Here is a 72089-nt window from a genome sequence, read left to right on the forward strand (position 1 = left end):
TTCTTTTTAAAAGGCTAGAGTTTAAAATTGCAAATAATACTGTCATTATTTTGTTAAGTATAATTTTTATGTGTAAGTATAAATGTATGGGTACATCAAAGTACATGAAATTTGCTGAATAAAAACAAATTTAGCTTCCTAGAGGAGAATCCTGTGGTATCTTAGAAAAGGATTTTGAGTATGCAGACTATTTTCAGGATGAGGAAGTAAAACTTTCTTCTTTTAATTGAAAGCATTCTGCTCGGGTAGAACGTAATGCCCAAGTGTGCCCTCTTCTCAAAATTTTCTTAACATATAGATTGTCATTGTGCTTTAGTGTACTGCAAGGCAAATAAGAACTGTGAACATCTATCAGTTCCTTATTGGTCTGAGATTAGCTTCTACCTTGGCTGTTTTATATGTTGTTGTTTTAGACAATAACACAGCTGAGGTTTGAACATATTTTCTTTTTCATCACCTGACCATTTAATGTGTAAATATATGTCTTTCCTTAAGATCCGGCCCCAATTCAGAACCCTCAGAGAATGAAAAGGTGTGTTATCTTTTCCTGATCTTGTGTGTTAATCTCATTCCCTAGGTGTTTCCTTAAAAGACTTTAGATTTACATCCCCATCTTGCTTGACTAAATTATAATCCAGGACATGCAGATAAAATACAGAATTAATATTTTTGTATTCTCCAAACACAAATTTCCTCAAAGGTACAGAAATGGCTTCCCTGTTTTTAGACTCAGTATGAAAAACTTTTCCAGATTGAAATTCATTCCCTAACCTTTGGGAGACTTGGGTAAATTTTAAAACTGGCTTTATACAAGCAACTGTACTATACAGGCGTACCTCACAAATATTGTGGGTGTGGTTCCAGACTGCCACAGTAAAGCAAATATGATAATACAGCAGGTTACACTTTTTTTTTTTTTTGGTTTCCCAGTGCCTATAAAGCTTAATTTGCACTATACCATAGCTCCATTAAATGTGTAATAACATTATGTCTAAAAAATACAGTGAACATACCTTTAATTAAAAATATTTTATTGCTGAAATGTAGTCGCCATCATCGAAGCCTTCAGCCAGGCTGGTTGAGGGCCTAGCCTCAGTGTTGATGACTGCTGACTGACAAGGGTTATGATTGCTGAAGGTTGGGGTGTCTGTGGCAAATTATTAAAATAAGACAATGAAGTTTGCCACATTGCTGGACTCTTCCTTTTCCTAGAGGCCACTATAGGGAAAATAAATGGCTTAACCTCAATATTGTTGTGTCTCAGTGAATAGGGTGGCCTGAGGAGAGGGAGAGCTGGGGGAAATGGCTGGTCGGTGGAGCAATCAGAATTCATACACCGTTTATCAATTAAATTTGTCCATATTATGTGGGTGTGGTTTGTGGTGCCCCAAAACAATTACAAAAGTAGCATCAAAGATCACTGCTCACAGATCACCATAGCAGATATAAATACAATGATAGTGTTTGAAATATTGTGAGAATTACTAAAGAGTGACAAAGAGACACTAAGTGAGCACATGCTGTTGAATAAATGGTGCTGATAGTCTTCCTTGTTTCATTAAATTTGGGAACTTTTTGGATATTATTTCTTCAACTATATTTTTTCATATTTTTCTGCTTTCCTTTTGGACTCCCTCTATTATATATATATTTAATGGTGCCCCATAATTCTCTTACTATCTGTTCACTTTTTTTCATTCTTTTTCTTCTCCTCCAACGAATGAATAACATGTAACCTATCTTCAAGTTCATTGACTCTTTGTTCTGCCTGATATAATCTGCCATTTAAACACTCTAGTGAAATTACCATTTCTGTCTCATGGGTTTTTTTTTTTTTTGCCATTTGTATTTCTTCTTTGGAGAAATATCTATTCAAATCTTTTGCCCATTTTTAATTTGGGTTGCTTGTCTTTTTTTAAAAACTTTTTTATTGTCCTTTTTTTTAAAGATACACAGATCAAACAAAATGTTATGTTAAAAAATAGAAGAGCTACCTTTGTACCCGACTCCCCACCCCAACACCCCCACTCTCCCACATCAACAACCTCTTTCATCAGTGTGGCACATTCATTGCATTTGGTGAATACATTTTGGAGCACTGCTACAGTGCATGGATTATAGTTTACATTGTACTTTACACTCTCCCCCAGTCCATTCAGTGAGTTATGGCAGAATATATAATGTCCTGCAATATCATTCAGGACAACTCCACGTCCCCAAAACGCCCCCATACAGACGCTAGAAGGCTTGCTTTCTCCCTGGTTGGGAGCATTTTGGTTGCCCGGCATACCTGGGTTCCTTGACTATCCCAACATGTGGTGATATCCTTTCCTTTCTCTTCTGGGTTCCCACTGACCTTTGTTTCCAGCTCCTCCATGACTATCTCTTTATATGGCCAATGGTAAGAGAATCAAAACCTATCCTGATCCAGTTGGCTACACCTTAACTAAAAATAATGTGCAAGTCTCCTCTCTTGGGCAGAGTAATCTCTAAAGTTACATGTGGGGCCAATAATGTGTAGTGAAGAGTGGACCAACTGGCTTGCTCACAATGATCAAACTGTGCTGATCCTACTTTAAGCCAATATACTGCTTGGCTATTAACGTGAAATGACCTATTTCCTTCTGAAACATGGATGAGATGCCTTGCTGGGCATATTCTAGGAGAGCCAGAGAAACTGGCCTCTTATCCATATGGAATATTCCCTTGTAAATGGTGCAGCAAAGATCAAATAGAAAAGAAATATCCAATGGTGCTACACTGATAACTCATTGTTCCTACCGCACACCTAAGGAGACGTAAGTAGCCCAGTATGGATGAAGGTGAACTTGAAGTGAATCAAATAATTGCTCCTAGTACACCAGTGCATGTGCTCATTTTAGGCGTGCCCTGGTGCTAAAGACCTTAAATACTGTTTTTTAAAATGGTAATACATAATCACTATATGAGGAGGAGGCCCTAGCGCCTGGTGGTTAAATGAATGAACTCTGGAATCACAGAGGCTGGGGTTCAAATCCTGGGTTGGGCATTAACACTTGCATGACCCAAGGAAGGTTCCAAGGCTTCAGCATTGTTTTCACCCAATTGATCAAAAGAAGCAAAGAAAACCTAGCTAGGCCAGGAAGGGATGTTGTGGGGTGCAGCATCTGGGCAAGTCAGGCATTGCGAGCCCTCTCCAGAAAAGTCTGACGCGCTACTGGTGATGTTCATTGACGGGATGGCCACAGAGAAGGCGTGCCAAGCTGCAGACCATGCTGGGGTGCTAGAGAGGACCACCGAGGCTAGGTCCCTGGGCCTAGCAGTTTGCACTGCAGCACCTGTTCCAACTGCCCTTCCTTCTCCTCTTGCCCATCCCCCACCCCTCACATTCCCTCCCTCTGTGACACGTCCAGATTCTACCTCAAGCCAGGAGCTCAACAGTGCCAGTGAGGTCCTTGCCTCGGAGGAGCTGGGAGCTAGTTGACCTCTCTAGTTTCTCACTCCACTCCCTCGATTGGACAGCGCACAGGTAGCTCTTCATGGGCAATTTCCTGAGCCGACTTCAGTCGCAGCCCTGCAGCTGCTGCTCAGGGCCCGGCAGTCACCCGCCTGTTTATCCCCTCCACAGTTCTCCTGGGGCTCATCCAGATGGCCCCGCTGCCCCAGCACCCCTCCCTGGACCTGCCCACAGGTTGTCCAGCCTGGATGCCATGAAGTTACGTTCTGGGATTTACATCGCCCCTAAGAGGAGATATCCCATCCGGAACCCTCACTGCTCCTCTCTGGGGGTCCTGCCGTTGGTGTTTGGGAGGGAGAGTCTGAAGCCAGTGCTGTCATCGCGCAACTCCAAGATGTTTGGCTACTCTTCTGGGGTGGTGAGGATCCCTCATCCAGGGCGCAAACTGTCCCTTCTGGATTTGGCCCCTGAGCAGGTCATCCCTAGGAGGCTGGAGCCATCCAGACACCTCCCACCCCTTCACCTGAAGGAAAGTGGACCGAGGGCCCCAGAAGAGGGCAGAGAAGAGCGAGCAGAGGAAAAGGAGGAGGAGGATTGCAGAGATACCAGAGGGCAGGATGGGCAGAGGAGGGATCTCCACACCAGAGGAAGCGTCCGGGCCCCATCCAGGCCCCTGGAGCCCGAGGAGGTGGTCACGTCCTTCCAGGGTGGTCCTGGACCTCTGAACAAGCATCTCCATTGTAGGGACGGACAAGGAGAGAGCCGGTGTCAGGAGGCCCAGGTGTCTGTGAGCTCCTTTGTCAGCGGCTGGGCCATCCTGGGCTTGGACAGGCCTGCAGGAAGCATCCTGCCTCCTGGAAGGGGCGGTCCAGGGGCAGCAGGGCTCCCTGGTGCATCCTCCTCCTGCTCGCTGCCGTCAGAGAGACCACCACAGGCGGTGCTGGAGGGGAGCCACGGCCGCAGCTCTCCAGGCTCACAGCCAGGGGAGGAGACGCAGGAAGAGCACCATCCAGCTGAGCCGTCAAGGAGCGCTCCTCTCCTCACACCAGCCAGCGTCAGGCCCTGTAAACGGAAAAGACGGAGGCCACTACCATTGCCACTGCTGCTGCCACTGTCGTGGGGTGGAGGTGAGCGGCCCCCACCCCTGAAGTTTCCTCGGAGAGCCGCAGCTGGAGACTCATGCTGGCAAGAGAAGGTTGAGCAAAAACAGGGCCATGGCATCGCCGAGGAAGGTGGAAGAGAGGCTTCTGCAGAGAGCAGTGCCCCTGCACCTGCCAGTTCTCCCTCTCTGCCTTCGGGGGAGACTACAGATGCCTTGTGCCAAGCCCCAGTCACTGGGCCAATCCCAGCTACCACCGCCACAGCGGCCACTGCCTTGGCTGACCTGCCTGCCAGGCCACCAATCCTCTCTGCCCCTGTACCTTCGGCTTCTCGTCCGCCCACGGCTGCCACAGCACCTCATCCTCTCCAGGCTGCCACACCTTCACATTCACTCAGGGCTGCAACATCTGTTTCTGACCTCCCCACTCCTGCTAATGCCTTAACCCTATCCTTCCAGCACACCACTCCTGCAAAGCAATCACCCGCACCCATGTGCATAGTTTCTCCTCCTCTGTTCTCACAAACCCCTTCCACCTTCTCTTCCACCCATATCCCTGTCCTCACCAGCCAGCCCCTAGCGGCTCCCCTGGTCACACCCACCATCCCAGCCAGCACATTTGCACACGGGATTTCCCAGCCTGCTTCGGTCCCCAGTGAATGTGACATGGACACCACTCCCCCTTCCCATGCTGTTATTTTCTTGCATCCTCCCAGCCCTGTTGTGCCTTCCCTCCGTTTTGAACATGCTCACTGTAATATGAAACCAACACCTCTTGCAAATGCCCCAGATTCCACCAACCTGCCTGTACCAATAAACACTACATCCACCCCAGTTTTCATCCTCCCCTTGGGTCCAGCAGCCACCCCTCAGCCCACATTTGGGGGCCTTGGTGGGCAGCAGCTGGGAGCCACTTTTCCCACTGCTCCTGTCTCTGCTGACCTGCCCATCTCTCCTGTGGCCGCCGACACCCCAGCAGGCAGCCCCTCTGCATGCTCAGAGCCCAGGCCTACCTCTGATCCTGAGGACATGGACACCACGCCTCCTCCCCAGGCTGTGGGCTCTCTCCAGGCTGCTCCTGTCTCCGCTGGCCTGCCCATCTCTCCTGTGGCCACTGACACCCCAGCAGGTAGCCCCTCTGCATGCTCAGAGCCCAGGCCTACCTCTGATCCTGAGGACATGGACACCACACCACCTCCCCAGGCTGTGGGCTCTCTCCAGGCTGCTCCTGTCTCTGCTGGCCTGCCCATCTCTCCTGTGGCCACCAACACCCCAGCAGGCAACCCCTCTGCATGCTCAGCAACCAGGCTTACCTCTGATCCTGAGGATATGGACACCACGCCTCCTCCCCAGGCTGTGGGCTCTCTCCAGGCTGCTCCTGTCTCCGCTGGCCTGCCCATCTGTCCTGTGGCTGCCTACACCCCAGCAGGCAGCCCCTCTGCATGCTCAGCAACCAGGCTTACCTCTGATCCTGAGGATATGGACACCACGCCTCCTCCCCAGGCTGTGGGCTCTCTCCAGGCTGCTCCTGTCTCTGCTGGCCTGCCCATCTCTCTTGTGGCTGCTGACACCCCAGCAGGCAGCCCCTCTGCATGCTCAGCAACCAGGCTTACCTCTGATCCTGAGGATATGGACACCACGCCTCCTACCCAGGCTGTGGGCTCTCTCCAGGCTGCTCCTGTCTCCACTGGCCTGCCCATCTCTCCTGTGGCTGCTGACACCCCAGCAGACAGCCTCTCTGCATGCTCAGCAGTCAGGCTTACCTCTGATGCTGAGGATATGGACACCACACCTCCTCCCCAGGCTGTAGGCTCTCTCCAGACTGCTCCTGTCTCCAGGAAGAATGTCTTCCCCTTTTATGCGGCATGTCCTGGTACTGACAACACACCATGCAATGGCAGCATTGCCTCAAACCAAGTCTCCACTGGCTTGCCTACACCGTTGGTCCATGGCCCACCTCCAACACACAATCTTCCCTTTTACCCAGGAACCACACCTCAGCCCACATTTGGGGTCCCCAACGGGCAGCAGCCGGGAGCCAACAGCTTTAACCCCTGCTTCCAGTTGGGAAAGTCGCCATCCTCAGCACAAGCTGCAGGCTTCAGTTCTCCCACAGCCCAGCCACCCAGTGGTGGCGTTCCATCACCAGCATTTGTGGGATTGACATCGCCAGGTTCCAGATTTGGCATCCCAGTCAGCACCCTGATGGGAAGTAGTAGCTGTGCGGTCAGCGCGTCTGCCCCGGGACACAGTTCCACTTCTGGAGCTCTCACCTTTGGAGCAGGACCAAGTGGAAGCTCCAGCACCACTTCTGCTCCACAGGGCCCGACTGGCCAGAGCATACTTTCTGCAGGAGGAACCAGTGTCATGCCTGTAGTTCAAGACACCTCTGCTTCCACCTCCATACAGGGCACTCGGAGTCTACCTCACAAGAAAACAGGTGGGACAATAGGAGGGGACAACACTATCCAGAGCTGTGGGGCCTTTTAATTCCACCTTCAACCAGGGCACCTGTGGTCCACCTGGCCAGGGCACAGGTGTGGTGTAACGGGAGGGGACAGCACCACCCCTGTGCTTGAGGGCCCTTGTGTTCTGTCCTTCCAGCAGGGCACCTGGGGCCCACCTGGCCAAAGTCAGAACATTTCTAGGGGAAAACTTCTCTTCTCCCTTTAAGTCAAAACACCTGAGGCCCCTCCAGCCAGGGTTCCCCTTTGGCTTTAGAGGAGCCAGCACCACTGGGAAAATACCTGTGTTTGGAGGCACTTTTGCTGCCCCTTGGGTTAAAGCGACTGTGCCTCTGGTATGGGCAAGGTAAGTAGCAGCTTTTCCTTTTGGGCACCCCATCACCTACCCAGGGCTTCATAAGAGGTATTTCTTCCAGCACAAAGGACCCAGTCTCCACCACCACTAAAGAGAAAAAGTGCCCCCCAGAAACGGCGTGCAGCCAATCTCCTCGTCAAGGGTCTTTGAACGTCTGGAAAGGAGCATTGGACAGGTCCGGCTCAACCTCTTCACTGTCAGCAAGCTGGAGGCCCAGCGTGTGTGTAATGTGTGTGTGTGTGTGTGTGTGTGTGTTGGAGGCTGGCAAGCGTTCACTGCATGGACTCGAGGACTTCCACATAGGGAGTAGGAGAGAGATCTACGCGTATATCGACTGTGCTTTCCCTGGCTTGGGTGATAACAGGGCAGACCCACACTCTGGGCCTTTTTTCTTGGAAATGGCAGGAAGCCCTCTTGTTACCTCTTGTTACCCCATACCCATTTGCCTGAACGGGCCCTTCTCTATCTTCCCTATGTGATGTAGATAGCTTATATATATGCGGATCGTTATAAATAAACTTGTTAATTTGTCTCTGCTTGTGTGTCTTTGCTCTTTTACTCAAGGATGGAGGAAGAACTGTCTTGCAGGAGTGGTGATGTTATGCTAGACTTAACTATTTGTTTTCTGTGGGCAGTGAGGAGGACGTGGAACGGGCCACACCTTATGATCACATGGCCTGGCTTCTGAAACCTGTGCCTTGAGCATTGGCGACGGCCATGCAGGAGGACATGAGATCCAGAGCAGGGGGAGGCAGGGTGGCCCCCTCTTTCCTCTGTGCTTCTCCCCATCCCTCTGACCTCACTATAGGTTCAGCCATCTCCGGTGCTTGTTCAGAAATCGCACTTCACAATTTCAGTCTTTAAAATGTTGGAATGTGTTTTTTTGTGTATGTCTTTTTAATTTAAACTTGTGCCCATCATCCTACCATGTTCATCCTTCACCCAAAATGAATGGGCTGAGCATCCATGCACTTGAACCATAATTCTTGCTAATTCTACTCCAAGAAATATATCCAAGACAAATGAAATTGTGTCCATGCAATGATTCCCAGGGCAAGTGCATGGCAGCCAAAACACTCCCATGGGGTGGGGACACAGGTGGGGGCCCTGGGTGCTGGGCCAAGTGCTCCTGCAGCTGCCCCATGCCCACATCCAACCACACATCCCTCCTGCCCTGCGGGGTCCCAGGCAGCACCCCCAGAACACGCCAGCAGGTCCTCGTGGGTTGCTATTCTTTTTATTACTAGGTTGTTTGATTTCTTTATATAACATGAATATCAAACCCTTATCAGATATATAGTTTCCAAATGTTTTTTTCCCACTGAGTAGCCTACCTTTTTACTTTCTTGGTAGTCTTTGGAAGAACAAAAGTGTTTAATTTTGAGAAGGTCCCATTTATTTGCCTTTCTTTCAGTGTTCAAGCTTTGGGTGTAAGGTTTAATTATTGCTTACCACACGATCTTGAATATGTTTTTCTACATTTTCTTCTAGTTTTATGGCTGTAGCTTTTATATTTAGGTCCTTGATCCATTTTGAGTTAATTTTTGTATAAGGTGTGAGATCGGGGTCCTCTTTCTTTCTTTCGGATATGGCTATCCAGTTCTCACAGCACCAGTTGTTGAATAGACTGTTCTGCCCAGTCTAAAATCTGCCCAGTCTAAAGTCTGGCTTGTCAAAAATCACTGGACTGTAGATGTGAGGGTCTATTTCTGAGTTCTTTATTTGGTTCAATTGGTCAATTTGTCTGTCTTTCCTTAAGCCAGTACCATGCTGTTTTTACCACTGCAACTAAATAATATGTTTTAAAGTCTAGAATGAGAGTCCACCACCTTCATTTTTCTTTTTTAAGATTTTTTTTGTCTATTTGGTACCCCTTATGCTTTTAAATAAATTTGATAATTGGTTTTTCCACATCTGCAAAAAATTTTTTTACTGGGATTACACTGAATTTGTAAATCAATTTGGGTAGAATTGACATCTTAAAGATACTTAGTTTTCTAATTCATGACCACAGAATGTTCTTCCATTTGTTTAAGCCTTCTTCAGTTTCTTTTAGCAATATTTTATTGTAGTTTTCTGAATACAGGTCCTTTGTGCCCTAAATATTCAGTTCCTAAATATATAGTTCTCTTAGTTGCCCTTATAAATAAATTTTTAAAAAATTTCCTCCTCAGATTTCTCAACAGAATTGTATAGAAACACTACTGATTTTTGCTTATTAATCTTCTGTCCTGCTACTTTTCTGAACTCATCTATCAGGTCTAGTAGCTCTGTTTAGATTTTTTTTTTTTTGGATTTTCTAACTATAGGGAATATGTCACCAAATTGTTTTATTGGTAAGCCTTTCCAAATATACTTCAAAATATAAGACAATTTTTAAACTTAACTAAAATACCAGTATTTCATCTAAATGTTAACAATATTTCCTTAATATCATTGCACCTTTTCAAGTTTTCCAATTTGTCTCATATTTCTTTTCACAGTTTATTTGTTTGAACCAAGCATTGATGAAAGTGAGGTTTACATGTTAAAATTGGGTGATATGTGTCTTAATGATTTTTATTTTTTATTTAGAAGTTATGACTTTACAGAGTAATCATATATAAAATACAAAATTCCTATAAACCACCCTTTTATTAACACCTTGCATAGGTGTGATACATTTATTACAATTAATGAAAGCACACTTTTTATAAATGAACTATTAACTTTAGTCCATAGTTTAACTTGGGATTCTCTGTGTTGTGATGATCATGGATTGTTAAAAAGAATTTTATTTTAGTACCATATATATAAAATGCATTTCCTCTACAAATTTTTTTGTAATAATAAACTTATTATTTTTATAGAAGCTTTAGATTTACAGAAAAGTTACACCAAATGTATATGGAATTCCCTTATAACCTTCACATACATACACATATGGTTTCCCCTATTATTAACATATTACATTACTGTGGTATATTTATTACAATTGATGAACCAATATTGAGGCATTGCTCCTAACCAAAGTCTATAGTTTCCAATATGGTTTACTTTGTGCTGTACAGTTTTACAGGCTTTGGTGAATGCATAGTCATGTGTCCATTGGTGCAGTCTTATACCCCACAATGCCACTACCCTGAAAAGGTTCTGTGTTACACCCATTCAACCCTCCCCTACTTCTGGACCCCTGGCATGCACTATCTTTATATCAATGTTTTAACTTCTGTTACCACAAGATAATAACTACAATAACAATAAATCTAATTTGATCCGTGATTACCCACTCCCCTTACGTTTGCTCATTCCTCAGTTGTGAGGGATTTGGAACAATGTCCATTCCAATCAATTCAGGTTGAGAAGGGACTTAGATATTATGGGACAGATGGAAGGAATTCTTTTGTTTGCAGTTATACATCTTGTGCTTTGGGAGGGAGCTTGTCCATCATTTTGTTGGTTGTCCAGGGCAAGCGCAAAGAATTGGAGAGTAGGAATTGGCTGCAACTCTGTCGGGACTCAGGGCGTAAATAGCATATGAACAGTCAAAAGATTGAAGTCTCTGAGAGATATATTTAATGGGTGCATTGAAAATTATAAGTTTAAATAAAATGAGTAGAAGAATCCTGAGTAGAGAACTCTTAATATAAAGGAGTAAAGCTGTTATATTGGGGAAATAGATTATCCTATATTCCCAAATAAGGCCTGCTTAGAGAGTGTTGATTTCATGAGGCTGTGTGCTTGGCCTCTGGTGTCCCCTTACCCTCCCATGCATACTTCTTTTTCTTTTCAAATTATTTATGGATCTGGGTTTCTGGGTCTTGTTGCTTTTTTCACAGCCTGAATGTTGCTATATAAAAAATGATTAAAAAAAGAAAGAAATTGCGGGAAAAGATGAAATAAGAGCTCCAAGCATGACTAAAAATGCAAACATAATTTCAAGTCCTTAAAGAACACATATTTCTTTACCTGGGGTAATTCCAGATTAAAATCCCCATGAATTGGATCATTCAACTCAACTAAAGTGATCAGTTTCTCAAATCCCTGGGAGTTCGTGTCAGCTTGCCTCATGACTGTCATCTCCTATAATATTAACTATCTGGCTTTAAAACAAAAAGAATTTTAAATAATTCAGAATTTTATAACTGTGGAAGAAGTTGGAAATGGAACTTCCAAAAGCTTTGGGTTTCTTAGTCTAAATTCTCATGAAAAGTAAAGTGAAGCAAAAATATATATATACATATTTAAGCTTTTGCAAATAATTCATTTATTTTATTTTATTTTTTAGAAGATACTGGGGACTGAACCTAGCACCTAGTCTAGGAAAAGCAGGCACTCGACCACTGAGCTATACCTACTGAATAATTTATTTTAATATGTCATTGTATGTCTTATATTTATTTTTAAATTTTTATTCACTTATTTTTAATGGTATTTTTGAAGATACATAGATGACAAAAAATGTTACATTAAAAAATGAGGTTCCCATATACCCCACCCCCCTCACCCCACTCCTCCCACATCAACAACCTCTTTCTTCATTGAAGCACATTCATTGCATTTGGTGAAAACATTTTGGAGCACTGCTATACCACAGCAAATATATTTATTTAAGTACGTTTATTCATTTTTATTTTTATTTTTTGTCTTTATTCATTTTTTTAATATTACATTAAAAAAATATGAGGTCCCCATATACCCCCCCCCACTCCCCACTACTCCCCTCATAGCGACAATCTCCTCCATCATCATGAGACATTCATTGCATTTGGTGAATACATCTCTGAGCATCGCTGCACCTCATGGTCAATGGTCCACATCATAGCCCACACTCTCCCACGTTCCATCCAGCGGGCCATGAGAGTATCTACAATGTCTGGTAATTGATCCTGCAGCACCATCCAGGACAACTCCAAGTCCCGAAAATGCCTCCACATCTCATCTCTTCCTCCCATTCCCCACACCCAGCAGCCACCATGGCCACTTTCTCCACACCAATGCCACATTTTCTTAAATATTGGAAATAATTGGAAAAAATAGACTTGTGAAAAGATAAGCAAAATCAATGTATAACTGTTTGGAGAAATCAATTCTGATAAAAGATTTAGTGACATACAGAGTATAAATTTTAAAATCTCTGTAAGGTAGGAAATTTCTTTATCATGGTTTATAGCCTATTCCAGGAGGAATGAAGGGGAAAATGTCTGAACAACTTTTAAAATATGCCCATGGCCTTTATTAAATAATTCTTTTATAGAAGACTATTTTAATAAGGTTTATTAACTAATTTCAAAGGGAAAAGAAAAGTTTGTAGCATGAGAAAATAAAACATGGAATTTATAACTTAGTGCTTTCAGAAATTGGAATGGTTCCATATTAAAAAATAAAATTTAGGCTAAGAATATATCAATTCACAGGAATAGATGACTACAGATGATGACATGATGATGATGATGATGATAAAGAAAGGCATTTCTCTTGGCCTGCTATGTGTCAGATTCTGTGCTTCTTGGTGTTTTTCATGTTTGACTCCTCTTCCCTAATTGTGGCCTTTTGAAGCAGGTAATTCTGTCTTCCCTTCTTTAGACAAACTGAGTAAGAGTTTGGGTAACTTGTCCAGGGTTGCAAAACTGAACTCATACGTTGAGTAAAGTTAAAGACTTATGGGCCAGGATAAGAAGTATATTAAATGATATTCTTTATAAGTACCCTAATAACATTAGAAATAACTATTAGTTTGCATGTTATAACAATGTTGCTAAAATAGTTTTTTAGATTACTGATAGAAATGAAAAACTGGTATACCTGATAAAAGGCAAGGCAGTGATAAACAGCATCTCTTTTAAAAGGAGGCAAATTAAGAAAAAAATTTTTGCTTATGTTTGTTCATATGGAATTAACATAAATTAGCAAATCTTTTAAATTGTGTACTCTAAATATGTCTTTTACAAGTATCTCTGACATTCAAACTCTGTGAATTTTCTTCTTACAACTCAGTTGAGTTTTAAAATGCTGCTTAGTTGCAGAAATATAAAAGTCATCATCTTCATAGACCAGAGGTCCACCAGGAAGAAAATTAAAAGGAAGTTAGACTTAAAAATTTTATTAGTAAAGAACCTGAAAGTATTCATTTAAAACTTATTTTGGTCATTAGACCTTTATTATTAAAGCACATAATGAAAGCCTTTTTAAAAATCATTTTCCTACATGTGGACTCGTCATTTAAACTGGTAAATATTTGTAGCAAATATGCAGGTGCTATTATCAAAATACATTTTATCATCATCAACTTTATGATGACGCATATGTCCTAGATATATTGCACTAATACATTGAAACAATGTAATTAAAGTATTAAATAACTGCCTTTTCTACTTCAGGAGTAATGACAGTTTAGGTTAAAAAGAGATTCTTAGAATAAGATAAATGGAATTTGGTTCTGTTACTCAGACTTCTCAAAGGTTCACGTCCTAAAATAATTGTTCAGCTCAATTCTGGAATCTGGACTTGGTGTTTCTGAGATAAGAGTAGTTGAGCTAGGGTGTCTCTAGATTCCTACTACTGTTAATAAAACATAATCATTGGGTGGAGGGTGATTCAAAGATATTAAAACAATCTGGGACTACCAGCAAGATGGTGGCAGAGTAAGGAGTTCTTAGAGTCCGCTCCTGCTACAGGGCAGTAAGCATACACCCAGAGCTCTCTGAAGCCAGCTGAAGCACCTGTCTGTGGGCTTCAGGAGGCCAGAAGAGCATCCTGCAACATCCTTGAAGGAGTGAAAGGAGGAGATGCCCGTCTGCAGAGAAGATTCATAAGTAGAGGCTCCACGCCCCAGAGGCCGGTGACCATCCTCCACCGGAAGCACAAGTCATCTTGGGAGCTGTTCTATAGCTGCAATTGAAAGCTCCACTTCCCAAAAATGGGGAAGGAAGAGGCAACTGGGCACCAACTTCAGGTACTGATGAGTAAATTCATCAGACTAATGTATAATCCTAAAAATAGCTGAAGTTTGAGCCTGTCCAGGTCAGAAAGAGGCCAGAAGCTGCAATTTTAACTCTGCACCTGGCATGAGGGGAAACGGAGCAAGACTGAAAATTCCAGTGCTGGTGGGGACCGGCTTCTTTCCATCCAGATCATATTGCAACTCTAGCCTAGGCCCCAGTGCCACCTCTAGCAGGGAGGGGGCTGTGGGGATCTGAGCCAGCCTCTCTGGGAAATTACCGGTCAAGCCATGGAGGCCGGTGATTTTCTTCCTCTGGCAGTGCAAGCTGCCCCAGGAGTTGTTCTGTGGCTGGAATTGGAAGCTCCATTTCCCCAGAACAGGGGAGGAGGAGATTTCAGCTACTGATTGGTAGACTCAGATGGCTAAGAGATAAACCTGGGAAGAGCTGGGGTGTGAATCTGTTCACATCAGAAAGAGACCAGTGGCCACGATTTTAACTCCACCCCCAGCATGAGGAGAAGCTGGGCTGACTGAAAATCAAAGTGATGGTAGGAACCAGTTTCTTTCACCCAGATCAGCCTGCAGCCCTAGGTTAGGCTTCAGTCCCAACTCTGGCAGGGAGAAAGCTGGTGGGCCCTGCACCAGCCTATCCAGGTAACTGTGGGTACCTTTCGCTGGCACAAACTAAATAATCAGGATTCTACCAGGGCAACTGCCGTCATCTTGGACCCACACAACATAGATTGCTGCCCACACCTGCAGCTCCATCCCTGTCTCAGGCAGGGGAGAAAGAGGTGTGAAGCTTCATCAGTCTCTCTGGGCAACTACAGTCTAGGCCTGGACAACTTGGATTATTCCACACAGCTGTGAATCTGTCCTTACCTCTGGGAAAGGAGAAAGTTGGGAGAAGCTTCATCGATACCTGGGACAATGAGGCCAGCTTGAGCCTCCACAGTTTATAGCACCAGTTACATCCTTGCCTCCTATTGCACAACCAGCAAGGGAGAAAGGGCATGAAGTCCTAAACTAAAGAGAAAAACTCTACCCAGAGTAAAAAATCTAGGAGGCCAGATGCCAAGACCCCCCTAAAAAAATTACAATCCACATCAAGAAACAAGAAGCTGAGGCCCAGTTAAAGGAACAAGATGAGCCTCCAGATGACATAAAGGAGTTGAGACAACTAATCATAGATGTTCAAACAAATCTCCTTAATATTTTGAATGAGGTGGCTAAAGAGATTAAGAATATTAAGAAGATATTAGATTAGCACAAAGAAGAATTTAAAACCATATAAAGAAAAATAGCAAATCTTATGGGAATAAAAGGCACAATAAATGAAATTTAAAAAACATTGGAATCATATAATAGCATACTTGAGGAGGCAGAAGAAGGGATTGGTGAGCTTGAAGAAATGGCCTCTGAAGTGAACATACAAAAGAACGAATGAAGAATGGAAAAAATTGAACAAGGTGTCGGGGAACTAAATGACAGCAAAAGGCATGCAAACATACATGTCATGGGTGTCCCAGAAGGAGAAGAGGAGTGTAAAGGGGCAGAAGGAATATTTGAAGAAATAACAGCAGAAAATTTCCCAGCCCTATTGAAGGACATAGATATCCATGTCCAAGAGGCACCACCTGCTCCCATCCAAAAAACTCCAAATAGACCAACTCCAAGAAACATATTCATCAAAATGTCAAAGGTCAAAGACAGAGAATTCTGAGAACAGCAAGAGAAAACCAATACGTAACATATAAGAGATACTTAATAAGAATAAGTGCTGATTTTTCACCAGAAACCATGGAGTCAAGAAGACAGTGATCTGATATATTTAAGATACTATGAGAGAAAAACTTCCAGCCAAGAATCTTACATCCAGCAAGACTGTCTTTCAAAAATGAGGGCAAGATTAGAATATTCATGGATAAACAGAAACTGAGAGGATTTCTAAGCAAGAGTCCAGATTTTCAGGAAATACTAAAGGGTGTGCTAGAGCCTGAAAAGAAAATATGGGAGAGAGAGGCCTGGAAGAGAGTCTAGAAATGAAGGCTATATAAATATTTGTAACTAAAGGTGCCAAAAAGAGTGGTGAAAATAAAATATGACAGATAAAACTCAAATAGGAATAAACTTAACCAAGAATATAAAGCACTTGTTTTCAGAAAACTGCAAGCCAATGTGAAAAGAAATTAAAAAAGGCCTAAATAACTGGAAGAACATTCCATGCTCATGGATTGAAAGACTAAATATCATTAAGATGTGAGTACTACTCAAATTGATATAAAGTTTCAATGCAACCCTGATAAAAAATTTCACCAGCATTAAAAAAAAAATTGAAAACATGATTATCAAATTTATTTGGAAGGGTAAGGGGTCCTGAATAGCCAGAAACATCATGAAAAGGAAAAGTAAACACTCATCTCTGGACTTTAAATCATATTACCTAGCTATAGTGGTAAAAACAGCATGGTACTGGCATAAAGACAAGCACATAAACCATATCGAACCAAAACGATGGCTCAGAAACAGACCCTCACACATATGGTAAAGTGATTTTTGACTAGCCTGTCAAACCGACACAGGCTGTTGGGCAGAAAAGTGCATTCAACAAATGGTGTTGAAAGAATTGGATATCCGTGGCTGAAGAAGAAAAGAGGATCCCTATCTCATACCTTATCCAAAAATTAACTCAAAATGGATCAAAAACCTAAAAATAAAAGCAAGAACCATAAAACTTCTAGTAAAAATTGCAGGAAAATATTCAAGACCTGGTGGTAGGTGGTGGATTCTTAAAGAAGATAAGAGGAGGACTGAGATGAACTATTGATGTTTAATATATATAGAAGTTTTAATTAGCTTTACTGTGAAAGTGTGGAAATGTATTAGAGTGAATGGTGAGTGAACAGTGAGTAACAGCTATTTTATAAATGGGGATGCAGCTGAAAATGGTAGTATAGGTGTGTAAATGCCAATTGACAGAATGCTAGAGAATAATCTAGGAACTGCATAGCAAACAGTAAACCAAGAGGTGGATGAAAATTGTAGTTGATGGTACAGATGCAAGAGTATCCTTTGTGAGCTAGAGCAAATGTACATCACTACCACAGGGTGTTGGGAATGTGGAGAAGCATGGGAAAGATATAACTACAGTTAGCATTAATAACATAATATTCTTGTATCTATGTGAAAGATGTACTGCATTGATAATGAGGCAGTATGGAAAATGTTAGCCAAATGTACACTGTGGACATGGCAACGATCAGATGATATGATCCTATCTGTAGCAAATGTTCCACTACAATGTGGGGTGTTGATGGAGGGGTGTTGTTTGGGAATTCTGCACATGTGCATGATTGTTTTATAAGTTTACAACTCCTGTCATAAAAAACATATTTCAACAATAATAACAGGTTAGGTTAAGGGAAAAACACACCAAATGTAAGATAAGGACCATGATTAGTAATAAGATTTGACAATATTCTTTCATAATCTGTAACAAATATCTCATGGCAATGCAAGGTTTTGGTGGAGGGTTGATGTATGGGACCCCTGTATGACATTATGCATGTTTGCTTTGTAAGGTCATAACATTTACTATACACTTAATTGTTTATGTATGTTCATATATAAATGATATAAAGATAATAATAGGGAGGGTTGGGAGAAAATACTTTGGTTAGTAGTAATATTTTAACAATGCTCTTTAATCATTAGTTATAAAGGTTGAGCAGCAATGTAAGGTGTTGGTGGTAGGGTGAGTTATGAGAGTCCTGTATGATGTTATGTATGTTTGTTGTGTAAGTTCTCAACTATTACCATACACTTACTGTTTACATATGCTTGTGTGGAGGTGATACACTTCAATAAATTAATTTAAAAACAAACAAACAAAAACAATCTCAGGGAGCTGGATGGGACTTAAATGATTGAGTGCCTGCTTCCTGCATGGGAGGTCCCAGTTTGGTATCTGGTGCCTCCCAAACAAAACAAAACAAACGAACAAAAAGAACCCTTCACAGTGGATTTACCACCAAGGACCTGGGCACTGGAAACTATGGAGAGGAGTGGTGAGGAAGAATGGGCTGTGGTGGGAGTTCTGAAGATTCCTCCTGTCCCGTGTTCTGTTTACTTGAAGTCTACCCCCTCTCTACTGCACATCTGGAAAGGATGTGGTATGCACATCCTAAGGAAGCTGAATATAGGCTTGCCATGGGACCCAGCAATACCATTGCTAGATATATACCCAGAAGAACTGATAATAGTGACTCTAATAGATATCTGTACTCCGATATTCATTGCAGCATTTTTCATAATAGCCAAAAGTTGGAAAAAACAGATATCCATGAAGTGATGAATGGAACAAATTGTGACGTGTACACATGATGGAATTTTCTGTAGAAGTGAGAAGGAGGACATTATGTTGAGTGAAGCAAGCCAGACACAAAAAGACAGATACTTTATGATTTGTCTTATTATGAACTGCATCTATAATGCACAATATAAATATATTACATGAAATATGAATACCAGTAGAATTGCATATATAAGACTATTTTCCTTTGAAGCTGAACAAATAAAAGTTTATAGTACAAAGTGTTAGTATCAGACAAAAAAACATACTAAATGAAGGAAACCAGACACAGCATACTCCATAGTATATGATTCCATTTCTATAAAATGTAAATATAAATTAATTTATAAAGATGAAAGGTGATTAATGGTTATGTAGGTCAAAGGAAGGAATGCTAAGGGGTGTGGAGTTTTTCTTTTTGGAATAAAGAAACTGCTCTAAAACTTTTGTGATGATGAAGATACAACATTGTGATTATATTAAGGCCATTGATTATACACATAGGATAGAATAACCAGAAACAGCAGCTCTGTGCAGTGAAGGAAGCATAGAGAGATTGAGAGGTGAGGAATTTTCTTGTTTGTCTGTTTTTTTGTTTATTTATTATTACAGAAATAATTAAAATGCTGTAATAATGATTGAAATGGTGAATGAACAAATATGTGATTAAAGCAAACACCATTGATTCTACACTTTGGATAAATTATATGCTTATTAATATGTGTCAATGAAATTAATTTGTTAAAAAAGAAGAACTACAATGAGATAACCTTACAAATTCATATGAATGGGAATAATTCAATGGTTACTAAGTATAGGAGAGGTTTTGGAGCAATTGAAATTCTCATACCCTATTGATGCCAATATTATATGGCACAACCAGTTTAGAAGTACTATAGTTTCCTAAAAACTTCCTAGAAACCCAGCAATTCTATGCTTAAATACTTATCAAAAATAAATAAAAACATATATTCTCACCCAGAGTTTTAAATATTTAGTAGTAGCCTTATTCATAATAGTAAAACACTGAATATGAACAAATGTTCATCGTCATGTGAGGAAATGAAAAAAAAATCGATGAATCTAAAAACTAATATGGTAACCAAAGATAGACTTAAATTATATGCTGCTTGATCCATCTTTATGAAACTCTAGGAAAAGTAAATTTATATTTTTTAAAGTTGAGAATTCTAAAACATCAAAAACAAAGTTTTATGATATTTTTCATTTTAATACCCCAATTTATTCTTTATTTTAGTTTATCTAAGTTAGTATGTATTCTATTTCTAACCTTTAAACCTATCATTACTATTTCATTTTCCTACTAATTGAATTTGGCAATATGTTAGGCTTCATTTCTGAAGAAGTTTTGGATCACAGAGGGATTCAACTATGGCAGAGAAGGAGCACTGGTGTGGGGTGTCATTGATAGGGGATACAGTGTTGGGAGGGAGTTTTCCAGGGAAATTATATAGGATATATAAAAATGTTCAGATATTCATTGAGTATTGTCACAGTAGGTAGAGTTACACGTGACAACTGAGGGAGTGCTGAGTTCCCATTTGGGGGAACTCTGTCACATTGCCGATTGGAACAGCAACAATTCCCCAAGTGCAAGGGCAAAGACCAGTGAAGAAGGATGGTCCAATGATGAGCCCTTGATACTGATGACTATGTTTATGAGCTTGTGTGCTTCAGGGTGCCTAAGAGTTACCTCCTGAGAGCCTCCATGTTGCTCAAATGTGGCCATTCTCTAAGCCCAACTCAGCTTGTAAATGCATTACATTTCCCCCAGCAGGGGACATGACTCCTGGGGATGAGCCTCCCTGGCACCAAGGGATTACCACCAATCACCAGCTGGTGATACAACTAGAAAAAGACTTGGAATAAAAGGGGGAAATGGTAAAGACAAATGAGTTTATATGGCTAAGAGACTTCAAAATGAGTAGGGAGGTCATCAGAGGGTCACACTTTCACATGTCAGCAGGATCCCAGAGACAGCCAAAGTAGATACACCCCCAGGTACTGGTGCTTCTGAAGGTAGTGGAGACACACAGGTTCTATGGTCAGGGCAGATGACTCTGAAGTTCAGTGCCTTGTTAGTGGGCCCTACTTTGAAAATTGTGCTCCTGAGTGTGATGGAGTTGGACTCAGATGTGACCTTTCTACACATGCCTCTTCTGTCACTTTTAATGAATATGTGGTTGGTGCTGGGGTTGGTGTATATTCAGGAGACTTGAATTTCTGAACTGAGCATGAGTCTCAGCAGAGTCGCAACACCTACTTTCAAGTTCATTGGACCTACTCAGGTGAGCTATCAGGGGGATGAAGATGGTCAACCACCACACTAGCGAACTGAGAGTGTCTACAACTGCAAGTGGGAGAATCACATCCATTAGCCATATGGGATCTAAGCCTGCTCTTGATATAGAGGTGGAGTGGACATCACCATCCCAGGGTCCACAGGATGAAGGAATAAAATATGGTTTACAGTGGAGTTACTGGTATCCTACTATAGAATTATTGTGACATTAGCAATGGAAGAAATGGTTGGTAGGATTGATGTGGAGGCAGTGACTGTGAGAGTTGCTGAGGACAGGGAGAGGGAAGAAGAGGTATGTTGTGGGTGCATTTTCAGGACTTGGAGTTGTCCTGAATGATATTGCAGGGACAGATGTTGGACATTTATATCCTGCCATAACCCACTGAATGGAGTGGGGGAGAGTGTAAACTACAATGTAAGCTATAATCCATGCAGTGTAGCAGTGCTCCAAAATGTATTCACCAAATGCAATGAATGTGCTACACTGATGAAAGAGGTTGTTGGTGTGGGATGAGTGAAAGAGGTGATTGGTGTGGGAGGAGTGGGGTTGGGTTGGTGTGAGGTATGTGGGAACCTCTTATATTTTTTAATGTATCTTTAAAAAAGATACATTTTATGTATATTTTTAAAAAGACTATTAAATAAAAATTTAAAATTTTTTTAAAAGTTCAAAATTGTGCATTAACAAAACCATCAAGCATGCCATACAGGATTCCCATAGATCAACCAACCACCAACACCTTACATTGTTGTGACAGATTTCTTACAAATGATGAAAGAACACATCACTACACTACTGCTATCCATAATCCATAGCTTTTATTTCTTGTATTTTTCCCACAAACCATCCTATTATTAGCACCATGTATTAATATTGTATATTTGTTAAAGTTTATGAGAACATTCTCAAATTTCTACTATTAACCATAGTCCATTATTCACAATGGGGCTAACTGTATTATATGGTCTCCTGCCTTGTACAATCCTTCTGAAGTGTACACTCAGTGATTCACAGTTTCATCACAGAGCTGTAATTTCATTAGCTCAGTCCATTTCAGAGCATTTTCATTACTCCAAAAGGAAAAATCCCAGTCCCCTTTATATCTTCCCTATTATTGGCCCTTAGCATTGATGTAGTACCTTCTTTACCATTGTGGTAAAAATATTAAAATATTGCTAGTAACTATAGTCTACACATTATATAGGTCGGATTTTTCACATGTATCTCCACATTATTTTTGAAAAATAAAATTTTATTGAAGTACATCATTGATATATAAGTATGAATATATAAATGTATCATAAAAGTTGTGAACTTACAAAAAAAATATGCATATTATCACATAGGGCTTCCATACATTTCCTCACCATCAACACCTTGCATTTTTGTGAAAGATTTGTTCCAAACTATGAAAAAGCATCATCATATATTTAGGGGATATGAATCTCTGGACTGACAATGTGATAGCCAGATCCTGAGCCTCAACAGACTCCAGCACCTACAATCTGATTTATTGGACTTACCACACTCAGCTAAGATGGAGGTGAAGAAGGACAACCACCACACCATGGAGCCTAGAGTGATTACAACTGAAAATGGGAGGATTGCATCCAGCATCCAGGTGGAATCTGAGCCTCCTCTTGACATAAAGGTGCAATGGACACAACCAATCCAGTGTCCACATAGAAGAGGTGGCATTGGATTGGGAAAAGTGGACATAATGGACAAAGGGTATGGGGAAAGGCAGGAAGAGATGAGAGGTGGAGGCGTCTTCGGGACATGGAGCTGCCCTGGATGGTGCTTCAGAGGTAATCACCGGACATTGTAAATCCTCACAGGGCCTACATGATGGAATAGAGGAGAGTATGGGCCATGATGTGAACCAATGTATATGAGGTGCAGAGGTGCCCAAAGATGTACTTACCAAATCCAATGGATGTGTCATGATGATGGGAACGAGTGTTGTTGGGGGGGGGGGAGAGGGGGGGTGGGGGGGTGGGGTTGAATGGGACCTCACATATATATTTTTAATGTAATATTATTACAAAGTCAATAAAAAATAAAAAAATTAAAAAAAAAAATAAAGTCTATTTCACCTAAAAAAAAAAAAAAAAGAAAAAGCATCATCAAATATTACTACTAACTATAGCCTATATCTTATATTCAGAGTATTTCTCCCAAGCCACAAAATTATTAACACCCTTTATTATTATTATACATTTGTTATAGTTCATGAGAGAAGTTTCTCACATTTGTCCTGTTAACCACACTCCAATTCCACCACTGGATTCCCTGTGCTACACAGCCCCAGGTTTTTAGTTAAACCATTCAAAGTGTATACTCAGTTGTTTTCATTTTCATCACAGAGTTGTGCTGTCATCATCTCAGTCAATTAGGAATGTTTTCATAATTCCGAAAGAAAAAATTCCATACATCTTTATACATACTATTGTTGTCTCTTAGAACTGAAACAATATCTTCTTTGTCATTGCTGCTAAAAGAGTCCTTATCCTGTTAGTGATCATCCATTAATTACATTAGTTTTAATTTTCCTGTGTATATCCATGTTCTTAACACCTTGTAAAAGATGAACATTCATATATTGGTAATTTTTTAAAGTTTTTTTAAAATTTTTTAAATTTTTTAAAGAAGGCTTAGATTACATAAAAGTTACTTAGAAAACATAGGGGATTCCCATGTGCCCCCCTTCCCCACACACATTTTCCCACACTAACAACATCTTTCATTAGTGTAGTAATTTGTTACCACTGATGAACACATACTGAAGCATTGCTACTAACCTTGGTATATAGTTTACATTATACTTTACGCTTTGCCCCACATAAGTTTTTAGGTTATGCAAAATGTGTATAATGTCCTGTTTCCATCATTGTGATGACATGCAGACAATTCCAATGTCCCAAAAATGCCCCCATGTTACACTTATTCTTCCCTCTCCCTCCCACAGAATCTCTTGTGGCCACTACCTTTATATCAATGATAAAAGTATTTCCATTGCTAGAGTAATAATAAGTATATAATAGAATAATAATAAGTTTACTTTAGTCCATTGTTCATTCTCCAATCTTGAGGATTTGGTGGTGGTGATACTCACTCTGATTTTCTAATTGAGAGGGGACTTAGATCCCATGTGGCAAATGGATAGACCTGTCTTCCTTGCAGTGGCAGATGCTCTCTGTTCCTTAGGATGGGTGTTGTCCATTGTCATCTCCTTTTTAGTTGTCCTGGGTGAGTCCAATGAACTGAAGAGCAGGTGCTGCAACTCTGCTGATATTCATGGCTTCACTGGTACATGAACAGAGCAAAGATTTAAGTCTCAGACATATGTTTAACCCATATAGTGCTCATTGTAGGTTCAAATAGGGGGCAGAAAAGTCATATGTAGGAAAATATAAATTAGTCTAATTCTGTTACACTCTGGAGCATAAATTCCAAAGGCCCACTGGAAGGGTGCAAATTCATGAACTTGTCTGCTTTGCTTACAGTGTCAAGATTTCACTAGAGCCCTCAGGAGCCCCTCCATTTGAGGCACTGTTTACTGTGGAAGTCAATGAGATCCTTCTGAAACATGCATAAGCCTAACCTCTGGAATGACATCCTGACTCACCTTGAAGCCTCTAAACCATAAAAACTCAGTTGTATTGAATATTTCCACCTTTTGGTCATGGTCTTTATCCAGATACATTGTGATTTGGTGATTGGCAATAATCCCTCAGTTCCTGGGAGGCTCATTCCCTGTAGTCAGGTCTCATGCTGGGTGGAAGGCAGTGCATTTACATGCTGAGTTTGGCTTAGGGAGACCACATTAGAGCAGGAGGCTTTCAGCAGGTTATTCATGCAATATATAATACTAGGTTAAGTTTCAATTTTGGAAGAAAAGTTCATAAGTACAATCGTCAATATCAAAGACCTGCTAGTGTAAAGGTTTGCCCTCCTTCATGAGGCACTGCCCATGTACTTGGGGATTATTGCCATTCTATTAGAGAATGTATGGGACTCTTCAGGATGGGAATTCAATATCCTTTCAATTTTTATGTGGGTCTCCACCCACTGAGACAATGCCACATGAACACTTGAACACATTCATATGCCTTCAAGGCATGTCCGGGTGCACCCCTCCCTACACATCCTTCCATCACTGACATCCTATGTCAGTGATCCTCCCGTACCACAGCTGTGACCCTTCTGTGATCCAAAACCTCTCCAAAAATGAAGCCAATAAAATAACCAAATAGCCTAGGGTTGTAGGGTGCCTAAGAGTTACTTCCTGAAAGCCTCCATGTTGTTCAAATGTGGTCTCTCTCTAAGCCAAACTTAGCATATAAATGTATTACCTTCCCCCCTGCATGGGGCATGACTCCTGGGGATGTGCCTCCCTGGCACTGGGGTATTACTATCAGGCACCAACTAGCAATGCAACTGGAAAAAGACCTGGAATAAACGGGGGGGAAAGGTAAAGACCAATGAGTTTATATGACTAAGAGACTTCAAAATGAGTCGGGAGGTCATCCCAGAAGCAATGACTATTCATGTCTCAGCAGGATCACATAGACTGCCAAAGTAGATACTACCACCAAATAGTGGGACTCCCAAGGACTCTGGAGAGATCCAGATCTATGGTCATGGCAGATATCTTTGGAGTTTGTGCTTCAAAGTGTGACAGAGTTGGACTCAATCGTGACTTCTCTATACATGCCTCTTCTGTCCCTTCTATTTGAACCTATAAATGGTATTGGAGTTGGTAGGTGTACACTCAAGAAAATTGAACTCTGAGCTGTCCATATGTCAGGTGGTCCCTGAGGCTTAGCAGATTTGCAACACGTAATCTCCAGTTCATTGGACTCACCCCGGACAACTAACAAGGTGAAGAAGGACAACCACAATACCAAGGGAACAAGAGAGCCTACAATTGCAAGCAAGAGAATCCCATCCATCAGCCTTATGGGATCAAAGTCCCCTCTCAACCAGAGACGGAGTGGGCACGACCATCCCATATTTCTCAGGACTGGGGAATAAAATAGAGACTAGATTGTACTTACTAGTATTCTACTATAGACTTATTGTTATTCTATCAGTGTAAGAAATTGTATCATTGATGTGGAGACAGTGGCAGCTGGAAATGCTGAAGGCAGGAAAAGGGAAAAAGAGATGTAATATGGGGAATTTTCAGGACTTGGAATTGTCTTGAATGACACTGCAATGACAGATACAGGTCATTATATATTCTGCCATAACCTATAGAATGGAGTGGGAGAGAGTGTAAACTACAATGTAAACTATAATCCATGCTTAGTGACAGTGCTCCAAAATGTGTTCATCAATTTCAATGAAAGTACCACATTAAATGAAAGAAGGTGTTAATGTGAGGGAAAGTGGGAGGTGTGGGGCGTGGGGCATATGGGAATCCCTTGTATTTTTATATAATATTTTATGTAATCTAAGTATTTTTTAAATAAAAAATATATTTTAAAAATTGCAAGATATGTTTACTCTTTGAACCAGCAAAGCTACCCCTATATTCAAAAGAAAAAAAATATTCACGTTTACCTAGAGATATAAAAGAGTAGTCATAGCCACACTGCTCATAAAGGGAGCAAACAGAAACTGCTCTCTCCATGTCAAATGGATCAATAAATCATATATTCATACAATGGGAAAGTATTCAGCATTGAAAATGAACAAGGAACAAATAAGGCAACATGGATTAAGACTGTAAGTAATCTTGATTGAAAGATGTCAGGCACAATGGACTATATACTGTAGGCATAACAGAAGTAGATGGAATTATCTATTCTGTTATAAGTTAGGATAGAGATTCCCTTGGGACTAGAATAACATTTCAAACGGGGTACTAGTTCAAGTTGTTGATTTCTTTATTGTGTTGCCTTTGAGAATATTAGTTATGCTTTATACCTAAAAGCCATGTACTTTTCTCTATGTATGTTTTAATAAATAGATATTAAAATGTTAAAACTCCTTCAGAAATAGGTAAGGGCCATATGAGGAAAAAATATTCATGCTTATACACCATTAAGTTAAGTCTTCTCAATTAAATTTTTCAGTTAAAATCACTATGTGTTCAATGTAACATAAACATGATCCAAAGCTTTTTAACATTTAAAAAAAATTAATATTAAAAAAAACTTGAGGGTTGCAGATGTAGCTCAAGTTGTTGAACACCTTCTTCCCATGTACACAGTCCTGAGTTTGATCCCCAGTACCTCCTAAAAACAAGTAATTGAAAAAAAAAAGCTTTTATTGGGGAGAAGATTTGGCTTAAGTGGTTGAACAGTGCTTCCCATCTACAAGATCCTGCATTTGATCCCCTGGTATTTCCTAAAAACAAACAAAAAACAAACATACAAAAAACTTTAGGTATAGAAAAAATCTTAAAAAATCACTAAGATCATATACCTAAAGTAAATAAAATTTATCATTTTTCCATGAAAATACTATGCTTTGTTATTTTCATGTTCAATCAGTTTGTATGTATTTCTAATGTGAAATTTTATTTAATATTTGGTTAAAAATATGTATATAAATAAATATTATAAGTACTTTTATGCTATGATTAGGTGTATTATTGAAAAATAAGGTGATACAATTTCAAAATGTTTTGGTGTATCCACCGAGTTTTTTTTTTAAGTTTTCATTGTGCAACCTCTGTCATTTAAAAATTTGTTTAATTTAATTTAATTTTTTTTCATTTTTAAAATTTTTTCTCTTTTTATTTTTTTTTAAGTTATATTAAAAAAATATAAGAGGTCCCCATATAAACCCCAACTCCCTCACCCCACTCCTCCCACATCAACAACCTCTTTCATCACTTTGGCACATTCATTGCATTTGATGAACACATTTTGGAGCACTGCTGCACCATGTGGATAATGATTAACATTGCAGTTTACACCCCAGTCCCCGCAGTGGGCCATGGCAGAACATACAATGTTCAGCATCTGTCCCTGCAGTACCACCCAGGATGACTCCAAGTCCTGAAAATGCCCCCACATCTTATCTCTTCTTCCCTCTCCCTACTCTCAGCAGCTACCATGGCCACTTTCTCCACATCAGTGCTACAATTTCTTCCATTACTAATCACAATAGTTCAAAGAAGACAGAGATTTTATTTCTTAATTATCTCTTTTTAAAATTAATAGATCATATAAAATGTTACATTAAAAAACATAGGATGTTCTCATATACCCCACTTCCCCCCACCCCTATCATTTTTTAATTGTATTTTTTGAAGATACATAGATCACAAAAAATGTTACATTAAAAATATAAAAGGTTTTATACTCTGCTTTCTATAGGACAAAAACTCCTTATAAAGCAGTGGACACCCAGTTAATTTGAATGATGAAATTACATGTTAAAATAACAAAGAAGACAATTAATATAAAATAGGCAACATGGTAAATGTAATTAACACCTGATTTTACACTTAAAATGGTTAAAGTGAAGTATTTTGTGTAATATGTTACCATGATAAAATTTTTCAAAAATTAATGAAGACCCCCAAATAGACAAAATTCCTTGGTGTCAGATTTAGCCTCCAGACTGTGAGACAAAACTTTCTGTTGTCTATTCCAAAAGCAGACACAAAGAAAAAAGAAGTGGAATAGACAAATAATAGGAAGGAGAAGACCACCAATCTTGTCTGTTACACTTAGTTGTAGAACTTAGTTGGCAATCAGCCAGGTATCCCCACAGTTTGGAAAACCTGTCAAATCTCCCTTTCATTCTCTGGTCTCAGACTTGTGTCTATTGTGGAAGTCTGAGGAGAATGCAAGCACATGTTAATTTAAGGAGCTCGATGTTCTGCATTGCTCTGCTGGTCGGAACTTCAAATTCATGTTCTTTCCTTCTTTGTCTCTCTTTTTTTTCCCACTGAAACATGCACGTTCTATCTTGTCATCTTGTATTATAATGCCTTTATGCTAAATTGTCTACTTTATGAAATTAGAGCTTTATTTTTCATTAATTTACTTTCTAAGAGATTTTAGAAATTCATTTTTTATGGACCTACTTTTCAGCATTTTCCTACATCCCCTGGGTGTGTCCAGGACTCTAGACACCAAAATATCTAATTCACCAATTATTTCTCACCCTTCTCCCAACTCTTGAGCCACTTCAGACTCAAGTTCAACAGGCTTGCTCTATGTTCCCTTATTTGAACAGTTGGTTAAATGACAATGCAGTTCAATGAAATACATAGTAAAAAGAATTAAGATAGGATGAAGATCCATCAGCACAGCCAAAGACTTTCCATGGAAAAAGACCAAATGAACATGGTTATTAGACCATTTGCCTGCTTCCAATCCAGAAGGAATCTAACACATCATCTTCAACTCACTCTCACATAACTCTGTCAATTTTTAAGACACCTAATTGCATCCACTGTCAAGGGAAGTCAAGAAATAATTTTATTGTCCATTCATGTGATATATTGCTATAATAAGCTCATTCCAAGTCATCCTACTGAAGCCAACTGCCTGATATATTGGAGATATTTTTTTAAGGTCCTTCTCAAAGCTGCTTTCACCTGGTTGTTTTTCAGGCTATAGATGAGGGGATTCACTAAGGGAGTAATCACACTGTACTGTACAGAGAAGATCAACTCCAGTAGTGAGCCTGAGACTGGCAGTAGATAGCGAAGAAAACCTGAACCATAAAATAGCAGCACTACGGTGAGGTGAGAGGAGCAGGTGGAGAAGGCCTTTCTTCTGCCTAAGGAGGAGCTAATGCTGAGGATGGTGGAGAAAATAAGAGCATAGGAATAAACAATAAGAAAGCAGGTTCCAATTCCATGCATTAGACCAGAGCAGAAAAGTACTGTAACACTGGTGGATATATCAGAACAGGACAGAGAGAAGAGTGAGGGCAGCTCACAGCTGTAGTGGGGGATGAAATCATCTCCACAGAAGTCCAAGTTCATAGCAAGAAGGGTGTTGATGAATGCATTCAGAAAACTCAGGCCCCAGGATCCCCACAGCAGCCTGTTACAGAGCTGGTTGCTCATGATCTGTCCATAGCGCAGAGGGTGGCAGATGGCAACATAGCGGTCATAGGCCATCGCTGAGAGCAGGCTGGCTTCTGTGGCCCCAGACTCAAAAACAAAGAAGACCTGAGCCATGCAGCCTTCAACTGAGATGGCTTTCCTTTGAGACAGGAGATTCTCTAGCAGTTTTGGCACTGTGGCAGAAGAGAAGCAAAAATCTAGGAAGGAGAGGTGACTCAGGAAGAAGTACATGGGCGTGTGGAGCTGAGCATCTGCCCTGATGACCAAAAGCATCAACAAGTTCCCCATCAGGGTCAGGATGTAAATTCCCAGGAACAGCACAAAGAGCAGACCCTGGACATGGGGGTCAGCAGACAGTCCAAGGAGGATGAACTCGAGGATGGTGCTGTGGTTCCCCAAGGCCATTTATGGATGCTGATGTCTAGAAACAAATTAGAACCGAGTATAACCTCTACTGACCACTTTTGTTACTTAGGAGGAGGTGTCTTCCTTACTAACTTAGAGTTTCTGTATGCTCTCACTGATTCCCTTGAATTCCTTCATCCTGTGTTGATATTTTCTTTAAATTCTAACCCTGGATGAATGCCATTATGATATCACCTCATGGCTGATAATCTACTTCAGATATTGGTGAAAAAATGTATTACTATACTCATTAAGGTGAGTGACTAATAATAGTATTTTTCATCTCTTAATTTTGCTTTAAAATATTCCCTACTCCTTTTAGACTGTAGTGGATTTCCTAGAGAACATGTTTCAAAGCTTGCCTTCTTTTCTCTCTTACTTAGTCTTTTACACCCAGTCAAAAGCTAGTTGTGATTACATTATCCCTCACTCCCCTAGATGACTCCCTTGTCTGCTTGTTGTCCACTTGTCTCTTTTTTTGTCTTTCCTCATTGTTCCATTTGTTGCCTGCTTGTCTTCTATAGTTGGCACCAGGAACTGAACCTGGGACCTGCCATGTGGGAGGTATGTGTCCAACCATTGGAGCCACATCTGCTCCCTGCTAGTGTGTTTACTCATTGTGTTTGCTCATTTGTCACCTCACTGAGTTAGCTCATTGTGTCTGCTCATTGTGTCTACTTGTGTTATTTAGGAGGCACTGGGAACTGAACCTGGGACCTCCCATGTTGTAGTCATGCACCCAATTGCTTGAGTCACATCTGCTCCCCAATGATATTATTTTGATGTTACTATTTTGCCTTTTATTAGCTTTTTCAGAGGCACTTTCACATAAAGTATATATTTCACTTTTGTGACAATACCGAAATTTGTAGACACTAGTTTGTGTATGCATAATATATGTGTGTATGTTTTTGAGTATTATATTCTGTTTTATTTGGAGGATGGCATATAAGGAATAAGGGAGCAATTTTCTACATCCATTTTGCTGTAGAGAAAATTGAGTATCTGATGTTATAAAACTTGTCCAAATTGACCATTTGAACAGTTAAGATTTGACTCCATTATGATGACCCAAGACAAGAGGTCATTTCACCATTCAGTATCTCCCAATCAAGGTTTGGCTTTTCTTGTACTCTATTATCTGGCATCTTTTGACTTTTGCAATTGTACAGCTACTATTCCCTAGGGAACCTTCAACCTGGAGGCAGACTAGTGTTCTCTTCTCCAATCACCATGTGGGTGTGTCTTTCTCTTTCCCTTTTTTCAAGCATGTGCTTGCATAGAATACCCTGTATTTCAATCTAAATATTAATTGTATTCTGCCTCTCACCAAAATTTCATTGTCTTCCTTCATCTTATCCTTTCCTGATATCACCATTATATGTATCAATTGGAAACCAATTATCATTGAGTGACTGATAACTGATTTGTCACGATAAGCACTTTTGTTTTTAATTCCCAGGATCAATTGGAGGCAAATCATTGCATTGAGATTTTTCAAATAAGAAAACAAATGTATTTGGGTATCTTACTAGCTATTTAACGTCATTATTCCTACTCTCTCCTCTCTGATTTCAAGAGTGTGTTCTTTGTATTCTGGTCTGATTCCTCCATTAATGATCTCTTAGGCATTCCTGCTTCTTGTCACAGCATGACCTAATCTTTCCACTCACAATAATAAGCTAATAAGCTATTTTCCCTGTGTGACAGCAGATGAATCACTCTCTTACTCTGCTATCTAATGTAGCATTTGTGGAGTGGGTTTCTTTTCCTCCTTTTCATAAGATTAGAGTTTCTTGATAGCGATGATTGTGTTCTATGCTATTTTGCATCCAGGACACTTGCCCCTGTGAAGAAAAATGCATATAATAGAATTCCAATGAGTATTTGCTACAGAAAGAATATAATGAATTGAATAGTACTTACTGCAGAACTCTTATCATAGGGGAAAGACTAAATCCACAAGCATAAGAAGGACTGACCACCAAGGATAAGCGGAAAGTGAAGGTAAAGAAATGTGTGTTTCTGCATGCGTGTGTGTGTAATGGGTCTAATTATTGTTATATGGAAGGTCAGAGAGAGGACTTTACTTGTGCACCTACCATCAACCACCATATCCCTGTACCCAAGAAGTCATCCCATAACGACTAGCCAACTTTTGCTTGTACTAGAGGTGTTTCAACCCATGGTATCGATCTACAACCACCCAGCCATCAATCCTTCATCATCCATCTATCATTTAGTTCATTTGCTATTCATGTAGTCACTTTGTAATTCTTTCCTTTCTTTAATAATCTGCCTTTTTATTTGTTTCTTCTTCTACCACCATTTCTCCACAAACCCATACATTCAGGTACAAATATTCACAGATTTATGCTACATATGAAATTTTTTCAGGCATTGGGAGGAAGACAACCTAGTATAGACCAATGTCCAATTGTTATGTAAATATTCTTTTTTCCCCTTATATTTAATGTCACTTATCCTTATAATCCAGGTGTAAATTCTCTCCTTAGACTTTCTACTTTTGCTTAGCTTGAAATATGATCTGAACAGTACACTCAGATAGTTTCTTTTCATGAAACTTTGTGCCTGGCTTGGTAACTTCAGTGTCTCCCCTTTTAGTTTGCCATGTAATCTGTATCTTTGTCTTGATACAATAGTGTCTGTCATTGGAAGTACTCAAAGGACTCACAATTACATTGAATTCTGTATACCCATCCACTTACCCAAACTTGTCCTTCTAATAATTATCTCAATGTTAATATTGAATATTCATAAAATTCCCCAGCCTATTGGATCTTCTTATATTCAGTATATACATCAGCTTTTCCTATTAGGATATTACAAAACATAATTGCTCAAAAAATCCTGATTCATTACTCAAGAGTGGCAACCTGCTCAAAATTTTGATTTTGAATAATTCCTCTTATTCCCACATTTGTCAAATCCTGTTGGATGTATACAATTTCCCTGGTGTTTAAACTACTAATCAACAATAAAACAAACAAATAAATTGAGGCCATTGACTCCAACAATATGAACATTTCAGCATTTGGTATTTTCTGTCTGAATTAAATGGAAAATGGTTTCTATCAATTTATTTCTGTTCATCTTATCTTCTTTTTTCATCACAGGGGTCATAGTGCCTTCAATTCTTACTGAAATTCAGTAACTCAGCCCAGTCCATAATAATTGGAGAAGGAATAGTCTGCACATTTATAGTGAGAGGAAGGATCAATGCAGAAGTTAGTTTTGTGTGATTCTTCAAAGGAAAGCTGAGCTTACCAACTTGCTTGTGATAATAATAAAATATAATACAACTTTATGGATAAGCAGATATTGAATTTGGGGGTTATTTTGAAAGTAATACCCTTCTGTCATTTATTCCACATTTATGCCTAGATAACTCCTCAAAACCATTCATACTTTGAATACATTTATTCCTAATGAAAAATGAGGAGGATGTTGATGATAATGAAGAAATAGCACTAAGCACCATTCTAAGCACTTCACATATATTAAGATATTTATTTCTCACACCATTCCTATGAGATAGGAACCATCTATATCCTTATCCCTTCTTGTTTTGAATGGATGAGGGACAGAGGCAGAAATCTGGTAGGGAACTTGCTAAATCCACAGATAAGTTACATGCAACTTATCACATCCTTCCCATGGAGGCAGGTAGTACAGAAACATTCTTGAACAAGAGACATTTAACAGGATTCTTAAAATTTTGTCAGTTTCAAATGAATTTGATTTTAAAATCTTAATTCCACAAATGCTGAAATTGATTTCAAAGGTGAAGAGAACAAGACCCTGTGCTTCCATTAGTCACTAAGCATGGAAATCAAAATTGGGAGATTATGGATACTTAGAGACAGTGTAAATACTGTGGGCTTGGAAAACCCATAGACTAGGGAGTAGTGAAAATAAGTGGGCAAGAAATAATAACACAATGAATTCAATTTTTTTCTTTACCATTTCTTAGTTTTGATCCCTACTGCTATTTCTTCAGCCCCTAACTAGCTTGATCCATATTGAAGATGAAGGCAGTTAGTGATAGCTTAAAATTACCTTTGTATGATACATCTAATTGGGTATAAAAAGGACCATAATCCACTATCTACTCTGATGTGCCCTCTCCATGCCTCTTCCTGCTTTTATTATACAGATAAGGGTTGGAGCAATGCTGAGTTTGAAGTCAGAGTGCACAGTATCTCCATTCCATAACCTAACATTGGTCACTGATACCAGAGGGTTTTCCTCAGCTCAGAATAGGAGAATACCTAGACCAAACTGCTTAGAAAGGTGAAAGTCTGCATTGATTTTGAGGCTTATTCTCTAGCTTGCAGAAAGTCTATGGAAAGACAGGGTGAAAAAGATGCATCTCAGAGAGATAGAAGCGAAGTCATATGAGGAAAGGATAAAGAAGTAGTCAGGAGAGAGAGGGGAAGCAATTTCAGTGAATCATAGAGGACACTATCAAATTGGGGGTGTGTTTATGGCTCCGAAGACTTCTGCTGTTCTAGTCTTTATCTGACGCAGAAGCCTCTATGTTCATGAGAACCAATTGTTTTATGGCCCATTTACAGGTACTTCAGTTATTTTCCCTTTCTCTTGAGAAATCACAATAAAGGCATCACAATGGCTTACCCTAGAAGATCCAGGGCTTGCATCCTTTCAGCTCTGACTTGGTCTTGTCTTTTTCTCCCACTAAACCTCTAAATTCTTCAAAACAAACAAACATCAAACAAACAAAAACAACAACGAAAACGTAGGAGGGTATCTATCCCATAGCAATAAACTCTAGCACAGGGGTATCACTCATTTAGTTAACTCCGTTTCCTTAAAAACTGTGCTAGGAGAATCTTTTAAATGAGCGATTCTCACATATCCTCTTCAGAAAGGCAGATATATGGTTAGGCAGTCAGTAATGTGATGGCTGAGCCTGATGTCCTAGGAGACAGAAGAGACAGTGTCTTTTATTCTCTGGAGTGAGAGGCTGGAACTCAAGTTTAGACTTATTCACATAACAAGCAGAAATTTGTAGGGTCTCAGAGGATTACTTTTAGAATAGTCTTTTGGAATTTTTATGGTGAAGCTAAAAAATTGAATGGAAATATGGGATGTTTGATGTCTCTGAAGTAGGTCTGAATACCTGTTTTGAGACATCAGAGGAAAGCTGCACATTTATTTATCTATCTATTTCTTTATTTTCAAATCAATTTTATTGATACATATTAATAAAGCATAAATTCATCCAAAGAATACTATTAGTGCTATTCATTGTAATCACATTTGTGCATTCATCACCGCAATCACTCCCAGAGCACTTTCCTTATTCCAATAATAGTAATAATCAAAAAGCAAACAAAACAAACAAAACTCACCTCCTCTCAATCTCTCCATGCTCCACCTGCTGTACATAGCTGTGATTCTTTTTCTTTCTCTCTAGTGTATTTATATTTATAATTTGTAAAAACAGCCTTCTATGTGCAATATCCCCCATATTTGTGTTTTACATGAGGTTTTACTGTCTTTATATAGTCCCATGTTACAGTTCTTAGCTTTCCTTCTAGTAACATACTGTACCTTAAACTTTCCCTGTCAACCTTTGTCATACCCACACAATAGCTCTACTAGTTAGAAACTCCATGATATGCTTTAACAGTTTCTACTCACTTCCAAAGATTTACAAGCAACATTTTTCCAATTCTGCACATATTAACATTAAGTTTCAATTCTCTACTGTCCTACTATTTTCTGGTGATCTATATTCTAATTATTAGCTCCATGAGTTTACACAATATATTTAGTTCATAATGGCATGGTTATACAGTATTTTTTTTTTTCGTATCTGGTTTGCGTCACTCAACATAATGTCTTCTAGGTTCATCCATGTTGTCATATGTTTCATGACTTCATTTCTTCTTACCATTGCATAATATTCCATCATGTGTATACATGAGAGTTTATCTATTCATTGGTTGATGGACACCTGAGTTATTTCCAACTTTTGTCAATCATGAATAATGCCACTATGAACATTGGTGTACAGCTGTCTGTCTGTGTCATTGTGCTCACTTCTGGGTATATACCTAGTAATGGTATTGCTGGTTCACATGACTAGTCTATATTCAGCTTCCTTAGGAACTGACAAACAGTCCTCCACAGTGGCTGTACTGTTCTCCAGTCTCATCAACAGTGAATAAGCATTCCTATCTCTCCACATCCTCTCCAACATTTACATTTTTCTGACTTTTTAACAGCAGCCAGGTTAACAGATGTGAAATTATATCTCATTAGAGTTTTGATTTGCATTTCCCTAATTGCTAATGATGTTCAACATTTTTTCATGTGTTTCTTCACCATTTGTATTTCTTCTTTGGACAATTGTCTATTCAAGTCTTTTGCCCATTTTTAATTGGATACTTTGTCTTTTTATTGAGTTTTATGATGTCTTTGGGTATGTCATTGCCAAATATTTTCTCCCATTGAGTTGGCCACCTTTTCACACTTTTGACAATGTACTTTGAGGTACAAGAGTGTTGAATTTTGAGAAGGTCCCATTTATCTGTTTTTTTGTTGTTGCTCATACTTTGGGTGTAAAGTTTAAGAAACTACCGTCTACCACAAGATCTTGAAGATGCTTTCTTATACTTTCTTATAGGAGTTTTATGCTTGTTGCTTTTATATTTAGGACCTTGATTTTTTAAATTAATTTTTGTATAAGATGTGAGATATGGATCTTTTTTCTTTCTTTTTGATATGGATATCCAGCTCTCAAAGCACCATTTGTGAATAGGCTGTTCTGGCCCAAGTGGGAGGGCTTGAAAACCTTGTAAAAAATCACTTGACTATAGATGTGAGGGTCTATTTCTGAGTCTTTGATTTGGGTCAGTTGGTCAGTGTGTATGTCTTTATGCCAATACCATGCTATTTTTACCCCTATAGCTAGATAATATGCTTTAAATTCCAGAAGTGAAAGTCCTCCAACTTCATTCTTCTTTTTTAAGATCTTTTGTGGCTATTCCAGATTCCTTACACTTCCAAATAAATTTGATAATTGGTTTTTACTTTTCTGCAAAAAAAATGCAGTTTGGTTTTTATTGGGAATTCATTGAATCAGTAAATAAGTTTGTGTAGAATTAATATTTCAATGATATTTAGTCTTCCAATCCATGTACAGGGAATAACCTTCCAATTATTTAAGTCTTCCTTATTTCTTTTAGCAATGTTTTGTAGTGTTCTGTACACAGGTCCTTTATGTCCTTGGTTAAGTTTATTTCTAAATATTTTATTATTTTAGTTGTTGTTATTAACAGAATTATTTTATTTCCTCCTCTGATTGTACATCAATAGTGTATAGAAATGCTATTCAATTTTGGTATTAGTCTTATATCCTGCCACTTTGCTGAACTCATCTATTAATTCTAGTAGCTTTTTTCTGGATTTTTAAGGAGACTCTGGATATAGGATCATATCATCAGTGAATAGTGAAAGTTTTACTTCTTTGTTTCCTATTTGGATGCCTTTTATTTTTTTATTTATCCTTATTACTCTAGCATAACATTGAATGACAATCAGGACAGTGAGCATCCTTGTCTTTTTACAGCTGTCAGCAGAAAAGCTTTCACCCTCTCACCATTTAGTACAATGTTATCTGTAGGTTTTCAATTTATGTACTTTACCATATTGAGAACGCTTCTTTCTATTCCTGTCTTTTGGTGTGTTTTTACCTAGAAAAGATGCTGTATTTGTCAAATTCCTATTCTGCATCAATTGAGAGATTCATGTGATTTTTCTTCAATTTATCCATGCAATTTATTACCCCAATTTTCTTGTCTTGAACCAACCTTGAATATCTGGGATAAAACCTACTTGATCTTGGTGTATAATTATTTAAATGCGCTTTTAGCTTTGGTTTACAAGTATTTCATTGAAGATTTTTGCCTTTATATTCATTAGAGATATTGTTTTGTAATTTTTATTTGTAGTATCTTTATTTGGTGTTGGTATTGGGGCGATGTTGGCTTCATATAATGAGTTTGGTATTGCTCTTTACCGTTCAATTTTTTTGGAAGAGCATCAGAAAGGTTGGTATTAGATAGTCTTTGATTGGTTGGTAAAATTCCCCTGTAATGTGATCTGGTCCCAGGCCTTTCATCTTTGGGAGGTTTTAGGTTTTTGATGACTGTTTCAATCTTTCACTTATGATAGGTTTGTTGAGGTCTTCTATTTCTTCCAGGTTCAGTATAGGTGGTTCATTGTGATTCTAGAAATTTGTCCATCTCGTCTACATTGTATAGTATTTTGGCATTCAGTTTTTCATAGTATCCTCTTATAAACTCTTATTTCTATGGAGTCAGTGGTAAATGCACCCCTCTCATTTCTGATTTTATTTATTTGTGTCTTTTCTCTTTTTTTCTTTGTGAGTCTAGATAAGGGTTTGTTAAGTCTGTTGACCTTCTCAAAGAAACACCTTTTAGTTTTGTTGATCCTCTCTATTTTTTTCCTGTTCATAATTTCATGTATTTCTGCTTTGATCTTTACTATTTCTTTCCTTTGGCTTGGTTTGGCATTAGTTTGCTCTCCTTTTTCTAGTTCCTCCAGATATTCAGTTTGATCTTCAATTTTAGCTCTTTCTTCTTTTTTAACATAATCATTGAGGACTATTAATTTCCCTCTCAGCACTGCCTTTGCATTGTCCCATTGATTTTGATATGTTGAAGTCTCATTTTCATTTGTCACAAGATATTTTCTGAATTCTCTTGCAATTTCTTCTGTAACCCACTGATTGCATAAGACTGTGTTGTTTAATCTCCATATATTTATGAATTTCCCCTTTTTCATCCATTATTGATTTCCAGCATCATTCCATTATGATCAGAGGAAGTGTTTTGTATGATTTCAATCTTTTTAAATCTATTGAGTATTGTTTCGTGAACCAACGTAAGGTCTATCTTGGAGAAGAATCCATGAGCACCACAAAAGGTAGAATATCCTGCCTCATGGGGTGTAATGTTCTATAGATGTCTGTTAGGTCTACTTCATTTATCATATTTTTCAAGTTCTCAGTTTCTTTATTTATCCTCTGTCCTGATGTTCTATCTAATACTGAGAGTGGTGTAGTGAAGTCACCAACTGTTATTATAGAGACATCTATTTCTCCCATCACTTTTGCCAGTGTATCTCATGTATCTTGGGGCTTTCATGTTAAGTGCATAAGTATTTATTATAATTATTTCTTCTTGGTGAACTCTCCCTTTTATTAATATATGACTTTTTAAAATTAATTATTTATTTAATGTTACATTTTAAAAAATGAGGTCTCCATATACTCCCCTCCTCCTTCACCCCACTCCTCCCATAACAACCTCCTCCATCATCATGGGACATTCATTGCACTTGGTAAATACATCTCTGAGCACTACTGCACCACATGGTCAATGGTCCACATTATAGTTTACACTCTCCTCCAGTCCACCCAGTGAGCCATGGGAGGACATACAATGTCCAATAACTGTCTCTGCAGTACCGCCCAGGACAACTCCAACTCCTGAAAATGCTTATCTAGGCATCAGAATATGTTGGTGAATTAACTCTGATGGTCAGTTTCTCTCGCTTGCCTATTGTTTTTTCCCCCATAGTTCTTTGATATTTCATTCAGCTTATTCTAAGTCTTTAAAATTACCTCATTTATGTTATCAAAATTGGGTCAGGGCTCACTAATGGGTCACAGATTTTCTCCCAGGGGTTAGGATGCAAAGATAACTAAGAACTGATTTTGTCAATGTCATTTATTTTTAACTCCTTGGAGGTTATTTCCTTTGCCCATGGATTTGATTTTATAATCATCACTCTGAAAAATAATTTAGTGATCTGTGTATTATTGACTAAATATTTTAGGAATTCTTTTGAATTCAGGTGATGAAAGTCATGGGAAAAGAAAGCCGTATAATGGGCTTTCTTTAAGAACTGAGTGATCAATATTGACAAATACTGCTGTTTATCCTGAGATGTGGAACTGAAAAATACCCACTGGAATTTGGAACTGGAGACTTATTTTTGTCTTAAGGAATGGTATAGCCATGAGCATGATTGAAGAAGATTTAGATGTGGATTAATGCTGGGGAACAGGTATGCTTTCAAATTTTGAAAGAATATGTGAGTAGAGTAACAAATTAATAGCAAATATTTATTAATTACTTACTAATTGCCAAGGATTGATCTCCTTGCTTTCATCATGTTTACTTATACCACACAATTCTAAGAGTTTAACCTCTTTTTATCTCCATTTTTAAATGAGGAAACTGAGGCAGTGCCTTAAGTTCATACAGTTATGAATAAAGAGGATTCAAATTTAATTCATGAGATAAAGAAATCTCCTTTTTACTGTATGTTAAATGACCTCAAAATTAATTTTCTTCCAAAAATTATTAATTTTTCCAAATGAGTCTATGAACATTTGTTATGGAATATTTGAATTTGGATGTGATAAAAGGGGAATGAAGATACGTATTTTGGCCTCCAGCAAGGAGAGCCATAAACCATTTCTAAACTTGTCTAATAAATATTCATATTATGTAATTCAATCGATGCCTAAAAGCATAAAATTTGCTAGAGCTACATTACTCTAATACCCAAGTAATTACATTTCACACACCAATCTATACTTGTGTTCTGTGAGTCATGTCTTCATCTTAGAGTGTTACCTCTGATTGTGATTGTGTTTTACCTGAGTTTTATTAGAACAGGTTAAAATTAAGCTTCAGGGAACACTTCTCACTGCAGGGTGAAGGTGCAGATGCAATCTTTGAGAAGGAGTTAATTCAAATTTCATATACCCGGTTCCAGGATTAATTATAAAAGAACAGGTGTGAACTCTGCTAAAATGCATGGTAAGTCAACGATTCCATCAAAGAAAGGTTTGTGCATGTGGTTAGCAGAGTTTTTGTTTTGTTGGGAAACTGGGCAGTCATTCACAGTGAATTAGAGTAAGGGAACAGATTTCTTGCTTTTTGGGTAATTATCATCGTTGTTCTAAATACATAATTAATTAAATATTACTTCATGCTTGTTTATTTTCTGCTGTTGACTCCTTATTTCTAAAAACCACAGAAATTTGCTTCGGGAATATTGATAAACTGAGGTTCTTTCACAAAATAATGGGGTACTGCTACTGAAAGTTGTCAAAGCAATATTGATCTACCTGAGGTTTAAGAAATCACAGAAAATATTCTTTATTGAAAGCAGAGATAGACTTGGCACATAAGCAATCTTTTCCTAAAACTTGGATGACAGTGTCAGTGCCTTGGCAATTGGAATTTTGGGTGGAATTTTAGTTCTTCGTATTAGGAGCCGTCCTGTGCACTGTGGGGCATTAGGCAGCATCCATGTCCTCTACCTACTAGATGCCAGTAGCACCTTTCCCATTCATGACTACTAAAATAAGTCCAGATATTGCCAAATTCCTAAGTGCAGGAAGATCTGGATAAATCATGCTTGGTTGAACACTGCCAATATATACCAATGATTTGTGAAGTAATTTATACTATGATATACAGAATTTATAATGAATATGATATCTGTGAAACTCAAAAATACTTGTACTTATGCTAAGTGAAGGAGAACAGATACAGAGTACTACATATTCTATGATTCCATTTATGTAAAAAGCAAATATAAATCAATTGATAAAGATGATAGGAGATTAGTGTCTATGTAGCTCTGAGGAAGGAATGCTAATGGGTGTGGAGTTTTTCTTTTTTGAGTAAAGAAACTGTTCTAAAATTTTTAAGATGATGAATATACAACATTTGATTATACTAAAAGCCACTGATTATATAGTTTGGACATAATAGACAGAAACAGCAGCTATGTACAGAGAGTGAACCATAGACAGATTTAGCAATGAGGGATTTTCATGTTTGCTTTTTTCTGTTTTACATTTTTTTATTATTATTGAATAATGAAAATGATCTAATAATGATTGAAATGATGAACCACAAATATATGATTATAGCAAATACCATTATTTTACACTCTGGATGATTTGTACATTTCTTAATATGTATTAATAAAGTGAATTTGTTATTTTTAAAATTCGCTCTTAGGTGTGGTCTGTCCTAGGGCACAATTCCCCTCCACCTGCCGGCCTATGAAACCTTGAGAACAAGTTATCTGTTTCCAAACACAATGGAGAGGCAAGCATAAAATAAACATTTTCATTTCCATGGGGAGAAGTTGAAAGGAAAATGGGCCCATTTCTCAAATAGTTCAAACCCTGCAGGAAATACTCCATTACATTTCAAGGTCTGAGAGTCATCTGTGGAAGGATGGGTTGTGTTCTTTTTTTGATAGAGCAGCAGCCTCAGACCTTACAAGTGCTTGTGCAGCTACCACGCTCCTCCCAAGCACTGAAGTGAAGACTCCACCTTCTTCAAGCATTGGGATGACAGCCAGATTCTCTACAATTCCCAGGGCAGACAATTAACACTCTGAGAATGCCGGGGTGACAGCCAGACCCTGCAATTTCTGGGAAACAGACTCAGCCTTCTCAGAACAGTGGGATATGGCCAGACTCTTAGCAATTCCTTGAGAACATGCTTCACCCTGTCTGAAGCCATGGGTGGCAGCTCTCTTCCTGAACAATAAGGCAGAAAGTTTGCCCTTGCCATGTGCTGGGACAGACTCATCCTTTCCATACCATATGCTTAGAGGGAAAAAAAAAAAATTAAACTTCTCACTAGAATTTCCAGGTCCTTCATTAATTTTGCATAAATCACCTTCCCAGGATCATGACCCACTGTTCTCCAGACACCCCCCTGCTAAGGCCAGGGATATCTGCTCTTGACCATTGCCCTGTTTCCCTGATATTGTCATGCTGATATATGTCCAGGCCATATAGTGATATATGAGTTAGGTGTAGTTCTTATCTCTACAATGAGGGTCCAGTTTCTTGGAGGGCAGGTATTGTGTTTACTTTTATATGCTCACAGCACAATCATACACACACTCTCTCACATACACAAATGATGGACAATTCACAATAGAGCCTCAATCCAATCAATAATTATTAAATGGATTGGGACAGATTTATGAATATTTCTTGAGGATTATCTCCAGCCCAAAGAACAAATTCAAGTTGCATTCATGGGGTCCAAACAGGAGGCATGGATTTAGGAGAGGAGGGAAGGATGGAGTGCTTTCAGTTTAGCCAGCCTCCCTGGGGGCTGTTAATTACACTCACAAAAATGTGCTGACATCACCACCATTCATTTCCAAACCTTTATAATCAAACTAAATAGACATTCTTTTAAAAATAAGCTTCTAATCTCAAATCCCAATCTATCCATTTATACCCTGTATTCTAGATTCTAACTCCATGAGTTTGCTTATTATACTTAGTTCACCTCAGTGAGATCATACAATATTTGTCCTTTTGTGTCTGGCTTATTTCACTCAGAATAATATCCCCAAGGTTCATCCGTGTTACCATATGCATCAGTCTTTATTCCTTTTTAGGGTGGGATAATACTCCATATATGTAAATTTCACATTTTGTTTATCCATTCTTCAGCTGACAGACACATGGGTAGATTCCATCTTTTGGCAAATTTGCATAATGCTGCCATTAACATTGTCATGCAAATACCTGTTTGATCCCTTGCCTTCAATCCTTCTAGTTATCTACCTAGTAGTGGGATTGCCAGCTATCAGTTAATTTTCTTTAACTTGCGGAGGAACTGTCAAACTGTCTTCCACAGTGCTACACCATTTTAATTCTTTTAACAAAGAGTGAGTCTTCCTATTTCTCCAAATCCTTTCCAGAACTTGTTGTAAGGGTAAGGCCACATTGGGAAAATAGGAATAGAACTGATATAGCCTGTGCATAAATTCAAAATTGTTTCCAAGTGTACCTAGTCCCCAAAATGGCCAAATAAGTAATATAGGCCCTACAGTCTTTGAATGTCCAGAAAGGATGTGAGACTGAATGTGTATTCAGGGTTGCCTCCAAACGGAATGTGGAAGATATGCTAACCCAAGCTGGCTTGGATGTGGAGAATATGTAACTCACCTGGAGGAAATAACCTATCTGATACTAAGATCAAACACTGAAGAACTTAACCAAAGGTCTGTTTGCATACCATCACCGTTTGTCTCCTAATCCTATATCCTCTGTATAAAAGGGTCTGAAAAAGGCTATTTTGGGCTCAGTTTTTATTAGGACAAGAGTCCGCTGAGCCCGGCCGGTCGAAATAAACCAACTTCCTTCTCGGTGCTCTCGTATCCTGGCCTTCAATACTGCGCACGCCCGATTTCTCTACAACAGAACCACGTTAGGAAATAGGAATTTCAAGTGCCTTCAGATAAATAAATAACTTAGAACTGCTCATAAAAAAAGTGTAAACAACTTAGGGCTGCTCTCAAGAAAAGTGCCAATAAATAACTTAGGGCTTACGGCTGCTCCCAAGAAAAGTATCAATAAATAACGTGGGCCTGCTCACAAAAAAAGGGCTTTTAAAAAGAAAAAAATAGAAATGCTACCTTCAGCTAACCGCAGTGCTCCGCTTCTGTGCCTGCTTCCTCACTCTCTTACTAGTAAACTCTCTCCCCCTCCTAAAAGGCTATAAAAACACCTCTTCCCTGAAACTCAGGGCTTCTCTCTCCTCTGCGTGGATGAGGCAGTTGCTGCGCGGCTAATAAACCTCTCAATTGGAACTTTATTCAAAGTCTGAGTCTGGTCAATATCACTAATCTATAACATTGTAATTTTATATTTTTATAGCCATTGTAATGGGTATGAAATTGTTTTAATTTGGATTTCCCTAAAAACTATTGATGTTGAGCATCTTTTCATGTGCTATTTCCCATTTGTATAGCCTCTTCTTAGAAATTTCCAATCAAGTCATTTGCCCCTTTTTAAAGTGGGTTATATTGGTCTTTTTATTGCTGTGTTTTAGGATTTCTTTACATATTCTGGGAATTAAGCCTTCTCAGATATTTTTTCTCCCATTGAGTAGGTTGTCTTTTCAATTCCATGACAAAGTCTTTCGATGCTCCCAAATTTTTAATTTTGAGACTAGAGCATGTATTTTGATAGGTTTGAAAAATTGAGGTATATTTACCCAATTTAAAATTCACCAATTTAAACATTTTAGAGTGTACAATTCACTGCTTCTAGTACAATCACAGTGTGGTGAAGCCATCCACCTTTTATAGTTCCATCACGTTTTCATCACCCAAAAGGAAACCCTATTCCTCTCAAGCATTCGCCCCTTATTCCCCAAGCTCCCCAGTCACTGAGAACCACTAACCTTCTTCCTGTTTCTGTAGATTTGCATATTCTGGATATTTCATATCAATGGAATCCTCAATATGTGGTCTTTTATTTCTGGCTTCATTCACTTGGCATAATGTTTTCAAGGTTCTTTCATATAACAGCATGATGTAGCAGTTGGGGGATATTTGGAGTGTTTCTGCATTTGGCTATTGTGGACAGTGCTGCTTTGAACATTCATGTGCAAAAGAAAACTTATTTCCATTGTTTTTGTGTGTATACCTAGGAGAGTTCATATAAGTCTGGGTTACCTTTTTCAGGAATACCAAGCTACTTTTCACAATAGATGTACCATTTTACATCCCACTAAAAAAGAATAGAAGTTTTAATTATTTCATCTCTGCCCTAATAGCTGTTATTTTCCATTTTTAAAAATTATGGCCATCCTTGTGGTTTTGAAGTAGAAGATTTTATTGTTTTGCTTTTGTGCTTTTGATTTTTATTTTGTTGAGAACTAGTTCTGCTAAACCTCTTTTCAGGTGCTTATTTTAAAATTTTGTATCTCTTCTGGAAAAATACCTATTCAAATCCATTATCCATTTTTTTTAAGTGGTCTGCTTTTCTTTTGATTGTTAGTTGCAAGATTTCTTTATGTATTTTAGTTATTGGACCCTTTTTAGATGCATGATTTGGAATTATTTTCTCCCATTCCATAGATTGTCCTTTTATTTTCTTGTTGATGTACTTGGATGCACATGTGTTTTGATAAGTCTACTTTAACTTGCTTGTTGTTTTTCTTGTTTGTGGTTTGGGTGATAAATCTAAGAAGTGATTGTCAAAACTGAGACAATGAAAATTTACACCTACATTTCTTCTAAGATTTTTATACTTTTTTCTCTTACTTTTATATAAGAGAATTTATTTAAAATTTAATTTTTCTTCATGGTATGAAGTAAGGGTCCAACCTCATTCTTTCATATGAGGATATCTAGTTTCCCTTATTCCATTTATCAGAAAACTCTTTGTTAATCACTGAATGGGTTGGCACCTTTTTTGAAAATTGATTATATATATGTAGGTTTATTTTTGGACTTTCAATTCTATTCCATTATAGTATGTCTATTATTATGCTAGAACCACTGTCTAATTACTCTAAAGTTGTAGTAATATTCATTTCAGGGAGTTTGAATCCTTCAAATGCTGTTCTTTGCAAAATTGTTTTAGACATATTTGAGATCTATTAAACTTTTATATTAATTTTAGGTTAGGCTTTTATGTTTCTGCCAAAAAGGAAGTTGGGATTTTCATAGGGATCACTTTGAATCTGTAGATTACTTTGAGGAGTGATGCGACCTTATTAAAATATATGTTATAGACCAGCGATATTGACCAGACTCAGACTTTGAATAAAGTTCCAATTGAGAGCTTTAGTAGCTGCAAGGCAACTGCCTCATCCTATGAGAAGAGAGGACAGCTCTGAGTCTCAGGGGCGGGGTGGTTTTATAGCCTTTTAGGAAGGGGGGCGTTTGCAAGCAAGCAAGCAGGCACAGAAGTGGAACACTGCGGTTAGCTGAAGATAGCGTATCTATTTTTTTCTTTTTTTAAAAGAGCATCCCCATGTTATCTATTGGCCCTTTTCTTGGGGACAACCCTAAGTTATTTATTTGCACTCTTCTTGGAGGCAGCCCTAAGTTACTTACTTATCTGAAGGCACTTGCAATTCCTATTTCCTAATGTAGTTCTATTCCTATTTTCCCAATGTGGCCTTACCCTTACATATAGTTTTCTTATCCATGAACATGAGATATCTTCCCATTTATTTATATTTTCTTTAATTTCTTGCAGGAATGTTTTATCACATGTAGAGTCAAAGTTTTGTGTCTCCTTGGCTAAATATGTTCAAAATAATTTCTTCTTTTTTATTTTTATGATTTTCTTTTCTTTTTAAAGAAACTTTAAATTGCATAAGTGTTACATAAAAAATATTGACATTCCCATATGCCCACTCCCTTCCCCTCCCACACTTTACCACTTTAACAACACCTTTCATTACTGCAGTACATTTGTTATAATTGATGAACTCATATTGAAGCATTGCTACTAACTATAGACTACAGTTTATATTTTCTATATTAAATAGAAAAGTAAATTTGTCTAAAAGTAAATTTATGACAAATATTTACTTTCCAGTTATTGGACTCACCCAGGACAACTTACAAGGAGACAATGATGGATGACACCCATCCCAAGGAACAGAGGGGTTGCAACTGCAAACAAGATAGCTCCATTCATCTGCCTCATGGGATCTAAGTGCCCACTATCCCCAAATCCTCACTATCCCCAAATTCTCAAGATTGGGGAATGAACAATGGACTAAAATACAGTTATTATTTTTCTATTATAGGTTTATTATTATTCTAGCAAGAGAAGAACTCTTATCATTTAAGAAAAGGCAGTGGTCACCAGAGACTGAGAAATGGAAGAGAGAAGAATTTATCTTTTTGATGCTATTTTAAGAGGAATTGATTTATTAATTTTATGTACAGATTGTTTGTAATTAGCTTAGAGAAGCTAAGCTAATTTTGTGCAACTCCCTGAATTCATTTCCTAGCCCTAATAGTTTTTTTTATTAAGGATATTTTCAATATAACATCATGTCGACTTGAATAGATATTTTTACTTCTTTTTCAAATTTGCATCCCTTTTATTCCTTTACATATCTAATTGCTCTGACTAGAATTTCTACTACCATGCAGAGTATACTTGGGGAAAGTCAAATCTTTTTCTTTCTCTCAATTTTACAAGCAAAGATTTCATTCTTTCATTACTGAGTTTTAAGCTAGACATGTTTTATTTTCATAAATGCCCATTAACATGATGAGGACTTTCCCTTATATGTTTATTTTAATGACTGTTTTCTTACAGAATCATGAATGGATGTTGAATTTTGTCAAATATTTTTTGCATGATTCATCATGGTCATGTCCTTTTTCCCATCATGATATTGATGTAATTAAATACATTTATTGATGTTTCATATGTTGAAACATCCTTACCTTATTAGGGTTAATCTCATTTGTTTTAGTTCTACAATCCTTTAAATATGCTGCTTGATTGCTTTGCTACTAGTTCATTGAAGAATGTTACATCTATATTCACAAGGGTTTTAGTCTTAATGATTTCTTCCTCGGGTTGTCTTTTTTTCTATTTGGTATCAGGGTAATCCAACTGTAATAGAATGAGTTAAGAGGTACTTTTTGTAATACTTTTAGTAATAGTTTAAGAAGGGTTGGTGCTAATTCTTTAAGTATTTGGCAAAAATTAATCAGTAAGGCTATCTGTTCTTGGGTTTTCATTGGGAGCTCTTTGATTACTCGTAATATGTAGAATCAGATTTTCTATTTCTTCTTTAGCCAATTTTTATAGTTTGTATTTTTGTAGTAAGTTGTCCACTTCAGCTAGGTTATCTAATTTTTGAGTGCAATTGTTTGTAATATCCCCTTATAATCTTTTCATTTCTCTAGTGTTGGTAGTACTAACCACATTTTCATTTCTGATTTTGAAATTTGAGCCTTTTCCCATCTTTTTTTTGGTCAGTTTAGGTAAAGTTGTGTGATTATATCTTTTTATTGATTCCCCAATATTTTCTGTTTCATTGATGTCTACCCTAATATTATTATTTCATTTTTTCACTATAATTTGATTTCCTTAAGGTGTATAGTTGGGTAATTGATTTATTTTTCTTTTTTAATGAAGATTACAGGTATAAACTTTCCTGTGGTTACTTCTTTTCCTACATACTATATGTTGGTATGCTGTATTTTTGTTTTCATTCATTTGAAAGTATTTTCTGATTTACCTTGTGGTATCATATTTGACTCATTGGTTTTTTAAGAGTATGTTTTAAAGTTCATGTAATTGTGACTATTCCAGATATCTTTCCTTTATTTTAAATTCCATTGTGGATTAAGGGGTCTCTTTCTATGATTTCAGTGCTTTTAAATTTATTGAGACTTGTTTTGTGCATTATTCCATGGTCTATCATGGGCAAAGTTATATGGACACATAAGGATTTTGTGTATTCTATTGTTGCTGGTGGATAGTACCTTATACATGCCTGTTTAGTGTAGGTGGTTAATGGTATGATAAAGTTCTTAATTTCCATTTTAATCTTATTGTGAATTTATTGATATTATCCTCCTTGGAGTTTGTTGAGCTTTTCAGATGTTTAGTTACTGATTTCATTAAACTTGGGGACTTATTGTTATTATTTATTCAAGTATACTATTTCCCTTTTATCTTTCTCCTCTCTTTTTGGATTTCTTTTATGCATGCTAGCATACTCACGTGTATGCGTATGATAATGGTGTACCACTAGACTCTTACTATCTGTTCAGTTTTTTTTTCTTCAATATTTTCTCTGTCTTCACCTCTGAGTAGTTAACACCAAGTGACAGGTATTCAAACTCATTAATTATTTTCTCTGTCTGATTGAATCTTCCATTTGAATGCTCCTGTGATTTTTTCATTTCTTTCATTTTACTTTTAACTTCAAAATTTGTGTTTGGTCACTTTTTCTAATTTCTATTTTATATTCTTTGTTTGTGGCAACATTATTTAGTCATTTGCATATGTTTTCTTTTTGCACTTTGAAAACATTTAAAAGAGTTGACTTAAATATTTTTACTGTTTTATAATTGCTTTTTTATTTTTAAAGAAGCTTTAGTTTACATAAATGTTATGTAAAAATATAAGGGATTCCCATTAGCCCCACTCCCTTTCCCTTCCCCACTTTCCCATAGTGTAACAACATCCTTCATTAGTGTGGTATTTCCTAAAATTGATGAACCCATAGTGAAGCAGTGCTATTAACCATGGACTACAATTTACCTGATAGTTTAAATTTTGTCCCACACAATTTTGTAAGTTATAACAAAATGTACAATGGTCTGTATCCATCACTGCAATGTCATGCAGGACAAATCCAATGTACCAAAATGCCCATATTACAACTATTCTTCCCACTCTCATCACTCAAAACCTCTGGTGACCACTGCCTTTACATCAATGGTAAGAGTTCTAAAATTGCTAGAATAATAAGTGTTTAGTAGAATAATACGTCTACTTTAGTCCCTTGTTCATTCCCCAAACTTGAGGATTTGGGGATGGTGATGCCCACCTGCTTCTAACTGATAAGCAAATTAGATCCCATGGAGCAGATGGGTGGAGCTATCTTGCTTGAATTGCAAACACGCTCTGTTCCTTGGGATGGACATTGTCGACCATCACTTGCTTGTTAGTTGTCCTGGGTGAGTCCAGTGAGCTGGAGAGCTGCTTTGCAACTACGCTAAAATTTAGGACTTAAATGGCAGGTGGAGAGACCAAAGAGTTAAGTCTCTGGGACATACGTTTATAAAATATACTGCAAATTATAGATTCACATAAAAGGGGCAGGAGAACCACGTGTAGAGAAACTATAAATGAGTCTAACTCTGTTACACTGATGATCATAAATTCCAAAGTAAGGTGCCAAATACCTGAGCTGTCTGCCCTGTTTACAGTTTCCGGATATCTCTAGAACTCTCAGGAACCCCATTATTTGAGGCACTGTTTACTGTGGCAGTCAATGAGATCCCACTAGACTTACATAAGGATAACCTTGGGAATGACCTCCAGAGTCACTGTGAAATCTCTTAGCCATAAAAATTTATTTGTATTTATCATTTCCCTCTTTTGGTTAAGGTATTTTTCCAGGGGCATTTCTAGTTGGTACTTAGTAATAATTCTTTGTTCTAGGGAGGCTCATCCATGATAGTCAAGCTGGAGTGAAGGTATTGCATTTATGTGCATATTTTGGCTTAGAGAGAGGCCACATTTGAGCAACAAGAAGGCTTTTATCCAGCCTATAATACTAGGCTAAGTTTCAATCTCACAAGAAAGGGTTCATAAGTACAATCATCAATGTCAAGGGCCTGGCATAATTGTCTGTCTTACTTCACTAAGCATTGTCCTTGTACTTGGGGGATTCTTTCTCTCCTATTAAAGAGTGTAGCAGAACTACCCAGGATAGGAATTCAATAGTCTTTCATCTATTGTGTGGATCTCCACCCACTGAGACAATGTCCCATGAATACTTGAATATATTAATATGTCTTAGAGGCATCCCCTAAGCAAATCTCCTCTCACACATCCCCACATACTTGACACACCACATCAGTGATCCTTCCCTGCTGTGACTGTTCTGTGATCCAAAACCACTCCAAAAATGAAGTCAACAAAATAACTGAATAAAATTAGTTAAAAATGAAATAATTTTAAAAATACATGATAAAAAACAAAAATTAAGCAATTGAAATTATTAAAAATGAAAAAATTTTCATTATAATACCTGTCATCTCATGTGTACAGTGACATATTCTTCCATATATTTCCCCAATGTCTTTTTTTTTTTTTTTTCATTTTATCTTCAGCAAAACTTTAGGGTACAAAAAAGTCACATAGAAAGAACAAAGGATTCTTATATACCCAATGCCCTCCTCTTTTCCACTTTCCCTTCTTAATAATGTTTTACACATGAATGGTACATTTGTTAGAATTGTTACAATTGATATACAAATATTGAAGCATTGCTACTAACCGTGGTTAATGGTTTACATTTTGAATCATACATTTTATAGGTTTTGACAAAATTGGAAGTGGCCTGTATCCATTATTTCCACTATTGCAAGACCATGCTGAACAATTTTAATGTCCTAAAAATGCTCTGCATTCCATTTATTTTATTCTTCCATTCCTTCCCTTCAGAACCTATGGCAATCACTAAGTTTCAATTGTTGAAGAATAAGATTCATATTTCCTTGCAATAATTTTGAGAGGTTGACATTGGTCTGTTTTCTTTTATTAGGCACTGCTTATGTTCTCAAAGGATTTTTGTCCCTGTAATTGGGAGCATAGCAGGAATCCCTAGATGGGGTTTAATATTTTCTTTTTTAATGTGTAGGTTTCAACCCACTAATATGACACACTATTGTTGTAGAATTTACACTTGGATTCAATTATTTGCATATAGAAAGGCCAGGACTCAGGAATGATTTTGAGAAGGAAAAATGGTTTATTAAAGGCTGGCCAGACTCAGGAGCTTTCTGTTTCAATCCCGAGCCCTGAACAAGATTTTTGAGTCCCTTGTATACAGAGAGGAAAGGCCAAATGATCCTTTTGTTTCAGTTCTCAATAGGCTTGAATTAGCATATATCTTCCACATCCTAGGTAAGCTTTTAGCATGGACTTCATTCATTCTAGATAATCTGTTAGCACATTTGGTTTGCATTTTCCCTGAATATTTAAAATTTATAGACTTTGCATCGTTAAAGTGTTTCCTGGGACTGGAGTCATTGCCATGGTCACCAAGGGAAGGACTGCAGCCTATTACTGCTCCACACCCACAAGTTAGGACTTAGCTAAGGTTAAGGTTATTTCTGAAGAGAAAAAGAGCCTCCCACCCATAGCCCACATCACAATGACAAGATGAACAATTAGGTATTCCATAGAAACCTGTCCTAGGTGTGCCTTTTCCCATATATCCCCCCACATCCAACACCTACACCAGTAACCCTCCCCTGCCATATTTACTGAAAGCACATTTCCAACACTATAGGTTTAACCATAGGCACACAAATCCCCACAGTTCATCTGTTCTTTCCTCTAAGCTTCCCACCAGTCCCGAAGATTGTCAAACACAACTCCCCACCCTAAGTTCCCTTGGAGACCAGCAATGCCAAATCCAATTATGTCACTGTACCAGCATCACACCTATTCATTACAGAACCACACCCTTCCACCTTATCATAGATTTTGTCCATATGATGTGGGCTATGGGTGGAAGGCTCTTTGTCTCTTCAGAGATAACCTAAGCTGAAGGCTGTGGGTGTGGAATGGTAAGAGGCTGCAGTCCTGCCCTTAGGGACAATGGCAACAGGCTCCAGTCCCAGGAAACAGTTTAACAATGCAAGGGCTATAAACTTTAAATATTCAGGGGAAATGCAAAAACCAAATATGCTAAAAGCTTATCTAGAATATCTGGAGTCCATGCTAAAAGCTTACCTAAGATGTGGAAGATATATATGCTAATTAAAGCCTATTGAGAACTGAAACAAAGGGACCATTTGGCCTTTCCTCTCTGTATAAAAGACGTTTGAAAATCTCGTTCAGGGCTCGGGATTCAAACAGAAAGCTCCCGAGTCCGGACGGCCATCAATAAACCATTTTTCCTTCTCAAAATCATTCCTGAGTCCTGGCCTCTCTATACTCAAGTAATTGAACTTCTCTCAAATTCTACATTTTTGGTGACTCTGGTGGGACAACAAATGAAGGCCAGAGATGGTAGCATTTTGCTGCCCCTTCCAAATCCCCCATGAAGCCAGGAGGACTCGGGTGAACCCCAAATCTGGGCGCCCCTGGATTAAATTTAATCCAGAAAAGATGTGGGCTCCACCAGAATCTTCCCGACAAAAATCGAGGGCAATGGAAGGTCTGAAGAGAAAGATTCTGGGAACAAAAAAGAACTCCGAACATGGAAGAAGGTAAGACTCCCTGGGTGAGCACAGTCTGGAAGGCCCTAGCTTTAATTGCTAGGAAGGGGAAGCTGATCACCTCCCGAGAGAACCCTAGTAGCCCCAGAAGGTTGGGGGGAAGCCGCTCTCTCTAGGCTTGGGAAAAGGAGAAAAACTGGGGAAAAGCCCTGGTGTTTTGGGTTTGTCTAACTGCATGTTTGAATCTGGTACTAGTCTTATATCCACTAAAGGAGTGGAGTCTCGATTTTAATAGGAAGGGCTATTTATAGGTTCAAGTCCTAATGTCCTGGAAATTGGTCTAGATTAAGGAAAACAAAACTTGGTTACAGGAAAATGGATCGGCTTTTCTGGTGGAGCTCGGTCTGGGTGTAAAGTTTAAACAGTGGAAAAAGTCTAGCTGAAATCTTTTGTTATGGTGCTAATTTGTGAATGAATTCGCTTTATACCAAATGTTAAGTGTTCTGAGGTTTGTGATGGCTGTGGGGGCAGCCATGGTGAAATAAATATATAACTTGTGGGTCAGATTAGTGACCTTTGTGCTTCTGTCTGTGTCAGCTCAATGTTAGTGTCGGAGTTGTGTCCTTATGTAAAGTAGAATTACAGCTGAGCTGGAGCCCTCCCTTGCCATTGGCAAGGGAGTGAAATGATTCTGGGGCAAAAGCTGAGGAGTCTGGATGTTTGCGGAGTCTAGATGTTTGTGCATGCTCTGCTGTCTTGTCTCTGGTCTGGCCCTTTGCTGGGGCTTGGAGGCCATCTGTGTCCGCACCACACACCCAAGTTTGTTGGGGATGTCCCAGTCAGGGTGGCTGGGTCCCCGGGAGAGTTGCCAAATTTGAGTAGGTTCTGTCTGCCCATTTTGGCTGAAAGCTGGAAAGGGGGGAGCGGCTTGCCCCTTTCCAGTGAGTCCACCCTTCTATTCATAAGCCGCATTCCTGTTTGTTGTGCACCCGACTGCCTGGAAGGGGGGGAAGTGAAAGGGGTGAAAAGCAGAATCAGAATAAATGCAGTAAAGTTCCCTCCTTAGGGTGTCAAAGCCAAAATACGTTTGCATTCTGCCCAGGTTCTTAGAAGGTATTGTAGTAACTTTAAGTAAGAGAATGTGTTCTGTGAAGGTAAAATTTGTCTTAAAGGTATAAATAATTATAAAGGTTTTACAAACCATTGTTTAAATTAAGGTATTTAAATGGCAAATTGCAGAAAGTCATTATTAAACAAAAACTGAATTGATAATAATAATAATAAAAGGTAATTTTATAACAAATTTATTTGGCAGCCAGCCTCCCCTGCCAACTTGCTTCCAAAGAAACTGTTTCTGGTATTACATGCTACTAAGTATTTAAAGTGAAGAAAAGTTCATTAATTTAAAAAGCTTGTTTAGTATTAATGGCAATTATATGTTGTAAGAAGTTTGCCTGGTAACTTAGTATGTGGGATATATGGAATGTCTTTTTATTGTTAAGGAAACAGAAGATGACTTTGTCGTTAAAATCATTTATAAATGCATTTATATTATAAAACAGTGGAAAGGTAATAACTGAAATTATAGCTGGGTGAATTTAGCTTGAAATTATTAAGTGTAAACTCTAAACTTTACCTTTCCTTAGTTTATGGTTACTTCAAGGCTAACCTCACCCCTTGCCTTTGCCTATGGTTATTTCACAATAGCTTCTGCCCCTATAGACCAGAGAAGAGCTGGGACATCACTGTCTCCTCTCCTGGTATTAGTAACCCTTTCTCTCATGAATTCAAGTGTAAACTAAATAAATTCCTGCCTGATGGAATAAGGTTAAATGACCACTGGAGTTTTATTATCTCCAAAATCAAAAAGGGGGGTAGAGGGGGAGAAGTCTCCTGCCTTGACGGTCAGTGTTCCTAAGAGTGGCAATTCATGAGAGAAAGCAGTCTGTCTCCCTGAGGCTTCAAATAGCCTCAGTAAATATATATAAAATTAATCTTGTTGCTTATCCAAAATTCTGCTAATTTCAAAGTAAAATATAAAGTTCTAAAACAAAATGGTGCTAAGGCATTGAGAACATTTTGGTTATTACAATCCATTAAGTAAGAAGGAAAATTCTTGTGGTAAACTGCATGGTCATAGTGCAAATTAAGGAAAGTTTCAGGAGTCTTTGAAATGTTTGCAGTCACACTTGTTTTGTAAAGATTAGAAGTTTAAAGTAATTAAAGTTATGTTTTTGTCTCAAACTATATCTGCCTATTTGCTCAAATTGTTGAGGTTAAATATGCAGTTATATAAGTAATATGCATTTCTGGACCCCTAATTAATTAAGCTAAACAGTATATAAAATAATGCAAATTATAAGTAATATCAATGAGTTGTGTTTGTGTCTAACTCTTTGTGTCTGCCCATTTAAAAAAAATGCTCAGTGTATGTCTTCATACATCAGGATAATATCACATTAACAAATAAAAATTCTTAAAAGAGCTCTATTCAAATTGTTAAAAATTAAATATGCAGTTATATTTGTAAATATTCTTAAAGCCCAAATTAAACTAAGCAGGATGAAAGAGTCATAGAAATCTGATTATAGAAACAATTGGGAAGGAGCCTCCTCTTTGCAAGAGCTTTAAAGGCAAGACTAGGTGTGGCAGATTAAACCTATCTACTAGGCTAGGAATTAAGAATCAGTTTGCCCTGTAATTTCCCAGTTTAAACCTTTTGTCAGTCATAAAAAAAAAACAAAAAACAAAGATTAGGTTAATTTTCACTTAAGGAAAAAATTGTTGATTGGTATAACCTGGCGGCCTGCTGCCTCAGTCTCCCACTCCCGGGTTGGACAGCAGTGGAGGAGACCAGTTTAGGCCAGTCCTATGGGCAGTGGAAGGATGCCCAAGAAGGACTAAGTCGATGCCATTTCAGCACTAAATTCTATTCCTTATTTGAAAAAGAGGAGCAGGTGAAAACTAAAATGGTTGGAATGTGATAGAGGAAGCAGTTAAATCACAAACTTTTGTGTGGGAAGGTTAGATCTCAGATAAGCTGTAACTTCTGAAGTATCCAATCTATGGAAAAACAGAGGAAGGGCTTGCATGCTAGGCTTAGGGGTATAAATTGTGTCATTTTTTCTTTGTTCCGAGCAATAGCCATATCTGGCTCTGCGCACCTTCTTGCAAGATTGAGAATAAATTCTTCTCCACGATCTGGTGAGCCTTATTTTCTTTCAGAAGATTTCTTTCCAACAAAATAAAGGTAATTAGTGGCTCTATTAACAAATTTCAGTAAGTAAAGGAAAGTCCATAAAAACTATGGAGAGATCTTTCCTGGGTTATGATTAAAAAAAAAAATTAAATAATTGTGTAATGTGTTTTAAAATCTGGTAGTCAGTATGCTTTTAAACTATTAATTTTCATAACTTAAACAAAGAAAAGAAGTTTTTAGCTTCCTGTAAGGGAAAAAGAGAACATTCCTTGCATAAACTATTATGGTTTCAATTTTATTTAACTTGAGTGTAATATCCCATAGTTAATTTATAAACTAAATTAACATTATATGTACAAAATCTTTACAGTAATGAAAATTGTAAGTTCACATTGGTGAAATTAGGCTAAAGGAAAAAGATTGTAGATATGCGCTTAAATAAAGAGTAAATTTCTTCCATTGGTAATTGTAATTTAGTAAGTTTATTTAAACATGAGGTGGCTAGTCAATGTGGTTATAGTCAGTTATAAGGAGTTTGTAAAACATCTTCCAAACTGAAAATGTTTAAATAGTTCTAGTTGTAGAAGTCATTGTTAACTAAAAAAACTTAGATTGGTATTGATAGCAGAAATAACTTCATGATAATAAACCTGTCTGAAGGCCACTGCAAAGTACACATTTAAGTAAATGGTAATAAAAAGTTGTCTTGATTCTATTGGAAATATTCTGTTTTCATTCTAACAATGAAAAATAATATTTTTCCTCTATTACTAAAGTAAAGTACCTACTGTTATCTTCATAGTAAAATTGTGTAAGTAAACAGTCATTTGATATATGTGTTGCGTTAAGTTGTTTAAAATATATATGAAAACAAGGAATAAACTTTAACATTGTCAAACTCTTGTGCATTCAAACCAGGCCTTGAATACATTACAGGTGGCCTCTCCATGTGAGTTATTGGCTAGGCTGGTCACTGACCCCTCAATTAAAATATGTGCTATATCAGTCTCTGGTTCTGCTCCTGAAGTCGATGGAAACTATATTGCAGTTTCAAGCTCCTGCAGCAGCCAATAATGACTCGGTACAGCCAAGTGTACAATGGATATCGCCTCCAGACTGGCACTGTTCCATAGTGCCAGAGAGCACTATGCACCAGGCTAGTAGAATACTGGAAAATCTCTCTAAGATGAAGGATGCTGCAACTTGCTCACTGCGTTGAAGAACATGTTAAGTGGAGCCATGATACCAGGATACTGTAAGTGAAACTTAAACACAATTGGCATTATGGCCTGCTCTCATGGAGAGATAACATGTAAGGTATTACAAACCTGAAACTCAAAACTAATAATTGTAACTCTGAATCCTTATGCATTAAGTAATACATTAGTTAATATTAAGTGCTGTACTTTTATCCTGTACTAAATATATGCCTAATAATTGTAATGTTATCTTTTCTATTTTGGATCAAGTGCAGAAGTATATTAGACATGTTAAATTCCTGGTAAAATCATTTCTAAACAGTTAATAACATGTCTATAGAATAAGGTGGCAGTCTCACCCAGTCTCAGTCAACTTCTATATTCTACTGTACTCTGCTGTGTAGCAAAGGTGAGGCTTGCTTGCTGATGTTGAGTCACCTATTGAACAAGTCAAAATTGCTAGAAATTGTACAACCAAGGTGTAAAAAAAAAAAACCTTTATTCTGTAGTTCTAATCACTCCACAGGTGAAAACCAAGAGAATTTCCAACTTAGTGTTCTAATCCTGAGTGAAGCCCGTTGCCTAAGGAGTGCCAGTTGACCAGGAGCATCTGACAGAGCAAATGAGTGCCAATCATTGAACAGCTTAGAATGTGTCTTCAGACAAAGCTAAGTGTCTGTTGCAATTTTTCTCTAAAGATAAATAACTTTTAAAAAAAAGGAATATATATGCTGTTCCCACCAGCTTTTAAGGAGTGCCATCTTTATAGGCACCTAACCTTGTCTATCTCTGTAATCCAATGTCCTCTTTTAAAAATGGGTATTCCAAATTTTTAATTAAGTTTGTTTCTTTCAGAGTGAACATCTTATTAACCATATGAAAACTTCATCCAACTTCGTACAGAATGCCAGATCCATCTTCCTCCAGTTAAAATAAATTAATAAGAGTTTTACACCTTATTAGGCAATGACTACAGCCCATGGCCAGCAGGAAGCAGTTACAGAAAAGAGATCATCTCCCTTCAGCACCCCTTTTAAATTAAAGGTGTAAACTCTTTAAGAGTAAAATAAAAGTAATAGATGGATCTGGAACCTGACTGGAAATCCACATGAGTGCCAGTGGCAGTAGAATAACTGCAGGAGGCCCCTGCCCAAGATTCTGCTGTCCAGAATGAAAAGTTCTAAACTTCTAAAAATAGTCCTGGATGCTGTACTAAAGACTGATAAATAATCAATCAAAACAACAAACAGCCATCCATCTCATAGCTCCAACAATAATTATGCCAAAGCTTAGCAAGTTAAACTTTGGCAAAAGGGGGGAATGATGTGGGCTATGGGTGGAAGGCTCTTTGTCTCTTCAGAGATAACCTAAGCTGAAGGCTGTGGGTGTGGAATGGTAAGAGGCTGCAGTCCTGCCCTTAGGGACAATGGCAACAGGCTCCAGTCCCAGGAAACAGTTTAACAATGCAAGGGCTATAAACTTTAAATATTCAGGGGAAATGCAAAAACCAAATATGCTAAAAGCTTATCTAGAATATCTGGAGTCCATGCTAAAAGCTTACCTAAGATGTGGAAGATATATATGCTAATTGAGGTCTATTGAGAACTGAAACAAAGGGACCATTTGGCCTTTCCTCTCTGTATAAAAGACGTTTGAAAATCTTGTTCAGGGCTCTGGATTCAAACAGAAAGCTCCTGAGTCCGGCTGGCCATCAATAAACCATTTTTCCTTCTCAAAATCATTCCTGAGTCCTGGCCTCTCTATACTCAAATAATTGAACTTCTCTCAAATTCTACAACACATATGGGCATTGGTTCACTACCCTCTCCTCCATTTCTGTCTCCTGAAAACCTGTCTTCCAGACACTAGCTCTGTGAGCTCTGTCAATTTGCTTAATTCATATCAGTGCAGTCATGTAATAGTTTTCCTTCAGTGTCTGGATTACTTCACTCAACATAAGGTCTTCAAGACTCATCCATGTTATCCCATGTGTTAATACGGCATTCCTTCTTACACCTGAGTAATATTCCATTGTGTGTATATATAATCCTTTTGCTTATCCATTCATGTGTTCTGGATACTTGTGTTGCTTCCAAATTTTGGCAATCAAGAATAAAGATGCTATGAACATTGGTATTCAAATATCTGTTCCTTTCCTGCTCTCAATGCCTCTGGCTATACACCCAGCAGTGGGATTGCTAGATCATATGGCAGCGTTATAGTTAGGTTCCTGAGGAACAGCCAAACTATCCTCTACAATGGCTGCACATTCTAAATTCCCACAAGCAGTGGATAAGCATTCCCTTTCCTCCACATCCTCTACAAAACTTTAGTCCTCTGGATTTTTTAATAGCTGCCAGTCTAATGGGTGTGAGATGGTACCTTATTGTGGTTTTTCATTTTTTTTTAAGATTTATTTATTTATTTAATTCCCCCCACCCTGGTTGTCTGTTCTCTGTTTCTGTTTGCTGCGTCTTGTTTCTTTGTCTGCTTCTGTTGTCGTCAGCAGCATGGGAAGTGTGCGTGGCACCATTCCTGGGCAGGCTGCACTTTCTTTCATGCTGGGCGGCTCTCCTTATGGGCGCAATCTTTGTGCATGGGGCTCCCCTATGCGGGGGACACCCCTACACGGGGGACACCTCTGCGTGGCAGGGCACTCATTGCGCACATCAGCACTGCGCACGGGCCAGCCAGCTCCACACGGGTCAAGGAGGACTGGGGTTTGAACCGCAGACCTCCCATGTGGTAGACGGATGCCCTAACCACTGGGCCAAGTCCGTTTCCCCCTTATTGTAGTTTTGATTTGCATTTCCCTAATAGCTAGTGATGTTAATCATCTTTTCATGTGCTTTTTAGCCATTTCTATTTCTTCTTTGGAGAAACATCTGTTCAGATCTCTTGCCCATTTTTAAATGGGTTGTTTTGTTTTTATTTTTGAGATGTAGGATTTCTTTATTTATGCTGGATATTAGGCTTCTATCAGATAGTTGGTTACCAAATATATTCATTGAGTAGGCAGCCTTTTTACTTTCCTGAAAAATTCCTTTGAAGCACAAATTTTCTTTAATTTTGGGGAGGTCCCATTTATCAATTTTTTCTTTGATTTCTCATGCTTTTGGTGTAAAGTTTATGAAACCATTTCCTACTACAAGATACAGTAAATGCTTCCCTACATTATTTTCTAGGAGCTTTATGGACTTGGCTCTACTGTTTACATCTTTCATACATCTTGATTTAGTTTTTGTATAAGGTGTTAATATAACCTGTGCATAAATTCAAACTTATTCTGTATCCAAGTATGCCTAGTTCCTGGAAAGCCAATTAAGTGATATAAGCTCTATAGGCTTTAGATATTCAGGGAGAGTGCAGACTGAATATGTTAATTCAAGCTTACCTGGAAAGTAGGAGATATGTGTTAATTCCAGCTTACCTGGAATGTGTGGGGTATGTGTTAATTCAAGACTTATCTTGTACTCACAACATAAAAGCACTGTTTGATTCCCACTCCTACATCCTCTGAATAAAAGGGACCCAAAAATCCTATTTGGGGCTGAGTTTGTATTAAGACAGAAGTCTGCCGAGTCCAGCCAGATGTTAATTAATCTTTCTTCTCAGATTCTCATGTCCTGGCCTTTGATACCATGAACACCCGACTTCTCTCTGCTACAACAGTGTGAGATGGTGGACCTCTCTCATTATTTTGGATATAGATATCTAGTTCTCCAAGCACCATTTGTTGAAGAAGTCATTTTCTCACAGATGAATGGAGTTGGTGGTCTTGTCAAATATCAGTAGACTGTTTATGTGAGGATCTATATTAGAAATCACAATTTGGTTCCATTGTTCTGTAGGTCTATCCTTGTGCCAATACCATGCATTTTTGGTCACTGTACCTTTGTAGTATGTTGTAAAACCAGGTAGTGTGATAACTCCAATTTCATTTTTCTTTTTCAACATGCCATTGGTATTTGGGCCCTCTTACACTTCCAAATAAATTTCATAGTTCACTTTCCCAATTCAGTAAAAAATGCTGTTGCAATTTTTATGGGGATTGCATTAAATTTGTAAATCAATTCAGTTAAGACAGATATCTTAATGATGTTTAATGTTTGAATCCATGAACAGGGAATATACTTCCATTTATTTAGGTCTTCTTTGATTTCCTTTAACAATGTTCTGTACTTCTCTACATACAAGTCCTTTACATATTTAGTTTTGTATAGAATCATGTCATCTGCAAATAGTGAAATTTTTACTTCTTCCTTTCTAATTTGGCTGTATTTTATATCTTTTTATTGCATAGGTGCTTAAGGAAGTACTTCTAACACAATATTAAATAAGATAAGTGACAGTGGGCATTCTTGTCTAGTTCCTGATCTTAGAGGGAAAACTTTTAGAATTTCATCCTTGAATGTGATGTTAACTATGGGTTTTTCATACATACGATTTTCATGTTGAGGAAATTTCCTTGTATTCCTATGTTTCAAAGTATTTTTTAGTAAGAAAATTGTGCTGCATTTTCTCAAAAGCTTTTTTTGCATCAATAGAAATGGTCTTGTAATTTTTTTCATTTGATTTGTTAGTGTGATGTATTACATTGATTGATTTTCTTATGTTGAACCATTCTTTCGTACCAGGGATGAATTCCACTTGTTCATGGTGAATAGTTCATTTAATGTGTTGTTGAATATGATTAGAAAAAATTTTTTGAGGATATTTGCATCCAAGTACATTAGAGAAATTGGTCTGTAATTTTCCTTTTTTGTGGCATCTTTATTTTGCTTTAATATTAGGGTGATATTGGCATCATAGGATGCATTAGGAAATATTCCCTCCACTTCTATTTTTTGGGAGGTTTAAGCAGGATTGATGTTTGTTCTTTCCAGAATGTTTGTTAGAATTGACCTGTCAAGCCATCTTTTCCTGGGCTCTTCTTAGTTGAGTGGTTTTTGAACACTGATCCAATTTCATTTTCCGTGATTTGTCTCTTGAGTTAATCAAGTTCTTCTTTGGTCAATGTAGTTTGCTGGCATGTGTTAGAATTTGTCGGCATACAATTTTTCAAAGTATCCTCTTATAATACTGTTTATTTCTGTGAGATCAGAGGTGGTATCTCTTTCCTCATTTCTTATTTAATGTATTTGCATCTTTCCTTTTTTTCTTTATGAGTCTAGCTAAGCATCTGTCAGTTTTATTAATATTCTCAAAGAACCAACTTTTGGTTTTGTTAATATTTTCTAGTGCTTTCTTATTTTCTATTTCATTTAGCTCTTCTCTAATCTTTGTCATTTCCTTCTTTCTATTTGTTTGGGTTTTTTTTCCTTTTTCTAATTTCCCCAGGCGTGCAATTAGGTCTTTGGTTTTAGTTCTTTCATCTTTTTTAATGTAGGCATTTATGGCTATAAATTCCTTCTAAGAACTGCTTTTTCTGCACCCCATAAGTTCTGATATGTTGTATTGTCATATTCATTCATTTTAAGGTAGTTACTGATTTCTATGGCAATTTCCTCCTTGACCCACTGATTATCTAAGAGTGTTGTTTAACTTCCATATCCTTGTGTCTAATCTGGTTCTCTGCCCCTTACTGATTTCCAGTTTCATTCCATTGTGGTCAGAGTAATTACCTCATATAATTTCAATCTTTCTGAAATCAGTGAGAGTTGTTTTGGAGCATAGTATGTGGTCTGTCCTGGAGAATGATCCATGTGCTCTCAAGAAGAATGCATATCCTGCAGTATTTGGGTGTAATCTTCTTTATATTGTCTATTAGATCTAGATCCTCTAACATATTATTCAAGATCTCTATTTCTTTATTGATCCTCTGCTGAGATGTTCTGTCTAATGGTGATATTGGTGTATTAAAGTCCCCCACTATAATTGTAGGTGCATCTATTTCCCACTTCATTTTTCTAATGATTGTTTCATGTATCTTGAGGAGTCCTGGTTAGGTGCATAAATGTTCATGATTGTTCCTTCTTCTTTGTAAATTACCACTTTCATTAATATGTAGTGTCCTTCTTTTCTCTTACAATAATTTTGCATTTAAAGTCTATTTTATCCTATATTAGTGTCACTACTCCTTCCTTTCTTTGGTTATTATTTGCGTGTAAAATTTGCATGTAAAATTGTTTTCCAAACGATCACTTTCAACCTCTTTGCATCCCTGGGCCTAAGGTGAGTATCTTGTAGACAACATATAGATGGGTCATATTTCTTTATCCATTCTGTCAATCTGTGTGTCTTTGTTGGAGATTACACTCTATTAAAATTCAATGTTATTTCTGTCAAGGCATTATAACATTGGCCATATTTTCCTTAGGGCTATATATGCCATATGTTGTTTTTATTTCTTTTTTTATTTTTTAGTTATTTTTACCAATAATGTTCTTTCATCTACTCTCCTCCAATCCTCTCTCTCCTGTTTTTTTTTTCCTTTTAACCTGCAGAACTCCCTTTAATTTTTCTTGAAAGGCAGGTTTCTTGTTGACAAAGTCATAATTTCTCTTTATCTGTGAATATTTGGAACTCTCCCTTGTTTTTGAATTCCAGCTTTCCTGGGTACAAAATTGTTGGCTAACAATTTTTTTTTTTTCTTTTAGTATCTGAACTATGCCATACCACTGCCTTCCTGCTACCGTGGTTTCAGATGAGTAATCAGCATTCAAGCGTATTGAGCTTCTTCGCATGTGATGGATCTCTATTCTCTGGCTGTTTTCAGTATTCTCTCTTTGTCTTGAGCATTGGACAATTTGATAAGTATATGTTTTGGGATAGGCATATTAAGATTTATTTATTTTTGAGTGCATTGCACTTCCTGGAGAGGTACATCAATGTTCCTCAAAAGATTTGGGAAATTTTCATGCATTATATCCCCTAACAATCCTTCTTCCCCCTTTCTCCTCTTTTTCCCTCTGACATGCCTATAATGCATATGTTTGTGCATTTTGTGTTGCCATTCAAATCCTTAAATTCCTGCTGAACATTTTCTTTTTATCTATCTCTTTTACTATCTCTCTGATTTCAGATGTACTGTCTGTAACATCACTGATTCCCCACCTGTCCAAATCTGTCTCCCTTCTAATGGTTTATTGTTGCTCTTCTTTATGGTTGTTTGTTTGTCTAGTAACTTTTTGGAACTAATTTTGTAAACTCTATGGCCTTTGTAATGTGTGGCCGTAGAAGACTCTGGACTATGATCTTATTTATCAATTAGTGATTGACAGAGATATGCTAAATACTTGGAACAAAAAGAAAATATAACAATGAAGACAAAGAAAAGAAGAAAAGCCTAGTATTTATGTCTTGCTGTAAAGTTTATGATTCATTACTTTGTCATAGAGCACAGAGTAGCCCATATTAGCAATGCAGTCATAGTCCATTACTGAGAGCAGCCAATTTCTGATCCTTCCATATTAAACACAAAGACTTAAGTTAGGGAGTCTTCCATGGAGATGTTCTCTGACACAGTCTTTACCCAGCAGCTTGAAAACAATGGAGAAGAGAAGCAGAGATCAAATTTATCATAAAATAATGACTATGGCAAATTCAAGAGTGTTTAGTTCCAAAACACTTTATATCCCAATGAGATGACACTGCTAAATAAGATTATTGCATTAAAAATTTAAGTCTGTGCTTAAAACAACAATGGTGGAGGAATGTTATTAATGAAGGGCACTGAGGGTGGGTGGGATATGTGGGAAAGTGTGCACCTGGGACATGCTTCCATGGAATATAAAAGGTTTCATCTTGTCATAGGGTGTTATTTCAGTGTGGGGAGACCACACAATAAATAGGAAAATGGTAAATGGTAAACTGCTATCCTGGGGAGTCCTGTTGGGATTTCAAATAGAAGGACAAGAGTCTCTTGAGAATGTAATTGATGCCTAATAAAAGAATATGGTCTGTGTGTCAAGCTCTGAATATTAATACATGTAATTATGAACTTTATTATTCAAAACGTAGTGGTTATGAGGGAAAGGGGTGATGAGGGAAAGGGGAAGAAAGAATGGATTGATAAGGGGAAATATTTTGGGGCATTGGATTTGATCTACGTGATCTTGCAATGATGTATACAGGACATTGTGCATTTTGTTAGAACTTATAAAAGTGTATGGTGCAGCATGTGAATCATAATTTAAACCACTGACTATGGTTAGTGACAATGCTTCAATATTTCTTATCAACTTTAATAAATGTACCATGCTTATGTAAGTTGTTATTAATAGGGGAAACTGTGAGAGGAGTGAGTGTGGTATATGGGAATCACTGAAATTTCCAATGTGGTTTTTCTTTTACCTAAAGTTTCTTTGAAAATAAAGGGGAAAAAAAAGGCTCTGTGGGAACATACAGAAGAAATTGTCACAATACATAAAAGATAACTGGTCTTATGGGAATGAGAGACACAATACAAAAAATTATTTAAATTTTTAATGTATTTTATTTTATTTGTTTTATTTTTTGTAACTTTCATTTGTTCATTTCTTAACTTTGCTTTTGGCAAGGTTTTGGATTGCAAAAGATTTTCAATTGTGCAGGAGAGGATCACTGGCGTGGGGTGTCAGTGCTGGGAGAATATGCCGGAAGTGATGCAACCCAAGCATGACTCGGTGGAATATAAACGTTCTCACATGGCCATAGGATATTGTTTTGGTTGTTGGAGACCCACAGAATAATTGAAAGAATAATGAATTTCCATCTTGGGGACTCTTGCTACATTCTCTCATAAAGTGTCAAGAATCCCTGGAGTACATGGGAATGCCTAGTGAATTAGGACAGACAAATATGCCAGGCCCTGGATATTGATGTTTGTACTTATGAAACTTGTTCTTGTGAAATTGTAACTTAGCCTAAGACGTTACTCCTGAAAGCTTCTTTGTTGCTCAAATATGGCCTTTCTCTAAATCAAACTCAGCTTATGAACTCACTACCTTCATCCCAGAGCAGGACATGACTCCCTAGGATGAGTATCCCTGGCGCTGAGGGATTGTTACCAAGTACCAACTAGTGGTGCATTTATTTAAAAAACCTTGACCAAAGTGGGAAAATATTAAACACAAATGAGTTTTTATGGCTAAGAGATTTCAAAATGAGTCAGGAGGTCAATCTAGAGGTTAGGCTTATGTATTTCTTATGAGGATCTCATTTCCTGCTGCAGTAAATTGTGCCTTAAGCAGGGAGGCTCCTGAAGATTGTAGGGATATCTGGACACTACAGGTAGGACAGACAACACCAGGAATTCAACACCCCATCCATGGGCCTTACATTAGTACATATAATAACGTATCCCCTCAATGTATTCGAGGTGGTCTCGTAATTTTCCACCACATTGTTCTTGTGCACCTTTTAATTGAACCTATAATTAGCACTGTACCTCTTAAATGTGTGTCCAAGAGACTTAAATCTCCAGATTGTTCATTTGTTCATATGCCAGTTGAGCCCTGAATTTCAACAGAGTTGCAGCCAACCCCTACCCTCCAATTCATTGGTCTCACCCAGGAATACTAACAGAAGGATGATGATGGACAATGCCCATCCCAAGAAACAGAGATTATGTACACCTGTAAGCAAGACAGACCCACTCATCTTCCCCATGGGATATAAGACCCCTCTCAAATGGTAGACAAGTAGGCATCACCATGCACAAATCCTCAAGATTGAGGAATGAAAAAACAAGCAGGAATTGCAACTAGGGATTACAGTAGACTTATTATCATTCTAGTAATGGAAGATCTTGTAACCTTGATATAAAGGCAATGGTCACCAGAGATTCTGTGAGGGAGAGGCATATCATGGTGGGACATTTTTGGAACATTGGAATTTTTCTGCATGACAGGCAGTGATGAATACAGGCCATTATGTATTTGTCAAAAGCTATAAAATTGTGTGAGTCAAAGTGTAAACCAAGATGTGGACTAGGAACCATGGTTAGTAGCAATGCTTCAATGTTTTTTCATCAACTGTAACAAATGTACACTAATGAAAGATGTTAATGGGGAAAAGTATTGGAGGGTGGGGTGAGGTATATGGGAATTCTGTATATTTTCGATGTACCATTTAGGTAATCTAAAGCTTCTTTAAAAATGAAAGTTATAAAACAATCAATCAATAAATACCAAAAAATGCAAATAATAAGAATAGAAAAACTTAAAAAGATTGGTAAGGTCATGTACCTAAAGTAAACAAAGGTTATCCTTTTTACATGAAAATGCCATGTTTAATAATTTCCATGTTTAACCAGTTAGTATGTTTTTCAATGTGAAATTTAATTTAATATTTGATTCAATATGTATGTAAATAAAATATATGTATATAATAGTTATGAATACATACAATATATTGAAACCTAAGGTGACAAAATTTTTAAATGTTCGGTATATCCATTTTATTATTATATTCTGGTTCCAATATGGCAAATCCTCAGTATAAAGCAATGGACATCCATTTACTAGTTGGTGTCAATCTGAATAAGAAAATTATATACTAAAATAGCTTTTAACAGAATAATTATAAAATTGGCAACAGTGAATAGAACTAATGTCACTTAATTTTCCACTTAAAATGGTTAAAACGAGATATTTTGTTATATGTTACCCAATAAAAATATTCAAATGTTAACATCACAAAAAAACTCAAATAAAGAAAAAACCCAGATTCCAGACTTTGTAGGCTCCAGGTATGAAAGAAAACTGTTGTTTTATATTCAAAAAAATTAAGAAATAAAGATGTGTGAGGGGCAAATAATGGGAAGGAGAAGAAAACAAACTTACCTGTTAAACAATCAGTTGAGAATCCACCTTCTATTCCAATAATTTGGAAAACCTTTTATCCTCAAGTCCCAGACTGGTGCCTATAGTGGAATTCTGGGAAGAAATGCCTGGATTAGGCATATCTTTAACTTAAACATTTAGCTCTTCTGCATTGCTCAGCTGGTCTGAATTTCAAATTACTGATCTGCCCCTCTCCATTTTCCCTTCACTGAAACATGCACTTTCCTTCCAGTCCTCTTGTATCCCAATGCCTTTCTGTTATATAGTCTCCTTGTCAAACGATAACTTGATTTTTCATTAAATTTACTTTCTAAGAGATTTGAGAAGTTCATTTTTTATGAATCTTCTTCTCAGGGTTGTCCTACCTCCCCTGGGTGCACTCAACTTTTCCAGACACAGGACTCTTGACACTGAAAAAGCTAATTCACAAATTACTGCACACCCTCCCTCCCAACTCTTGCACCACCTCAGATTGAAGATCAACCAGCTTGCTTTATATGTTTCCTTCTCTGATCAGCTGGGCACTTAACCAAGTGGTTCACTGAAATGCATAATAAAAGGAAACAAGATAGGATGAAGACCCATCAGAGCAACCAAAAGACTTTCCATGGAAAAGGACTGGACAAACATGGTTCTTAGACCATTTGCCTGCCTCAAAGCCAGAATGAATCTAAAGCATCCTTCTTCACTTCACTGACAAATGACTCTGTCAAATTCTAAGATACCATTTTGCAACCACTACCAAGGGAAATCAAGAAATAATCATACTGTCCAATCATGACATTGCTTTAATAAGCTCATTCCAAGTCATCCTCCTCAAGCCAACTGCCTGATACATTGGAGATATTTTCTCAAGGTCCTGCACACAGCTCCTTTAATCTGATTGTTTTTCAGGCTATAGATGAGGGGATTCACCAAGGGTGTACTCACACTGTACTGTAAAGAGAATATCAACTCAAATGATGAGCCTGAGGCTGGCAATAGGTAGCAAAGAGAAGCTGAACCATAAAATAGGAGCACTATGGTGAGGCGAGAGAAGCAGGAGGAGGCTGCGCTTCTACCTGCAGAGGAGCTAATGCTCAGGATGGTAGAGATAATGGGGGTGTAGGAATAAACAGTAAGGAAGCAGGTGCCAATTCCATGCAGTAGACTGAAGCGGAGAAGGAATATAAAATTAGTTGTAATTTCCAAACAGGACAAGGGAAGAATGAGGGCAGCTTACAGCTGTAGTGGGGGATGGAATCCTCCCAAGAGAAGTCTAAATTCATAGGAAGAAGGGTGTTGAAAAGTGCACCCAGAAAGCCCAGGCTCCAGGATCCCCACACCAGCCCCTTACAGAACTGGTTGCTCATTATCTGTCCATAGAGAAGAGGGTGGCAGATGGCAACATAGTGGTGATAGGCCATCACTGAGAGCAGGCAGGCTTCTGTGTCCCCAGACTCAAAGAAGACCTGAGTCAGGCAGCCTCCAACAGAGATGGTTTTCCTCTGAGACGAGATTCTCCAGCAGCTTTGGTATTATGGCAGAGGAGAAACTAATATCCAGGAAGGAGAGGTGACTGGGGAAGTAGGACATGGGTGTGTGGAGTTGAGAATCTGCCCTGACGACCAGCAGCATCATCAGGTTCCCCGTCAAGGTTAAGATGTAAATTCCCAGGAACAGCACAAAGAGGAGAGCCAGGACATGGACATCAGCAGAGAGTCCAAGGAGGATGAACTCAGGGATAGTGCTGTGGTTCCCCAAGGCCATTGAGAGGTGCTGCTGTCCAGATATAAAATAGGGACAGACCTGTAAGCTCTATTGACCACATTCATTATTTAGGAGGAGGCATCTTGCTTACTACCAACTTAAGTTCCTGTATGCCCTCACTGGTTCCTTTGAATCTCTTCATCCTATGTTGATTCTTTCTTTTAATCCTCACCCTGGATGAATGCTACCTAACGATGCTTGTATACTTCAGAGATTAGTGAAGAAATGTATTCATATTTTCAATCAGGACTGTGTGGAATAGCCTCTTCGTTATCTGTAAATGTGATCTACACTGTTCCCTACACTTTGTAGATTCTAGTGGGCTTCCTGGAGAGGATGTCTCAAAACATGAATTCTTTTCTCTTTTACTCAGGCTGTTGATCTCATTGAAAACCTAGTCATGATAACTTTTTTTTTTTTTTTTTGAGCTACTGGGGACCAGGGATTGAACCTGAGACCTTGTATGTGGGAAACTGGAGCTCAATCACTGAGCCACATTAGCTATCCTGAATTAATTTTTTTTGTTTATTTTATTGTTGCTTAGTTGTTCTTTTAAGGAGGCCACTGGAAAGTTAGCCTGGGTTTTCCCATGTGAGAAGAAGATGCTCAACCACTTGAGCCACATCTACTCCCAATAATAATATTTTGTCTTTTATTATATTTTTCACAGACATTTTACATAAATTGTCCATTTCATCTTTGGGACAAGAATGAAATATATAGACACTAGAATATGTTTGCATAATAGGTGTGTGTGTTTGAATATTATGTTCTATTTGGAGGACAGAACATAAGGAATAAGGGAGTAATTTTATTCATCCGTTTTTCTGGAGAGAAAATTGAGCATATGTTGTTACATAATTGTACAAATTGACAATTTGAACAGTCAAGATTTGATTCAAATATGTGGGATCAAAAGAAGAGGTCATTTTACCATTCATTGTCTTCTAGTCAAGACT

The 72089-nt window shown here is 38.1% G+C and overlaps 3 protein-coding genes and 1 pseudogene across 3 annotated transcripts; 2 read left to right on the forward strand and 2 right to left on the reverse strand.

The window, feature by feature from the left end:
* The first annotated feature begins 3518 nt into the window (after positions 1-3518).
* On the forward strand, positions 3519-6304 carry LOC131280681 (nuclear pore-associated protein 1-like). The gene is made up of 2 exons (XM_058309081.1): positions 3519-6191; positions 6293-6304. Exons 1-2 carry the CDS (start codon positions 3519-3521, stop codon positions 6302-6304), a joined length of 2685 nt encoding a protein of 894 aa, XP_058165064.1.
* A 1-nt stretch (position 6305) lies between these two features.
* On the forward strand, positions 6306-7887 carry LOC131280733 (nuclear pore-associated protein 1-like). The gene is made up of 2 exons (XM_058309209.1): positions 6306-6975; positions 7417-7887. The coding sequence occupies exons 1-2, from the start codon at positions 6315-6317 to the stop codon at positions 7503-7505; spliced, it is 750 nt and encodes a 249-aa protein (XP_058165192.1). The 5' UTR covers positions 6306-6314; the 3' UTR covers positions 7506-7887.
* A 21559-nt stretch (positions 7888-29446) lies between these two features.
* On the reverse strand, positions 29447-30400 carry LOC131280682 (olfactory receptor 8S1-like). Its single transcript, XM_058309082.1, has one exon. It carries the CDS (start codon positions 30398-30400, stop codon positions 29447-29449), a length of 954 nt encoding a protein of 317 aa, XP_058165065.1.
* Positions 30401-70197: 39797 nt separating this feature from the next.
* On the reverse strand, positions 70198-70787 carry LOC139440083 (olfactory receptor 8S1-like; annotated as a pseudogene).
* Between the last annotated feature and the right edge of the window lie 1302 nt (positions 70788-72089).

The sequence above is a fragment of the Dasypus novemcinctus genome, chromosome 12 (assembly GCF_030445035.2).
Source record: "Dasypus novemcinctus isolate mDasNov1 chromosome 12, mDasNov1.1.hap2, whole genome shotgun sequence".
Taxonomy (NCBI): Eukaryota; Metazoa; Chordata; class Mammalia; order Cingulata; family Dasypodidae; genus Dasypus; species Dasypus novemcinctus.

Bases quoted from the DNA above. Each gene is read 5' to 3' on its own strand.
- LOC131280733 (XM_058309209.1), top strand. From the start codon at position 6,315: ATGGACACCACACCTCCTCCCCAGGCTGTAGGCTCTCTCCAGACTGCT. The intron at 6,976-7,416 runs GTGGGACAATAG...TATTTCTTCCAG, and splicing joins TCTACCTCACAAGAAAACAG to CACAAAGGACCCAGTCTCCA.
- LOC131280681 (XM_058309081.1), top strand. From the start codon at position 3,519: ATGGGCAATTTCCTGAGCCGACTTCAGTCGCAGCCCTGCAGCTGCTGC.
- LOC131280682 (XM_058309082.1), bottom strand. From the start codon at position 30,400: ATGGCCTTGGGGAACCACAGCACCATCCTCGAGTTCATCCTCCTTGGA.